General features: G+C 46.0%; 2 protein-coding genes across 5 annotated transcripts; one reads left to right on the top strand and one right to left on the bottom strand.

Annotated features, from left to right (window-relative positions):
* Window positions 1-32,662: 32,662 nt before the first annotated feature.
* On the top strand, window positions 32,663-43,527 carry LOC147230601 (polycomb protein SCMH1). Of its 4 annotated transcripts, none has more exons than XM_086154046.1 (15): window positions 32,663-32,724; window positions 34,276-34,394; window positions 34,676-34,753; window positions 35,388-35,458; window positions 35,550-35,784; window positions 35,930-36,018; window positions 36,162-36,405; window positions 37,993-38,237; window positions 38,722-38,892; window positions 39,206-39,332; window positions 39,423-39,623; window positions 39,731-39,901; window positions 40,901-41,026; window positions 41,742-41,905; window positions 41,998-43,527. In XM_086154046.1, exons 2-15 carry the CDS (start codon window positions 34,370-34,372, stop codon window positions 42,115-42,117), a joined length of 2,067 nt encoding a protein of 688 aa, XP_086010172.1. In that variant the 5' UTR covers window positions 32,663-32,724; window positions 34,276-34,369; the 3' UTR covers window positions 42,118-43,527. The 4 variants fall into 4 exon arrangements, with proteins under 4 accessions (XP_086010172.1, XP_086010173.1, XP_086010170.1 ...); XM_086154047.1 differs by having other exon boundaries at window positions 36,159-36,405; window positions 41,772-41,905; XM_086154044.1 differs by having other exon boundaries at window positions 36,159-36,405.
* A 5,096-nt stretch (window positions 43,528-48,623) lies between these two features.
* Window positions 48,624-51,682, bottom strand: cited4b (Cbp/p300 interacting transactivator with ED-rich tail 4b). Its single transcript, XM_086154043.1, has 2 exons — window positions 51,356-51,682; window positions 48,624-50,324 (listed from the first exon to the last, which is right to left on the bottom strand). The coding sequence occupies exon 2, from the start codon at window positions 50,313-50,315 to the stop codon at window positions 49,575-49,577; it is 741 nt and encodes a 246-aa protein (XP_086010169.1). The 5' UTR covers window positions 50,316-50,324; window positions 51,356-51,682; the 3' UTR covers window positions 48,624-49,574.
* Between the last annotated feature and the right edge of the window lie 20,407 nt (window positions 51,683-72,089).

Below are 72,089 nucleotides of genomic sequence, written 5' to 3'. Positions count from 1 at the left end.
GTCTTCACTGCAGGCTGTCTGCTGTCTTTTATTTCTGCTTTAATGACCTATAAAGGGACTGTTACTTTTTAAATAAACCATGAAGCAAGGGTCATAAAAGGGGAGTGCAGTGCTGGGCACAGGCCAAGTGTATAAGTGGGGGGACATTTGTGTGTGTGTGTTTGCATATGCCACCGACACGCCACACCGCAACCCTGCTAAACTTGCGGCCAAAGCAGATAAAGGGGTCAACTGGGCGTCAAATACAAATGTGTGAAATAATGGACTAACGCGGGCGCTAGCTCCGGCGCTAGCAGCAGAGCAAAGCCGGATCGCGGCGTCCCCGGTGGCACTTCATTCACGGCGAAATCACCCCGCGTTACGGGCACCTTGTTCCGCGCGAGACTCTCTTTTTATAATCCCCGCGACTGACAGAAAAACCTCATGAAAGCGCTGAAGGATGCTAAGAAGCGGCGGCGGCAGGTTGGAGCCAAGCACCACTGACTGTAATACAAGACTTAATAGGTGCGTGCCGGTGAGATCTACGGGAGGGGTAATTTCGGGGGTAATACTTGTGACATTGGGGGAAAAAAAAAAGTTCAGGGAAAACAGCCTTGGAAAAAAACGTCTTTGCAACGTGCATATTTACATCTTAGTTAGAGGAGCGTGTGGGTGCAAGTCACTGCTCCCTGTCTCGTTCTCTCTCCTCCGCCACCTCCATACATGCTACGATTCCAGAGCTGGAGAAAGGAGGAAAAAAAAAAAAAAAACATAAAAAGGGGGAGAAAAAAAATAATTGCCCGTTTTAGCGGAGTGTAACGTTGAAAATGTGTGTCGCTCACGCAGAGCTTCAAACGGCCTCGGCGAAGAACAGAGAGCAAATCTTAGCACGCCGCGTTTAGGACATCAAACGGGCCGCAATCAACTGCTTGGCTGACGGGGTGGGCCGGTGGGGGGGGGGGAGCGAACAGGAGGGGTTCAGAGGTGGCGGCGGTGATGGTTGCTGGCTGGGGGAGGAGGAGAAGGAGGGCTCATTTCCTTTGACGCTTATGCACTTCTTCTCCCATAAGAAGTTTAGCTGCTTCAAGCAGCCGTCGACTCAGACGGGGGGGGGGGGGGGGGGGGACATATGAACGTGAGATGGGCGCCGGCGGTGAGTCTCGCATCGGTCGGAAAGGAGAGCTTCGGTAGGCAATGGGAAAGCGGGTGAAGGTTACGGGTGGAAGGGGTATCAAACTGACTGGTTGCGAGGAAAAAGGGGCGGCAGCGTACATATCGCTACCACGGTCCAACAACATGCAGTATCTTCACTGGAGATCCTCAGTGACACGGATGTGTGCATGATGGTGAATATCTGTTCTTCACTAGATGACATGTATGAGGGAGTGAGTGAATGCTTGTGATTTTGATTCTGAATGAGAGGGTGAATGGTTGTATGTCTCCATACCAGTGAGACATCCTATAGATTAGGGGTCTCAAACTCATTTTGGTCCACATACGGCCTAATTTGATGTCAACAGGGCCGGACCATTAAAATCATTACCTAGAAGTAACTCAAGGTCCAAAGTTTTCCTTTGTTTTAGTGGAAAGGAGGTAAACAGGTAAATTCTAAAAATCTTTATATGTAATGAACTGTTCCGATAGAAAAATACATGACGAATTGATATTACAAATAAATCTTAAAAAAGAATTGATGAAATTACACTCTAAAAATATTGTTGAGTTTGTTGAGTTTGTTTTGGTGTAAAGGAGGTAAACAGGTAAATTCTAAAAATCTTTATATGTAATGAACTGTTCCGATAAAAAAAATACATGACAAATTAATATTAAAGATGAATATTAGAAAAGAATTGATGAAATTACACCTTAAAAATATTGTTGAGTTAAAAGAGAAAATCTATTACTGTGGGGAAATTTGCCACAAGAATGTATTAGAAAATCGATTGGTAGCATGTATAAGTGGAGGTATAATGTTTACAAGGCTAATGGTGGCTATTCTGGTTATTAAATCAATCTTTTCTATTTTGGCTGTTTTTTTTTTGCTATCATTTTTGCCTTTTTTTTTTTTTTAGAATTAAGAATAGAAAAGATTGTTTTAACAATGTCACCAGATGTTTTTTCATCAAAAAATCGTTTCGTTTTCAAATTTTTGAATCAAATAATACATTGCAAAGTTACTTTTTCATTTTTTCCTTGCCCGTTTATTTTTGAAACCCACTGTATAAAACCCTCAGATGCATGTGAGAAAAAACGTGTGGGTCGCGCTAACACAAAAATTTGATTTCAGGCACGGGGCCACAAAATATTGTTCCGAGGGCCGCAATTGGCCCTTGAGCCGCGAGTCTGAGATCCCTGCTATAGAGTCTAAAGCAGGGGTGGGCAATTATCTTACCTGGTGGGACGCATTTCTCATTTAATTTTTATGCATGGGCCAACTCGGCATCATGTAAATTGAACAAAATAAAAACTGCATTTAAAATATTGACATTTTTTTGCACTTTATTTCAACTTTAAAATCATTAATGATCGCATAAATGTACTGATATTATTTTGTATGCAATCATCAGAATAAAATAAAACAAAAGGAAGAAAAGGAGTTTCTAAATTCAATCTTGATTGAAAACAGTTTCAAAGAAAATAGTTTTGCGGGCCGAATAAAAAAGCAAAACAAATAAGTGAGCGAATGATTAGATGTGATAGACTTTTAATGAACTTTTACACATATCTATACTGTTTATATATTGCTATATTACTTACATGTAATTTGTTAATACAAGCCCTACCTGTTTACATATGTTGTTAACACTGTTTATTGTTTATTCTTACTTTTTCTATTTTTGATAACTTTCCTTTTGCTGTGAGTGTTTGAAATATCATATCACATGTGAATGAGAGTGTGAATGTTTTATTTTTCAGATCTGGGCATTTTACGGCCCATTGGCAACATCCACCCGTTTTGCTTTTTTATCCGGCCTGCCAAACTATTTTTTTTGACTATTTGACTATATTCTAAATATTGATTTAGAAAGTTTTTTTTTGCCCTTTTTAATTTTTTTTCCTTTAATTTTTTTTCCCCAAATAATGTCTGCCAGTTTATTTATATTATTATTAATGATTTTAAAACTGAAATAAAATGCCAAAAAATTGAAATATTTAAATTGCAATTTTCATTTTTGTTCACCCAGTTGGCCTGCGCATAAAAATTAAATAAGAACTATGGCCTGCCAGCCAAAATAATTGCCCACCCCTGCTCTATATGATGTGAATGAGAGAGTGAATGGTTGTTTGAATACTCAGCTTCTCACCCAGTGTTAGCTGGGCTGGGCTCCGCCAACCCCCGCAACCCTGCTTGCAGGATAAGCAGTATAGATCATGAATGAAAAATGAATAAATAACGTAACCCTATATTTCACCCAGATGTCATCACCTGTTTGTACACCATCTCTGACAATCGAGGGTGTTGTTTTGCATCTTGGCTGCAGCTGACTTATACTGGGCTTGTAGTAAAAGATTTTCACGGTCGCAGACTAAAAACTCAAAAACAGAGGGAAATTTTGGGAATTGTACAAGAGTGGCGGTGCTTTCCCGTCATGTCGATGGTTAATGATAATAATAATAATACATAAGATTTGTATAGCGCTTTTCATGGTTCTCAAAGACGCTTTAAGTTAGTACTTATAAGGTAGTAATCTGAGCTTTTTTTCAATCAGTCTTTTCCTAGTCAATACCAAGCATGTTTGATATTATCGCAAGTCTCTCAGTCTTTACGGTGACGTAGCACAAACCAGTAGATGAGCTCTAACAAAATCGTAAACAGGAAATCTGAACAAACAATCATCAGCGAGGTATTGGCATCGGAGACTTTCCAGAAAGAGGAGAGGATGGTGGAGCAGTCGGAAGAAGAGAAGTAAAAGTGACGTACTGAAATAGCAGAGGCTTTGCAAATACACCGGTAAAACATCGTATGGTGGGAAAAAATTGCTAAAAGAATCTAGTTGTTGTCTTGTGACCTATTGACCCTGTAAGATTCCCAGTCTGTGTGAAATCTCTGTCTGAGACAGGGCTGCGACTCAAAACCTTGAAAAATTTGTCTTTAGATGTGGGAGGGTGTGAGATTTAATCGTTTTCCGCAAGTCTTTTCCGAATCATTTCAAAGTCTTCTGACGTATGGTTACCAGCGGAATTCATCTGTCCTCGAAAAATGGGCATATTAATGCAGATTAGCGAATCAGAGGCATTGTAGAAACGCTGCTCATCATCTTCGATAAGGAAAGGCTTTGAATTCCTGCCCGTGTTTACATAAATATTCCGGCATCCACAGATATGCACGGTTACATTCGTTCACCTGCTTTGTTCGATAGCATATATTTAATCTGGAAATTGCCAGATTACCAAATTTAAAAAGGGCAAAAAGTGCCTTTTGTTTTACCAGCCCCATCGAATAAAATAAAAAGGGTCGGACTTTACGAGAAATCTTAAATATACCTTTGAATCACATCCTCATCTGCGCGGTACCATGTTAAGGGGTTATTATGTAGTGTTGCCATGCCAACGCAGTGTGATAATGGTGGATGTGGAAATTATTATACCTGCATTTGGAACATTGTGAGCGTATTAGGATGCTTATTTAGTTCAATTTAGCTCTTAGTCCTGCTCATTCATGGCTTTGTCACATAAGGTCAAAAATGTATAAAAATCCAAAACAGCTATAGCCATTTCCCAGTGTTTTTATTATTATTATTATTATTTTTATTATTACGTTTATTATTTTAATTATCTCACAGTGGGGGGAATCTAATGACATGATTATCATTACTCAGCAGGGAATATTCTTTCAAAAACAACAAAACCACACAATTGCCAACGATAATATAACTGCTGAACGTTTGCTATTTTCACTTGATTGATGAAGCGCCGACAGACCGTCATTCATCAAAACTGTGGTAAATTAACTTTCTGTTGTTTGACTAATTGATTAATTGACTAATTTCAGCACTTCACTTAACATATTAGCATTACTGGATCTATTACGTAATCGTGCGGGAGGGTTTATTTAAATCCTTGTGGGAATGCCACATTGCCATGTTGCAAAGTGGCCATGAGATGTATTCACTGTATTTTCATTTTTTTTTTACCTCATAACTGATTTTGAAAATGTAATTTCCAGCATTTGTCCTCATCCTTGAAGCAGGACTTCCTGTGAGGAGCGTGTGAAACATCTTGACTGAATACAGACGTGAGACTTTCTTAATATTAACAAAGATGGTCCCTGGTTTGATTCCCATCTGAGGACTTTCTGGGTAGATTTTACATGTTTGTCCGGGTTCTTCGGTTTTCCCCCAGCAGTCCAAAAACATGCAGTAGGTCCATTGGAGACCCTAAATTGCCCAGAACGAATTAATAAATGAGGGTGATTTTTTTTTCTCTATTCGGCGTGTGAATGAGAGAGTAAATGATTTTATGTGTCAAAATGATGTGTGAATGAAAGATTGTTGCACGAGAGAGTGAATGTCTTGTGCCCTGTGTCAGCCAAAATAAAATATATATGAATTTATATACAAATAAAAATACAAAAATGATCCCGAATGCAGGATGAATGGCAGATCATGAATGAATGAATGCAAAAAAAACTGACATTGTTTCCTCATGTATTACAATGTTATTATCATTAACCGCAGGAGATCCGCCCCCCCCCCCAACCCAAAGATATTCTGAAAACATGTCAAAGAGCAGATGTAATTTTTTTTTAGATGCACCTGCTTTATTTCAAAAGCTATGCAGACGGAACAGGAGGGGAGAACCTTCACATCGGGGTGAAAGTCTTTTATTTCACAAGACCCGCAGCAGATCGGCGGGCTGACAAGCCGCCGTAAAGTCGTCTTTGATCCGTCCTCGCTCCCCCAGCTTCACTCCTCTCCTTCGACTCCTCGGCTCAAACTTGTACCGTTTACCTTACACAGATTCCTGCCTCCAATCACCTCTTCAAACACAAACGCCTTGCCGCCAGTTTTTTTTTTTTTTTTTTTTTTTTTAGCCGGGTTCCTCGTCGCCCTGCCTGCCTGCCTGCCTGCCTGCCCGCCCGCCTGCCTCACCCCCTCCCTTACAATCCGCTTCCCCCGGTTCTGCCAAGTCGATTTGTGCCTTTTCTTTCTCGGCGGTAATTCACCTGTGATCTTTCCCTGCTCCCTCTCTCCCTCTCCTCCGTCCTTCTCCCTTATTTTTTTTATCCCCCCTGCTTTTCTCACATCTCCCCTGCACTTCTTTTGTCCTTGATTACCTAGTAGTGAGCTCCTGGCTGTGTCTCCCTGCCACTGGGTAATGGACTATTTGCATGCAAATGGCAGTGCCTGGAAAGATTAGACAGGGTGGAGTGGATGGTGAAGGAAGCAAAGGAGGAGGAGAATGAGGAAGGCGCAGAAACAGGCCGACTTTATTGAAGGAGGGAAGAGGGAGGTGGAAAAGGAGCTCAGAACCAGATGAAAGGCAGGCATGAGAGCGCTCTGCTTTTTTATTTCTCCGGCTGTCTGGAGGTCTAAATGATTGCCTTCGTTAAGATGCTATTATTGACAGTTATCTCTATGTGTGCGTGCGTGTGTGTGTGTGTGTGTGTGTGTGTATACGTGCGCGTCCGGCGGCATGCATGTATATGTGTGTGTGTGTGATGCTCAAAGACCGCGAGAGAGAAAAAAAAAAAAAAAAAAAAAAAAGTTTGAACGCCGGCGCCTCGATATTTGCATGTTTATGTGAGCCTAACTAGCTTAGCTCCGAAGTTGGGGAAGATAGGGCACTGCGGCATCGCTATTTCTGAAAAATTAAAGCAGGAGACCAAAGGTTTTTTGTCTGGAGAGAGAAGCCCAGGCCTCGCTGCCGCCTCCTCCCCCAACCCCCCAACCCTCCTCCGACTCCTCCAAATAAATAAGAATTTTTGATTACAGTAATCAGGGCCATTAATAATGCAGACGCTGTGATGATGCAGAGGAGATGAAAGATGGCTCTTCTCAACCTTTCTGTGTTAGGAGCGAGGGGAGATAGCTGCTAGCTAGCCACACACACACACACACACACACACACACACACACACACATACATGCATGCACACACAGTCACTCAGCTGGATGTGCGCACGCACACACACACACACTAGCAAACACTCACCCACAAGTGTACTGCATCTGCTGAGACCCAAAACACCAGCTAAAAGAGATATAAAGTTTTAGAGGCTTAAAAAAAAAAAGATTGGATCCTTAGTTATATTTGATAATGCCACTTTTTGGCGCGCAGTGCATCGAGACATTTAGGTCAATTTGCGCGTCGTCGACAGACATGATGGATATCGAAAGTGTCCGAGAGTCGCTCTTCATTTTTAATTTTATTTCTTCCAAAAAAAAAGGACGTTCTAGATTAGATTTCAAGCATCTTCTTTTTTTTTTTTTTTTTTTTTTTACAGATCATCTACCTTTTCAGACGCCAAATCAGAAGATATTACGGATCTAGCCTCACTCACTCTCTTGCACTCTCAGCTTCTCCCTTCGGCACGCGCGCGCACACACACACACACACACACACACACACACACACGCACACACACTATACCTCTCCTTCCCTGAGGGTGAGTTGGCAGCGGGCCAGCAGAGAGGAGCGAATGCATAAAGAGCTATTGTGGCTGTTGTCGTTAATCAGGCCTGTATGCTTTCTGACAGCAGCATGCGAGGAAAGACTGTCTCTCCTGCAGCCTCTCCGTACACTTGCTCCTCTCCATTAGCTTCCCCGGGCCAGACAGACAGTCTCCGGTTACAAAATGCTGAAGCGTAATGGCACACAATATCGAAAGAGAAAAGGGAGAGAGAGCCAGACGTGGGGTGGTGGTGTTTTAGCGCAGGGGTGGCATAAACCTCACGCCCCACCGGAGCCCTGATATTTTCATTGTGGCGGTTGAGCCTCTCGTGATAAATAAGGGGTTAAACGAGGATGTGTGTGTGTGTGTGTGTGGGGGGGGGGTGGCGTTCCAGGCGTCTACGCGTCGGCTCATGTCTGGCTGATCCATCTGTCCTCTGCCAAGCACCTGGACATATGTGTGCCTGGATCGGCGCGCGTGCTCGGGTCCCCGTGATCTACGGAGACGGGTGTCAAAGACTGCGTCTCCTACAGGTGTAATCCCCGAACATCTGGCTGGCACATTTCAAAAGCTCAGAAAGCCACGAGGGCTGGGCCCAAGCCACAGTTGGGTTTGTAGCGCAGTCATTAAACAGCGGTGGGTTGGGTTCTGGGGACCGGGACATACACCTGCTCCTCGCATGCCTCCACCCACCACACACACACACACACACACACACAGGCATTGGTGTTCTTTCATTACGAAGCGGTGTGAACGACGGCGAAGTTAAGAAAAAAAAAGGCCTGACATCTGGGCCGAATCAGGACAACAAGTGCTTCCCCCTTTTTACAGATTCAAGTATTATTGTCCGACCTGTCAGTCAAGACTGAGGCCGCGCTGAAATCCCAGCGCCACGTTTCAACCAGACGATTGGCATCGAGATGTGGAACTTTGGAGGCTCCTCAGGTTGAACCTTTGGAAGAACCAGTTTGATGGAACCTTCAGAAAAGGTAAAAAGAGATAACTGGTGTTTGGATTGGATGGATTTTTTTTTCAGCAAATCAGCCAAAAGAAGCAAATCAACCCAAAAAAAAAAACAAAAAAAACACAAGGGTTCGCTTGAAATAAATTGTTTGAAAAGGCAAAATACTTTGTGAGTCCAATCTGGTTGTGAGACAGCTTGAAGGGAATTTTCTAGATGTTCAAAGAATATGTTGCTAACTGTGCAAATGTCGATGCACGACAGCATTTATTGGCTAGAAAAGTTATAAAAGAAGAAATGCCTAAATTGTCATATACAGATATACATAGAGCACAGCATCAGCAAAATTTGACCACTGCATTTAACCTGTCATAGATGCACCATGAGCAGAAAAAAGCTACGGAACAGAGCCAGGCGTTCGGTGACGAGCGCGTTAACCTCCCGCTAACCCTGCGTGGGATACTTTAGGTTTTCTTTTCTTTCGGGCAATAACTGACCACTGTTGGGGTCAGCGTGATGCAGATGTGCACCTTGCAGATGTGCCGCAGCATTCATGTTCAGCATGACGGAAATAATTACCATGGACTATTAGATGGGTTGACGTGTTTTTATTTTCTCCCTGCACTGCTTCCTGCTTCATTGTGTGAGAAACCCGCCGTTAGCTAACTCATTAAGTGTAAGTGTTTCTGTTCAGAGCTTTGGGAACCTCTCCGTGGTGTAGCAGGCCTGTAGAGATCTGACCTCTCTGACCCTTCATTTCTTGTTGGTCCTGTATATTTGGTCGTGAGAAAACAGCTGATCGGTTACCGCAGTCTGTAATTACCTGGTAATGGGTGTGGCTTATGAGTTCCACCAAGCACCTATGCAAAATACCCATCTCTGGGAGATGGAGATAAAATACATATAGGAACTTGGGTCCTAGTTCCTGTTCCTGTGCCGTCTGAATGAAATGGCCAAGTTCCCGAAAGGGTTCTGGGAGCCGCAAAAAGTTCCTACAGTGGCCGATGATACTGACTAGTTCACTCGGATAGTTGCCAGCATCATGGCGGAGGCAAAACAAAAGAGAGTTTATCCATTCATTGCTTAAACCTGATTGTTTGTCCTACATACAAGGTAAGGGAGCTGGAGAGGAGAGGTTAAATTCAGACCCGTCACCTGTCAATCACACGCCCACCTAGAGACACGCAACCGCTCACATGGATCGTGGTAGGAAACCGGAGAACCCGTCACCGACGGTGACGAAGCATTTTCGAACCTGGCATTTAGAAAACCGCCGGGACGTGCAGGTCCTGCTCAGTTTGATCCGCTGAATAATGGAGGTGGATTTGAAGGGCTTAGATTTGACCGGAATCGATTGTGAGATCAAGTGTATTAAACCCGCCCTACCTGACCCCGGGCTAAAATCTCTTCCCAAAATATAGATGGTATTGACAATACTATATTGTCGAAAACGAAAGTCCAAAGCCGATATTTGGATTATGGCGCCCGCTGTGGCAAAGAAGTGTAAACAGATATTATCCGTTTGTTTTGAGTGGAACGCTTGCGTCGGGTAGTGAAGCCGCTCTTTTTCGGTTCCGGCTGTTTGACGTAGAAACATCATTTTCCCCAGTTTGTCCTTCACCGTCCGCATGATGTTTCATGGGAGATCACCTGATGCGACGCCCTTAGTCATTCAAGCTCCAGTTGTTTATTCTACAACAAACAAATCCGGACTGAGGAGGGCGTCGACGACAGTGGCCTTCCAAAATCGTGAAGAAAAAAAAAGCACGCTTTTTTTTTTTTTTTTCACAAAATCCTGAGATTCATGGCGGGGATGACGTTTCAGGTTGAAATAAACACAGCGCCGCTGTCGCATCAGACCAGCGACAGCGGAGTAACCGCCCGGCATCACTCACAACCTTCTCTTTCTGCCTTCCATCTAGAAGCGCGTGGGCTCTTCTGCCAACACAACAGCCCCCCCCCCCTCATTCCGCATTTGTACATTTCACGGAATAGCACGGCGAAATAATGGCGCAATTCTTGCCCGGCACAGGCTGCGCCGAAGAGGCTCGTGGTGAGCCCTCATGAATATTTCTCAAGGAGGCGATAGAAGAACGTAATAAAAGATGATCTGTGATGGCAGTCAAAGGCAAATGACCATATAAATTTAGAATTAGACGTTTCTAATACATACTGCTATTGCGCCCTGATATACGCCGTAATGAAAGCCCCAAGGCGTTTACAGTATGCTGATCTTTCCGAGACATTATGAAGGCTGACGGGATGATGTAACTAATGCGTTCATTACAGAGGCCAGTGGCTGGCTCTGGACGGCGCTTGACCTCCGCCCGATCCCCCCCCCCCCCCATCCCCCCCACGTCATCTCCAGCCGAGGTTAATGCACTGTATGCATACACGGCACGAGGCTTACGCGCGGATGACTGGAGCGCGGCGGCGGATTTAACATTCACACTACGGGCGCTCGCACGTCAGCACACATCAGCTGGAGTCGGCCGCGCCAGTGGCAGGACGTGATTCACATGATGGAGCGGGGAGGGAATTAGCCTCGCGGCGGAGGCTCTGGATGGGGCCCGCGGCGGTTTCCACGTCAGTTTCAATCGAGTCCCGGCGAATCAGGTGAGTGAGAGGCGACGGGGACGCATGTTCGGACTCTCAATACTCGCTCCCTTCCATCTCGGAGTGAGCCGGCGCCAGTCGAAGTCATTCCCAATTTAGCGTAGCGTCCCTCCGGGATTTCGTGGCAGCTTCGACTTGTGACTCACCCCCGACGTCCAATCAGTCCGTCGGAGTCTCTCCGCCGAGAAAGTTTGAGTCCACGGGGCCTCATCAGCGGACTGTGAATCGTGTAGCGCGGTAGCTAAAGCTCGCCATGGCGACAGTTGCCACGATGACCGCCTCCGCCGATAATCTCCGGGCCGACTGCACTCCTCATTATCTCACCTGCCTCTTGCCCCCCCCCCCCACCTACCCCGTGCACCGCGCCTCCTCTCTTTCACTCCTCTGCACTAATACGTTAGTCAAATCTGCCCATTATGCGCTTGGTTGGACATGCGTAGCTTTTTATATCCGGCATAAAGCAGTCAATGACACTTTAAAGAGAGAGAGCTCATGAAGAAAAAAAAAAAAGGTCCACAGAGGGAAGGGAAGCTCACAGGGTCGGCTGCTCCATCGGACGATGGAGGGGTTACACACATTTATACGCACAGTCATTCGATGGAGCATGTGTTATGACAGTAGATGGTCAAATTGATTTTTTTCTGAACGCAATCAAAGGTCGGAAGTGAACGCCTCCCTTTCTATATCGTACCTCCACGCTGACTGGAAGGTTCAGTTAGACTCAAATGTTTCTTGAATTGCATGTGGTCCGTGACCGTAGCATTAGCGCATTAGCTTCGCGGTTGTTCCGCCGAGAAGCGTCACAAGAACTACCGAAAACTCGATGTTTGCAGCATTCTCTTTGCAACAAGGCGGTAGAACAAGACACAGATTTATACAACGGTGCCCATTTTTGCATAAGGACACTGCAGCTTCACAAACATCCAGACGTGTAAAACACACGCCTTTTCATTTTCTTAGTTCCGGATAGCTTTTTGTTTTTTTTTTTGAAAAAATGCTCATTTCCATGATACCGCAACCTAAAATGTAGCGGGAAATCTCAAAGCGGAGAAGCATCTGGCGACATGATCGTTCTCAATCTTATATCTGAGCCGTCGCTGACCAGTCGTATCGCCTTGTTTTGTTTAGCGCCAAGAAAAGCAGTGTGTTTTTAATGCGGAGGGGCCGCGGGGGGTGAAGGGGATGCTGTCATTACACCCTGTAATTCATATAGGTCTCATTAGACCTGAAAACGCCATCACCATGCAAACTAGTTCGACTGTATGGCTTGTAGATTCTGTTCCGGGAAGCCATGGGCCGAACGGCTGGAGGCATAAAAGCAATTTTGGATACTCCACAGTGTTTTGAAATATAGGGCTTTGACCATGGCTATAGTTGCCTGTGATGGGAGTGAGCTGTGAAGACTATAATCAGTGTCAGCTCGCGCAGCCAGACCTGACACCACACACTGTGCGACGCAAACGCTCTCCTGCTCGCTCTCACACATACACACACACACACACACACACACACACACACACAAACACAAACACACACGCACACACTTTACACTTTCTCAATCCATTTCACTTTTTTTTCCTTTTCTTTCTCCGTTTCACAACTTTTCCCATCTTTCTCCCTCACACACATGTGCATGTATGCACACGCACGCACGCACGCACGCACGCACGCACGCGCACACTCATGCATCGGGGCGAGCGGTGGGGGTGAGGGAAAGGCTGGACATTGTCAGTCCACATTCACTGGAGTGTATGTTGCTCTCACCAGTATGAAAATGGCAGGACTTGTGTCTGTGTGACACTGGATGTGATTCCCAATGAAGTGTGCTTATGTGTGTGTGTGTGTGTGTGTTCACGCGCGCCCCTCTATGTGCATGTGTGTGTGTGTGTGTGTGTGGACTGCTTTCCTTGCCTTTTATCTGGGTATCGCCTCAGAGCAATTCACAGGCTGTCAGTCACTCTCCAGGGCTGGTAAGAAGAGTGAGATGGAGAGACGGATGCGGTGAAAGCAAGGAGGAAAGACAGAGCGAAAGACAGTACGGCGGGAAGGAAGACGGGTTCCGGGAGCGACCGGGAGACAGACGGTGACTGCGATAGGCTTGGAGGGAGGACAAGAGAAGGAAAGACAGCGAAACGGCAATATTGCAGGCGTAGAGGCCGTCTGCTCCCTCGGGTGTTTGGGCCCGGGCAGCCCGCGGGCGCAGTTGGCATGCAGCTGGGCACACTGTCGCTCCATCCCCACGGCGCCCTGTGTGCTTGCACTGTCTTCCCTTGGAGCAGAGGTCGGAGTGTGTGTGTGTGTGTGTGTGTGTGGGCGTGAGTGTGCGTGTGCACGTGCTGCCTCATCAAAAATGCCAACACTTCTACACATATCTGTTTACGGGCTCATTGCTCAGTCCGGTTGTTGCTCAGGGGGACCATTTGCAGTCACACTTGCATAATGATAATAATAGGCTGACTTGAAGTGGTCGTGCGCCTGCGTGATTGTGCGAGCCCGCGCGCAGGCACGCGCACATGCATGCACGTATTCATGTGCATATTGGATTGTCGTGTCACACTTCCCCTCTCTTTTCAGCTGTCCGTCAATCACAGGCCTCTGCGACGCTTTTCTTAGGGTGACCTCTTGTCGCTGCGATGCTCAGACACACAGGTCCTTCCCGCGCCCCGACCTCCGAGTCGCATTCTGACATTCCTCAGCGTGTAAAATGTGATGTATAGATGCGACGGCGTCAACATGCAGCCTGAGGTTCACAGCTTCACATCGACTCAATGCTGCGTGTATATACACTCACTTCATATATGTTTCACACTACTTTGCTCCCTCTGGTCTTATATTAGTGAACACACACACTCTCACACACACACACACACACACACACGCGCGAACACACGCAAACACACACATTTGCAATGACTTGTGCGCCGGCTAACGTTTCATTTATCTTTCTTACCTTCACCGCTTGTGTTCTCCAGATTTCTACTCGCTTCACCTGCTTCTGCTGTCCCTCCAGTTGCATATGTGTGTGTTTGTGTGTGTGTGTGTGTGTGTGTGCGTGTGAATTGCCATCCCTTTTTTTTTTCAACATTTTTCTATCTCTCGACTAACGTTATAGATGTTTCTCTCCTCTTTGTCCCTCCTCCACATATACACATTCTGCCCACTCCCTTCCTCGACGCCATGCTGTTCCCATGACACCTCGATCCACCGCGCTCATACACACACACACACACACACCACACGTGTCCTGGCGCGACCCTGCCGACGCAACCACAAAAGTGCCGGGTCGCGTCCCACTTTAACCATACCCTGGACAAAAGGTGACGGTTGCATCACATGCATCGCCGGTCTCCTCACGTCCCCTCTGAAAAAAACCAACACCCCAACCCGTCATTAGCTCCTGTGCCACATCGGGTGCGTTCAATTTTCTTCTCCATCTTTTCTAATTTTACATCGCTGGGATCGTTTTTTTCCGTTTTTTTTTTTTTTTTTTTTTTTTTTGGTCTAACCGCAGGGTGTTTTTTTTTTTTTTTGTGGCCCTGCAAAGTATTCCAGGGAAGGAGAGAACGAAAGGGAGCGGGAAGTTAAGTGTGCCATCCAACGCCGAAATGACACCCATTAGCTACAAATGTGTAATTACGTATTCTTGACTATTAGCGACCGTGTAAAGAACTCCATCTACACCTGCTGGAGAGGAGTCAGGTTTAATACTCTGTGGTCTGAAGGCTGCTCATCCCACTAATTCGAAATCCAAATCTTGAATAAGCCAGTTTCTAAAAGGGTGATTTACTTAATCGCATTAAATAATCGCACTCAACCCCACGCGCCGCGCTGTAGCAACGCCGCAGACGCTCCCCGAACTCAACCTCTCACCTTGGATATTTTCCTTTTATGCCTCTTTGGCCGGGTGCCCGATAGCCAGGGAGGATGCGCGAGGCGAAGCGAGGCGAGGCGAGCCGCGTTTTCCCGCCGTCTGACCCGCCGCGTTCTCGATTAAGGGCCTTCACCTCCAAATCCCCGCCACATAACCGAAGCCCCGGCGGTGAACCGAGAGCGCGGCGAGCCCATTAAAATGGGAAGTGCGTGCCAGCATCTTAATCGAAACACATGTAAGCCATTAAGAGTACACTTTGAACTCTTCTGTTAGCTAAAGGGAGGAACAAGTGAGGCTTGGAGGGAGTGTGTGTGTGTTTTTGTGTGTGTGTGTGAGTAAGAGAGGAAGTAAGAGAACTTGGGGTAGTAATATCGCTCAGGGTAAGTTAGCGACCAAGGCTAGGATAATCGCAACGTGAAGAAAGTGAAAAGAAGATTGGAGTTTGCTTTGCGAGCTGTGTGTGTGGAGTGTCGGAGCACTGAATACACTCTCCTGGCGGGTCCATGCATCTTCAAACGACCTCCCCAGCAACACCCCCTCTGCACCCCGCCAATCTCCCCCTCCCACATCCCTCAGATGGTTTTAACCGGGGGGGGGGGGGCTCTTTGAATGGGATCCCTATGGCGACAGCCCGGCTGGCGGCCAGAGTGGCGCTCCTTCCTGATGCTGTTTGGAAGTGGCAGGGATCACAGAAGGCCACTTCTGAGCGCCGGCTCTCCGTCAGGGTTTTTCCGGAGGAGAGGCTGACCGGGCCGCTGGAGCGAACCTCCGTCTCGTTGGCCGGCGTCTGATTCCCACCCCTCCCCCGAATTCATGTGCGAATTCCAATTCGGCCTCCCACCGTCTCCCACGTTACGTAAGTCACAAGCAAGAGTAGCCACCGATTTATATCGGCGGATTTGTCCGCGTTCCACCATTGACTGTGCACGACCCCCCGCCGCCACCGTACAGTAGATGGGCGATGGTGCAAAATCAGCTAAAAATGATGTGATTAATATGTTAACAGCTGATATGGGATGTCTGGTCCTGTGTAGCTAATAGAAATGTCCCAGTACATTTGCTACTTGTCGAGGCATTACAATAGCAACCGATTAAACATTCGATGCCGCGTAAAATCCGTGCCATTGTATCCATCACGTGGGAACTGAAGTCTCACAAGCGCGATGCTGGGGTCAAAACCCAGTTTGTCCCAGTTTATTTCATTTTCATTAATGTAATAATAGACTTTTTTTAATATAGCTATAATTTCTGATTTTTTGTCATTTCTAATTCATTTGAATTAAATTACATTTATTTTTTTATTTATATTCATTTCTATTTATCCATTTTATTTATTTCATTTTATCGACACATCATTTTTGACTCTTCCCTTTTTTTATTTGTATCTCCTCGATCCTTTGTGTTTAATATAAAATACGAAAAAATTGAAATGCATACATAGAAGTATAAATAGGAGAGTGTTTACACGGATACAGATCGACCATTCAAAAATATATATAATGTGTAAAAATATATACATTAGATGATTATTTTACCATCTTTTTTCCATTCATTCGTTATCTATCCTGCATTCGGGGTCACAGGGTGCAGAAACCCATCCTGGCTGCCATTGGGTGAGAGCGGGGTTCGCCCTGGATCGCTCGCCGGTCAATCACAGAGAAATACAACCATTCACTCTCTCATTAACACATAAGCACAATTTAAGGTCTCCAGCTATTTAAGCTGGATGTTTTTGGACTGTGGGAGGAAACCCGAGAGGAAAGCCACTCACAGGAAATGCTAACCGCTGCGCCACCGTGCCACTGTCATCTACTGATTTGTGGATTTCATTTTTTTTTTTTTTTTTTTTTTTTTTTGCTAAATTTTATTTGGATAACAATATTCATGTTTATTTCACTGGTCCCCACAACTATAAAAAGATTTCAGATTTAAATGACATTGAAATTTTTCGCATTTTATTGAGTAGTGTGTTTGATATTTGGAATGATTGTACAGACCTGTGTGTTTTGCCGCCGTCACCTATTGGCGGGACTGGCAAAAAAAACGCCGTGTAACATCACCCGGGTCCCCGATGGGGCCAGCGGTGTCGATAGCGGTGTATCCCAAAGGCCGACACTTTAGCACAAACCTGCTACGTCTGTTGAGGTTTGTCCTCTAGACGGTTCCTGAGCAGAGGCATGAGAGGGTGGGGGACATCTCACAAACACACACACACACACATACACACCCGCAGGCCCGCGAAAATACACTTTTTTATAAGCCCGAGTTTCGTTCATCCTCCAATTGTTCCTCCGTCTTTCTCCCTTTGTTGTTGTGCTCCAATTGATGTTTTATGTTCCCGTATTCTTTTTTTCCTCCGCGTCTTTCTTTTAGTCGCGTCACTCTTGCGCCCTCTTTGAACACGCGGACTCTCTTTTCCCCTTTTGACTTCCTCCAAAAAAGGAAAAACTCTCCATCATCGCTGCTTTTTCTTTATGGCCTCCTCATCTTCACCTCATTGCCTTTTCATTCGCTTCAACCCTTGCTAACCGATTCTAGTTGAACGAAACCTTTTGCATATTTAAAAATGGCTTCCTTTCCCAAATATTTACCCTTATTTCATCCTACATAATTCATTTTTTATTCCATTTTGTTACATTTGCACATCCACGTGCATTATTGGAACACAGAAAATGGTGGTGTAAGAGGGAAATCCGGGTCAGCTGTCCAAGCGTGTTTGTGTATGTTTCTACTTGTCCGGCAGTTTGCTTGATGTGCACAGTGCATTTGAAAAAAAAAACATCCTGTGTGACCAAGAGCTGGTCGATGTCCTAATTTACAACTTTTACGGTGACATTAAATGCACCGACAACCATTAGCAAGAGAGGAAGATGAAAAAAAGCATTTGCCAAAAGTTTGTCCTTTTTAACAGCTCGATGGATATCCCGTTTATTGCGGTGGGGAAAAATGTTGGCACGATTTACGACACATTTGTTTTTTTTGTTTTTTTTTAAATCTCCTTGGTCACTTAACACAGCCGTTAACAAAGACCACTGTTGGGGAATCTGATAGAAATGCAGTGACGTGCACAGGTTTGTTCTCCTGCTGACTTTCAACAGCTGCTCGGCGCAGACGCTTTCCAATATATCAATTGCATTGATCGATTGATTGGAACCTTCTCGCCGGGAGGCGGAAGCACAAACCATTGCTGCCCTGTTACAGGATTGAGAACCATTATTAGACGGTCAGGGAAATACAGTTTTGTTTGTGTAGCCTCATAATAATAATACATTTTAATTAAGGCATCTTACTGGACATATCAGGGAATATATAGGGATTATAAACAGGTACTCCTTGCCTTTATTTACCACAATGTGGTAACCAAATTCCATTATGGCTGACAAAGGCCATCATGAAACACACAACACCTGCTGCGGATGATAATGATTAATTTTTGAAAAGGTGGTCACACGGGAAGGAAATTTCGGGACGGGGGAAGTCGTATCGGCGGCTCACGACGAGACCTGTTCTATGGATTCCAGAATATATATATATATCTTCATGTATATACATTGCTCCAAAAAATAAAGGGAACACTAAAATATCACATTCTAGATCTGAATGAATGAAATATTCTTATCAAAAACTTTGTTTTTACATAGTTGAATGTGCTGACAATAAAATCATACAAAATTCTCAATGGAAATTAAACGTATTAACCAATGGAGGTCTGAATTTGGAGTCGAATTCAAAATTAAAGGGGGAAAACACACTACAGGCTGATCAAGCTTTGATTTAAAGTCCTTAAAGAATGCTGATTGACTTGGAGTTACATTGTGTTGTTTAAGTGTTCCCTTTATTTTTTTGAGCAGTATATACATATATATATATTAGAACTTTTGAATAGAGCAGCTCCCAGATAGTCCCTTGGAGACAAATAAAAAATTTTTCTGATTCTGAGAGTCCAGGTCAGTGGGGAAACATGGAAAGCGGCCTGCTGCAAGTGACATTTTTTTCCCCAAACTCCAATGTCCACCGTTACAATCTTATCCAGACACACTCACTGAAAATATTCTAGATGTCTCGCTGCTATACAGTCGCTATATATGCTATATAATTTGAGGATATAATTATTCCCCAGAACTCAAGGCAAGGATTTTTATACCGCATACAGTTATGTATAGATATATTATGCTTACCTGTAATTTTACACGTATCAGGTTCTGTATGATTATCGATGTGTATTTATTTATCCTCGTGTCACTGTGATTAGGCTTTTTAATGAATTGAATGGAATTGCATTGTTATTACCTCATTACAAGCGTATTTACGCAGAAACACATAGTTGACTGGTCCATATGCGGTTTCTGGATGAGAACTTGATGTGGCGGAGCGGGCGCAAAAACACACGCTCCTTTCCACGTCCGGATCGGCTAAATGTTTTTGACGGATGGAGCTGCTTCCAAACTGTACCTATTCGTTGTTTTTCCCCGAAACATCACCGGCCATGTTCGAGTTCAGTTCAATAAAACGACTCGGTGCGGTTTGCGGGCGACGCGTGAGACGGGCCGGCGGGGTCAGGTGGAACGAAACAAAACAAAAACAATAGAAAAACAAAACAAAAACACCGTGATACCGACGGACAGAAGGAGGTGGGGAAATGAGAAGAGACCAAAGAGGAAGCAGATGTTATCTACCCAGTGACATAGCACAAGAGTAATTGTACAGCGACTGGATTCTTCTGGAGTGGTCGCAACGTGCACGCACTTTTACAGCTTGCGTATGTGTGTGTGTGTGTACATTGCCGCCACAGGCAGACACATGGGAGCCTGAGGAGCGGTGACTATTACAGAGGAGTGGACCACAGAGGGCCCAGGCCCGGAGCCAACAGACAGGCCCGGCTCATAAATCCTCTCCACACTGACGCCTTTTCCCTCCGTCTCTGTCTCCCTTTGTCTGTCGGTCCGTCTTTTTCTCAACATCAACAGCCGGCCTCCCCGGCTCGTCTCGTTTTCGCTCGCTTCGCGTGTCTTTGTCTCCTTGGGCCGGGTGGAAAAAAACACACAAAAAAAAAAAAAAAAAAAAGGGGGGGGGATATTGGAGAGAGACGTCGCGCCTGACGTGAGATGCGAAAAAAAAAGGAAAAAAAAAAAAAAATTATATCACCGGCACGTAATGGTTTCAAGCTAAATATCAGTCTTGGATGGTTTTGAGTTCGAGATGCATATTTATGGTGGCGTCAAAGCAGTCAGAAGTACACGACGAAACCGAACAACATGGTTATAAAAGTGAATTAAGCAATGAGTACTAGTGAGTAAAACAACGGGAACGCGGGGAAGGGGGTTATTTATTAATCTTTTGGGGAGCCGGAGACGATGGCAGAAGAATCAAACCATTTAGATGTATTTTTATATTGAAAAAACAAGAAATAAAACAGGAAGTGAGAGAGCGCTCGGATGGCTCGCAGTGTTTACGGGCGCTGATTTTTAGCGGGCACGTGGAGGTTGTGTGCGTCACCACGTGACAAATTCACCGCCAAGGAAAATCCCCAAACTTTTAATTGCAAACAATCTAAAAATAACATATTGCAGTTACATAACAGAAATATGAGGCATTGACGGGATGGGTCCATCTCAATCTGAAATGTGTAATTTAAAGTGGCCTAATATGACAATATTGCTTTAAAAAAAAAAAAAGAAAAATTCCAACAATTGGATTTAAATGGCTTCTGTTCTTTGCAATTAATTTGCAATACAATAGCAGAAATTCATTAGTATTGTGATAGCAGAAAGTACATTCATGAAAATTAATATCATCGCTTATATCGGCATTATTCTTTGCGAAAAACATTAATATCGCTTTCCCTGGTCCTGCCGGAAGGATACGTCGGTTGTGCTACGCTAATATCTGGGTCACGGCCACGAAGTTTTTTTTGTTGTTTTTTTTTCCATCTATTTTTTGCAAGATGCCAGAAGGGGGTGTGGCGTCACAGACGGCTGCCGCCTTCGTCCACCTCGACTTCCCGCCATTTCTCTTCCCGGCCGCGGTGGGAGATGTGTCAGGAAAAAGGGGGAGGGGGGGTCTTTTTCAGCTGTGAGTGGCAGAGATGAGATTGATTTTAATCATGGGGACTATAATTAAACCGGCGATGTTGTCACTGACGCCGACAACAGCCGGCCCTCCTATCCGCCTGTCCTTCAGGACGACTGTATCTCTTTGTCTCGCCGCCTGATGCTGTCTCGCTGTCAGCATCTCACTCCTACTTCCTTTATGGCAACCTGCCTTCGTTTTGTAGTACCCCCCCTGCCCTCCACTGGGTTTTTTTTTTTTTTTTTTTTTTTTTTAAAAAAGCTGTGTTAATATGCGGTGTCATTTGCCTATTGGCACGTCGCCTTTTGACGCGCTCGTAAATAACGCGTTTTATTTTTTTAAGGGCTTCGCAGTACGCCCGCTCAAAACGAATGACCTTGACGCAACAGCACTCCTCCGTGGTCGGTCCCACTTTGCGTACGACTTGTCTGCGCGTTTGCCCTTTTTTTTTTCTTTCGCTCTCACCTCATGTTTATTAATACACACTGTCTGTTGTAATGACTGACCTTGCGCTTCGGAAGGATCTGAGTCCGAGCTATGCCGCTCAGTCCGTCTGTTGTCGCAGGTTGGACAAAGCATACAAATTCCGCCAAAGGGCCCATTTCTTTGTTTCCTGCGAGTCAGAAATGGGTTAAAAAAAGTGGACGAAACCTCTGATTTAAGCATAATAGTTACACATGTGTAAATAGGCACACATGTGTGTGATAAGATTTTTACTACTCATGAAAAAGGCTTTCTTGAACTTACTAGCTGGATTAAAATAGCTTTCTAGCTCACTGGCTGGTCACCGGACTCTTCGCTTTTTCATCAGCCAACGAAACTAGTCGTGCAATTGGAAAGTCTCAACAGTGGCCTGATTTTAATTTCAGGCTGAAACGTTACATCTGTCCGGTTCTTGTAATAATCTTTTCGCCATTTCAGCCAAAAGGTCATGTGACCTCCCCGAGCCCCAGCTCCCCCCCCATCCCAACCATAGGGAGCCGGTTCGTCCGTCTTGAGTGTCAGCCCACCTTTCATGTCGGACACGGGCGGACGCGGTGAACTCTACTGCCTGCTGGCGTGGAGGAGGGGGGGGCGTGTGACTCTGCTTATCCACACACACACACACACACACACACACACAACACAAACACACAGTGAGAAACCAGGGCCACCAGCATGACAGAACGCCATAGGTCAACTCTTCTCTTCTCTCTCCGTCCCTTCTCATGCCAGCAGGCATAGCAGACTCCCAGTTGAAGGACTATGACACCCCCCTACATCCCGCACACACACACACACACACACACACATACACACATACACACACCAACAAGGTCAAGCGGGGTTGTTGGTGAGAAGGCAGGGATGGTGCCTCCGACCAAGGGAGCATGGAAGGGAAGAGGAACGAGCAAAGGGGCCCGGCAGCGGCGGCAGCAGTAGCCGAAGAAGAAGATGTAAAAGAAGAACAGGAAGAAGAAAGGAGACGTCGGAGTATGAGGGTGAAAAAAGAGAGAGAGAAAAACAGAAAGATGGGAAAAAGAGAGGGAGATCGGAGAGACAGAAGGAAAAGGCCGTATTAATATTCACAGACTCCCAGCGCTTCCTAAATATTTTATTACTTCCAGCTGTTTGATGTTAAGGAGACTCACCAGAGAGCCTGAAACACACACACACACACACACACACACACACATGCACACACACGCATGCACGCGCACACACACATTAATAAAAATGGATACACGCACACACACTTCACCACAAAGCCGTATTCAGAAAATCAGAAAAAAAAGTAAATATCAAGTCGCACACCAACAAAAACTCAACGGCCGCAAACTTGGGGAGTCACGTGAACGCACCACGAGCCTCCACACAAACATGTATGGGGATCGGTTTTAAAATAACTAAATAAATAAAAAGCATGTTTACACCCGCGATTCGACATGCGTGGAACCACATGCAGGGGCGATGCACGATCCTGCAGAACCGTAAACAAAATTCGGGGGGGGGGTAAATAAAATACACACACACTGACACCCCGGTGCATGGTGGCGACTGTACATCGATCATAATCTCTCTTTCAGAGGTTCCATCATGTTTATTCATTTATTTATCGCCTTGCTTATTTATTTGTGTGTTTGATTATTCGCCGGACTGAGCTTTTTTTTTTTTTTTTTTTTTTTGCCTTCTTCTTCTTAATGTGGGAGCGATTTCCGAGGGGACAGCCAGAGAGCATTCATCTTCTGATGAGAGCAGTCATTAATTCAGAGCAGACCCATCCGCCCCCCCATCCCGACTCCCACCGACCCCCCCACTGTCAGTCCGTCTCTTTCTCTCTGTCCATCAGGCGAGTCTCCCGCCTGCCTCTGCCCATCAGCCAGAGTTTCTAACCCTCTGTCATTCCTTTTTTTCTTCTTTTTTTGTATTCCACCTCTCCTGGCTCCTTACACTTACTTGAAAAAATCCTCACTTTCCATCCACAAGTAAGAAGCCCAATTGCTGTTCTTGCTATTAATTCTATATATGATATATTGAATAATGATAATTGAATTATTGTTATTATTGTTATTATTATTATTATCCTTATTATTAGTAGTAGTATTATTATTTTTATCATTATCATCATTGCAAACATAATCACAATAATTATTATCATAATAATACACTAATATTGCTAATAATGCAATATTGCAATGCACTAATGTTAATGCGCTAATAATGTCTTAATATTGATATTATTTTGTTGCCGTTATTGTTTTAATACATGCATGAAATATATAATAGGTGTTCGCAAGTTTCACGGCTGACTTTATTTCGTTCATGACTAAACAGGACAAATTTATTCCACCTTCGCCGTCATTGTCTTTCTTTCAGCCATCATTTTTTTTCTAGCACACGCGTAACGGGGAACATCTGGCAAAAGGCTCTGAGAACCGGTTCTCTGAGGGGTCTCGGATGATTGAACCTCCATAACCCCACAACACACACTCACACACACACACACACACACACACACACACTATACTCTTCCTGATTGAGTCCATTACTGTGTAATAAATAGTCTTTAAGCCCAGTCAGCTGACGGGTTCACACTGAGCCTGTGGAGCCTCCGGACCCCAGGGACTGAGTTCCCCGAGTTCGAGAACCTTGAGGACACTTTGAATGGCAAACTTTGACAGAAAGGCGATGAAGATGAAGATGAGGAGGTGGGAAATGATGATGGAGATTCATATGATGGTGACGATGATGAAATTGAGGACGGTGTGTTGATAATAGAGCAAATGATGATGGTGATGATGAGGATAGTGAAGATAAAAAGGATGTAACCCCGTTAATGATGATGATGATGATGAAGATGAAGATGAGGAGGTTGTAAGGATTCACATGATAATGATGATGAAGATGACGGTGTGTTGATGCATATTGTGAAAGGATGATGATGATAGTGAAGATGACGTTGACAAGATGCTGATGATGATAAGGCGGAGGATGATGATGATGATGATAGGAAAAGGGAGAAAATGATGAAGATGAAGTCCTGTCCTGAACTCTTTTGTAATAATATAACTGTCACACCTGAGCTTAAAGTGTCAGTGTTACGTGTCATTATTTTTGGTTTTCTGATGTTACATAATTCAAGACTGTCAGAAAAAAATAATCTGAAAGCGCATTGTACCGTTGCCTCATGTCCCCTACAATGATGTAATCGGCTTTGGGACGTCTGGTCTGACTGATCCTTACGGAGGTTAAAGTTTGGGTCGCTCAGCAAACTCCCCGCGCAATCGACTCGAAATAAAGGACGCCGCGTGCTGATTTTAAGTGGCAGGTAATAAATAAACATTCAAATGAAGCATCTTAATTCATAAATAGTTTATGACCAAGAAGGAGGTGTCATAACCTACAAGTGCTGTTGTAAAAAAAAAATAGACAGCAACAGGATCTCTATTAAGCCGTAACTCCGTTGGGTCAAAGATCAACAAAGCTAAGGTATTTTTTAATAAATTTGTAATTCAGCAGATTTTTTCCATCGACCACTGGAATGTACTATTTATTATTGGTGCAGATCCAAAGTATGCAACCTGCTGGTCAAATACAGTCAGATATTGTTGTAATATTTATCATTGGCACATTTCTTCTTTTTATTGTTACCTTCTAATAACTGTTTGATGGATTTATTTCTTTTTTAAACCACTGAATTTCGACAGAAAATGGGGATTCGTGGCTCTCCCCCATTCGATTCCGACCAGAAGCCTTTCTTTGCAGACTTTGCGAAAACAAAAAGTTTTGCAAAAATACACAGTAGGTTGATCGGATACCCTGATTCGAACAAGGTTTCAGTGGCTTCCCGTGTCGTTCTTAGCCTTTCGTGCGATGCCCATCTAAGCCGCGAGCGTCTGGCTAATGAATAAGGAATTTGTCGTGGCCCTCAAAATAAATAAACAAATAAATAAATAAGAGGACACGAACATTAGAGTAATTGAAAACGTCACGGGGAGTTGAGGCTCAATATCCAAATTGAAATATGACACAGCGAGCCGCGGGTCACTCTGAATCTCTAAAACAAGGTCACCTCCGTCAACGACTCAGTTCGCTTTGTTTTTTTTTCTTTTTTTTCTTTTAATAAAACAAAAAGAAGTGACTTGAATCAGATGAAAATAATGAATAACAACACACACACACACACACACACACCTCCCCTCCAGAGCAGCTGCCCCTCACTTTACCAGCAAATGTTCATGTCGGACATGTTTATGGCTCTCAAGGTTGGGGGGGGGGGGTGCGGGAGGGACGGGGGGGTCCGGCAGACGTTGGCAGACACAATTCCTTCTCCCCGCAAGTTTTTTTTTTTTCTTTTTCTAACCTTCGAAATGCCCGGGTAAACACATGGCGAGCACCCTGGTCGTCTGGACTACTTCGAAGTTCCTCTCCAAATTGGTGTACCCCCGTCTTATTATTCTCGATATGTGTGTTTCTGTCTGTCTCTCAGCCTCTGATCCACCACCCCCCAACACACACACACACACACACACACACACACACACACACACACACAGAACACCCCCTGTGTTCCCGAGCTTGTTAATCAGCAGATTGTTAATGAAGGCCCCGAGTTCAAAGACAAGAAGGGGAGGGAAGCGGAGGGGAGGAAGAGGAGGAGGAGGAGGAGGAGGAGGGTTCGGAGGGGCGGCGGTGCAGTGCTGCGATACGGGGAGGAGTTTTGGACCGACCGTCTTGTTTGTCGAAACACGTCCACGCGTCTGTCTCCTCGCCCCATCTTTTCTTCTGATGTGAGTCCCTCCGTCATCTGCCCGCCAGGACCCGGGCAGCATCTCCGGGTTTCCCTTTCATGTTCCATTAAAACTACCAGAGGGAGGTGATGGTGGTGGTGGTGGTGGTGGTGGTGGTGTCGGTGTCGGTGCTGGTAGAGAGCGGAGACAGCCATCAAGGGTGAGAGACAGATTAATTACATGTTGCCGTAATGGACATTAATTAGTATTATTTAAACATTGACAGTATCAAGCAGTTGTCAGCCATTTTTGGAGTCGTACACCGACTTTTAAAGGGCCAGTTCAAGGCTTTTTGCCGGCGGACCTTTTTCCTACCTTCCCCCCCCCGCCGCCCCGCAGACCGTACATCTCCGCCGTCCGACATTGTTATTATCATGTCGTCCCTCGTCTATTACCATTTATGTTATGCTAAGCTGGCTTTACATAAGCTTTCTTGTTTTCTGACATCATTAAAGTGCGGAGAGAGGAATGCATCAGAGAGGAATCTCTGGGAGAGGAGATGGTCAAAATAAAAAGCCCACCCGCCACCCGTTTTCTGCTTTTGGTAGATTCCACAATGTGGAAGAAAATACGTTAATGCCAGGTGGGGGGGGGGGGCTCTTAGAAGATGTCACATATCTCCCGGAAAAAAGAGAGATGCCAGTCCTTTCCCGGATTTGGAGCGGGTGACATGGAAACGGAAAGGGGAGAGGGAGAAGAGGCGGGGAGTCCGAGGAGAAAGGAGAGTGTGAGCTACAAGAAAAAAAAAAAAAAAAAAAAGAAAACCACATCCCACCACCGCAGGCCGACTTCACCCTCTTTAACAGCGCCATGTTTCCCCCAGCATGCATCAGGGGGTAACATGTGATCGCAAAACGCCCCGACGAATTCCCCAACAAATCCCTTTTTTTTTTTTTTTTTTTATCTAACTTTTGAAGAAGGCTTCGTCTGTTAGAATCATTTCATCAGAGAGAACGAGCGACGGTCCACAAGTGGTTTGAGGCCCGCGATCATTAAAAATAAGCATTTTGTCGCACGCGCGTAAGGAACAAGCCCGACTTCGGGGGGGCTCCGGTAAATGACGAACCGCAAAGACCTCGAAAACGAATTCGTTTATTATCAATAATACATATCGGGATCACGGGGGCTGTCACCGGGCGACAGGCGGGGTTCGCTGTGGGCCGGACATCGATCGAAACACGAGGAGAACGTGTTCACGTCGAAACAGAAAGGCCCCCGCTTGGAATCGAACCTTCTTTGCTGCGTGGGTAAGCGCTAACCGCCGCGCTTCCCTCGAAAACACAAACACGCCGGGAATGATAAATAAAGCCCTTATGTTAGGATGTGACATTCATTAACACATTTTGTGCACATATCTGCAAATGTTTGCATACTCTTATTTTTAATCTGACTGATTTCTCAGAGAATCACTACCAGTATTATGGAAGGTAAAAGTGTTGTTTTTTCCAAGGTATTTGTTGAGACTTTTGCCCTCTGTATGTCTGAATACTGAAAAGAAAATAATTGCAGGTAGCTGTGTGGGAAATCAGTTGTGTGTCTGTGTTCAAATTTTACATTTTAAATGTTTCAAGGAAAAAGAAGCAGGGAAATTCATGAAATTTATTTTACCTGTGTGCTGAAACTTATATTAATTAAAAACACTTGGGCTGCTGCCTGGATTTTGATTTTTTTTTCCCCCATAGACTAATTTTTCTTTCTTTTATTTATTTAAATCTTCTATTTGAATGTATTGCAAATTTTTTTTGAATTTCTTTCCCATTTTCAGGCAATTTCTGCAAAATCTTGAAACGTCAATTCTTGCTTCTTTTTTTTTATTTAATATAATTTCTCTTAGATAATTTGCCAACATACTCACAGCTGACCGTATTCGCTGGAAAAGAGATTAGGAAATTGGAATAAGAAAATAAGTGCAGAATTGGCAACGAGTCAGCAATTAGCATGCAGGCACAAGGATGGATATCTGTTAGCGAATCGGGCTGCCCCACTAATTGGGATTAAATCTGTCAAATTGATCAGTTTTCTTACCGGGTTCTCCATGTTTCTCCAGCCTGCATGAAACAGCCCGTTAAAGGTTGAAAAGGGGGGGGAACCATGTGCATTTAGAAATCTATACATGGCAAACCCACATCAGTAACAGTAATTACATAGTAGTAATTAGTAATTACATAGTCAGCTGCAAGTGATAGTTGGATTTCCTGTCTGGCTGAGTCTTTATGTATTCTCCCCCACATTCTTTCCTTGACCTCATGATGTTTCCCATCAAAGTGGAGTGAAAGAAGAGCGAGGGCCTGACTGGTAAAACGATTCACGGGCGAAATGAAGTCGACGCGAATGCAGAAAAAAGGACGGCCGAAGACTCGATGTGGTTCGGCGCAACGTCGAAAACACCCGGCCTGCCCGTTCGTCCCCTGGACGACTTTGGAAGAAAATGACTTTCACTCCATCCGGGTGGATTAAATATGAGCAAAGGTGTAAATAACAAGGTTGCCCTTATCAGCCTCGGTATCAATTCGCCGTGACGTCGCGGCCCGTTTTGGAAACACGAGGCCACTCTCCTGAAATACGCTTTCATTCATTCGGTACCTGGAAATGCATATTAAATATCATTTCCAAAGCTTTATTAGTAAATGTCAAATGCAGAATTAACAAGCACTGTGACATCCCAGCACATAAATACATAATTTAGCTTAGAAATTCGCCCATACGGTTGCCTTGACTACTGCCAGTCCTCATCAGCGGGATCGCTAGCATGCCAGCAGCTTGAACGGCCTACAGAGCCCGGCCACTAAAAACAGGATTCGCTCATTGATCAACCGAGTGAGAACACACATCTCGCGTATATCGACGTCGAATCCGGATTGATCGGTGGATACACGCACTCCGTCTATGTTTATACTTACTCTCGTCAAATATTTTTCTAAAAAGTTATCCCGACAACGCCGGATCTCTGCTCATCTTTATGTTTTCCAGACTGATACCGAAGCAGGGAAATCTGTCTTGAACTCTCGCGAGCCGGAGACCAGGGAGGTGGAGAAACAACAAACACGGGGTGGATGTGTGTGCGTTCGTCAGCATGTGTGTGTGTGTGTGTGTACGTGCAACTTTATGCATGTGCGTATAGTGTGTATGTGCGTGTGTCTGTTGTGGGTGTTTCTGTATCCTTTCTCCAGCAGGACCCCCAGATCAAAACCGCAACCCACTCTCCCTCCCCATGCCTCTCTCTCTCTCTCTCTCTCTCTCTCTCTCTCTCTCTCTCTCTCCTTTTCTCTCTCTCTCTCTCTCTCTCTTTCTCCACCCCCTCTCTCATTAAAAACTGCAGGCCCCGGCTTCTAATTAAATCCCACTTGAAAAGTCTTAAAGTCAGCCTCAGATTGATTCAATTTGCATTTCTGAACAGAGAACATCGCCTAAAAGGATTAATAAATTGGACGGGAGGAAAAAAAAAAAGAGAGGAAGAGAGAGAAATGCCTTCTTTCTGCGCCACGCCGTCAGAGCTTGTGAGACAACATCCAAAAAGAAATACCTCCCCAACAAACCTCCATCCAACATATGCTCTCTCTTTCTTTCTCTCTCTCCCTCCCAGGGTGCCAGCAAAGACGGGAAGTGGGTATCAGGGCTCTCATATTTGTGCATGTGTGTTTGTGCATGCACACACACACACACACACACACATTCACTCACACCTCGTCTGCGTGGAACAGCTCGGAGTCCTCTGAGACACTGGCGGGAAAGAACACAAGCAAAATCTGCCCCTCGTTACGCGTGCGCGTTGCATGTTGCATGTGTGTGCATGTGTGCGCGTGTGTGTGATTTTGTGTGTGTGTGTGTGTGTGTGTGTGTGTGTGTGTCGGAGGGGTGACTTTGCTGGAGCGTGCCTAGAGTGCCCGAAATGTGACAAGGAGGCACAGTGGGAGTGTGTGTGTGTGTGTGTGTGTGTGTGTGTGAGAGAGAGAGAGAGAGAGAGCGCGCACGCGCTGATGGAGCGATGCCATTGGCACGCGGACACCTACAGCAACACGTTTGGAAAATCCAAAAAGTGAAGAGAAATAAAAAAACATTGCCTGCAAACGACAGCCAAATTCAATTAGCGCGATAAAAAGAATAAATATGCAAATAAATATATTTATTAATTAATCAATTAACTTACGTCCGGAACCGATTCAAGACCGGATGTCTGCGCCAGAAAGAGCAATCGCTGATGTGAGAATCCAATTTCACATTGATTCTTAAGGAATGTCTGGGCTTTTTATTTTATTTATTTGTTTACTTTTTACTTCATATTTTCCCCATACAATATGGTGAAGCGGTTCCAGGCTGAGAAATCCCCGGATGGGAGCAGTCAGACATTTATAGCAGCCTTTAAAAAAAAAGCAATAACTTATATTGGCTGTCTAGTCATATTCGTCTAACAACCCAATATTAACAATTTAATATCTAAATATGCCGCTAAATCTGTCAATCAACTATTATACATCCATTTTGTCCGGCCTCTGATCACACGAAGGGTGTGAACTTTTCAAAAGTGTGAATAATGGGTGGGAGATGCTGTGGATGGAGTGGAACAGCTGCGTGGGAACGGCCTTTTTAATAATGAACTATCTTCCACGTCCCGTGAAGTTCGCGGGAACGGTCAACGCTCGACGACATCGGGGTTCCCGAGTTAAGTCCCCCCCCCCCGTGGGTCCCCCGTGGGTCCCCCGCGGTCCACGCAAATGGACCCCCTGCGTAATTGAAAGCGTCGCGGGCGTCATTACAATATGCGTGGAGAATATCAAAGTGGTGATGGATCCTGAGCCGCGGTCCTGGGAGAGAAAAAGGGGGGGGGGTCCTGGTGAAACAGACGCGCGGGGGGCGTGGGGAGGCTTCATTGCGTGGCGTCGCTTTTAAACCAACACTGACCCCTGGTGATAGAAGAAGGGATTACTTATGCGTGGATTTGCGTACAAGTGCGTCTTTTTCTTCTCCGTGCCAGGTGCAGGGGGCTTTTTTTCTGCCTGCGTGGGTGTGCATGACGACGCGTTTGTGCACAATCATTAGAACATTTAGGGAGAGCCTCTGCAAGCTCATAAGGTGTGTGTGTGTGTGTGTGTTCTAATAATGGTCCCCGGTGGACTGGGGCTTCTTTTGATGCGATGAAGGCCGACAGGCGTGAAACAGGTCCAATCAGGCGAGTGGGCACCGCCAATTAACCCTTTTCACCGTGTGAAACCAGACATAATTGCGTGGGGTGCGATTTGGGCGTGGGGAGTGTGTGTGTGTGTGTGTGGGGGGGGGGGGGGGGGTGGACCATGGCCTGCCTAGCGTAGGCTGAAATGGGCATTAGCAGAGCCGCCAGGTGACCATTACACACTACTGAATTACTGGCTGCTTCTCCAAAAAAAAATAAAAAAATAAAAAAAACACAACGCATGGATACGGTTGCTAACCAGGTCTAATTGGGATGGCGTAACCAAATGCCCCCTATCACTAATTTCAAACACCCACGCAATTTATCTGCATTATCATTTTGGAGAGTGATGCTTAGCACACACACACACACACATACACACATACACACAAACACACACACACACACACACACACATATTGCGCCTTTTATTCCTTGCTATAGTGGGGAGTGAGATTCCCTCCATCTGAATAGTTCAATTTCCCCTCAATATAAGCACGTCCTGTTAAAATATTTACCAGAACAAATGTCGGTTAAAACGTTAAACTCACTCAACGCCGAACATTTAACCGTGTCCCTTTTTATTTTGCTCGTGGCGATGATTTTCAATCTAGAGCGCGGTTTATATTTTCTTTAAAAATGCGTCCCTAAATATTTAACACCATCTACCATTTATTTTTTCAACTGATAGTCTTACAATAAATTATCATCCATGATTATTAATAGTGTGTGGAAGTAATTACTTATTAACAACTTGCAATTAATTAATTAAGACGAACCGGAGTAGGTTGCACCGAGGGTCTGTTGTGATGCGTTTTCAGATATTTTTAATTTTAAAAATGGCCGGGAACCAATTCATCTAGGGTCAAGTAAAATCAAAACAAAATCATTTGTGCTACAACATGCTAACTACGATCAGAATCGTCATTAAAGCAACATTTATGGCAGGAAAATTGCATTTTTTAAGATTGATCGCATTGGCAAGGCAGCGTGTAATCCAGTTGTTGTGCGTTATCTCCTATGGCCACAGGGGGGCGTAGTTTTCCCTCCTGCAGTCTCCACCTTGCCTTATTGGCTAGAAATGTTGGCCAAACACCCCCTCCTCATCTTGTAGAAAAAAATGGCGGACAAGCGCTAAATCTACATCAGTAGCAAATGCACACGTTAAAAAGCAAGGTAAACACTCTCGGTAAACACCGAGCGACGTCTCCCGTTAGACACCGTGTTCATCGACGGGCCCAAATCGTCACTAGCTACCATCATTGTCCCGGCGCGCTGCCGTTTTGCTAATGCTAATGTTTAGTATTGAGGCTAACGAGTTAGCGAGCCACATAGCATGCTAACGATAGCCTCCGCGGCAGTGGGCATGTCTCAGTGTAGCAGCGAGCCACTTAGCATGCTAACGCTAGACTCCGCGGCAGAGGGGCATGTCTCAGTGTAGCCGCGCACAGCAAAGCGTGAGAGATGGGTGAAACGCATGAGTTTGAGCGTCCTTACTGAATTTGTTGGTTTTTCTGTTACCAGGCCCGGTAAATATCTTGTCAGACGTTAACTGCTAGCCTCGCGTTAACACGCGATATTATTGTTTGGCGTCGCTGCCACGGAAACCCGGCAGTAGACTTTTAGCCCACGCTAAGACAGGAGGCATCCCATGTGTCGGCTTTGTGATTTGAATGAACATAAACAGATTTTTCGCCGCGTTTTCTTTTCTCTCTTTTCCGCTTCTAATCGGAAACGCGGCTTTTCGCGTGGGGCGACCGTTTCTTCCCCCTCCACTGACCGCCGTCGGCGTCAAGGCGGCAAAGAGTAGCCGTTATCCACCGAGCGCTAATGTCAGTCCTGTCAGTCTCCCGGACGGAAAACCCAGGTAACCAGCGGGCGTACTACTATTGGGGGGAAAAAAGAGGGGAGGGGGTGTACTAAATCGTTTTAGTGGTTTTAAACCAGAGGTGTTTATATCATATCGTAATCGCGATCTCCATTCTGGTTGTTTTTAAACCTCACCCCCCTCGTCCCCGCCAACACTCAGTAAACCGCTAACACAACAAGAGCTGCAATGTTTTTACATGTGTGTCACACTATTTGGCAGATGATCCCCCAGGAGGTGATCCATTCAAACACTGGACTTATACATCCTAAATACAATGTGTCCTCCGCGCTGCTGAATTGCTAAGTATATGGAGAAATATATGTATTCAGACTTGAGGCTCTTGTTTATGTCATCTTGACCTATTGACCTCTGCAGTGTCTTGCTGTCAGTGCAACTGCAAAGAAGAAGTAATTATAATATGAGTGCTGTGGATTTCGTACAAGTACTGTTTTTTTATGCAGGTCCATCTCCCACGCGTTTATGTATATTAGCCTGTATAAACTGGTGGGTGACCCTCGATTTTTCTTTTGTGTGCTTACCAGTCTGTTTTTTATCCAAGCATGTTTGGAGTTGTCAGTTGAAGTTCCCTCTCATGCTCATTGTATGTTATTTGTCGAATTTGGGATTGAAAAGTGATGGGGTGCAGAGCTGATGAGGCTAACAACACCAGCTTCCCTTTGAAACATGGGTCAGCTTAACCAGGACAGAGTTGTCATTTATCTCTTCACATCTGTGATCTGAGGCTTTTCTGAATCAGAATCACACTGTTTGACAAATATGTAATGTAAATATATATTACTTTAAATATGCAAATAAACATTAAACCTTATAAACTTTTTTTTTTTTTTTTTTGCTAGGATGTTCCCCCAGGTGTGACGCCGCTAATTTCTCCCCCCACATTGAGAGTGGAGGCCCCTGCTGTGTCTTACACCTGGTCTGTGTTGTTGGAGCATGAGGAAGCCTGTGCCACAGAAAGGTAAAGCAATCTTTATTTTTATTTTTAGAATATACTCAAAATGTTTTTCAAATACTAGTGTTAAGGTATTCATAGTAGCCTGCTAAGTAAGGACTTTGGTATTTTACTCATTTGAGATTTGAGCAAATTGTTGTACTCATTCAATTCGTGTGTTATTGTGTAACACTGGACAATATTTGGAACTGAGCTTGATATTCAGAGTCATCGACTAATGAGAAATAATCACCAGTAGATGAAAACCTGTTTACTTTTTTCTCCCCCTAAACTTTTTTCTTCTTCAGCTATAGAGTGGAAAGATGCCAGAAGGATCAAGCATCCCCGGAGTGGACGGCCATCCCGGGTGCCCTCACAGTATCAAGGTAAATAATCTATCGCAGCCTGTCATATATATATATATATATATATATATATATATATATATATGTACACTGCTCAAAAAAATAAAGGAAACACTTAAAAAACACATCCTAGATCTAAATGAATGAAATATTCTAATGAAATACTTTGCTCTTCACACAGTTGAATGTGCTGACAACAAAATCACACAAAAATGATCAATGGAAATCAATTGCATCAACCCATGGAGGTCTGGATTAGGAATCACACTCAAAATTAAAGTGTAAAAACAAACTCCAGGCTGATCCAACTTTGATGTAATGTCCTTAAAACAAGTCAAAATGAATCTGTGTTGCTTCCTGAGTGGACACTATGATTTCACAGAAGTGTGATTGACTTGGAGTTACATTGTGTTGTTCAAGTGTTCCCTTTATTTTTTTAACAGCGTATATATATATATATATATATGCTTGTTCCTGCAATAAGTAAAATGACCCAGGATTTTGTTTTGTTCATTAACTGTAAATATTAGGCTTTATGGCCTTTTTATAACAGCTCATTAAATGCACACGGAAACCCCCTGGATGTTTATGTAGGACATTTCCAAAAGTAATGATCGTTGTGACGTTTTGGCTCTTTATTAATCATTTTTTGCAGGCCATTTCAGTTGGGAGAAATACCTGAAAGAGACGGGAGCTAATGCTGCGCCCGCGTCTTGCTTCCGACAGGTGAGCCTCAGCGGAATTTCCCTCTTTGAGTCTTTCTAATGACCTGCATGTCTTTACTAGGGCATCAAACTCTCCCGATGCTTTCCTGCAGAGCCTCACGCCCCCGGTTAACGAGTTCAAGGCAGGCATGAAGCTGGAGGCACAGGACCCCCGAAACACCACATCCACCTGCATAGCAACCGTGGTGGGACTGACAGGCTCCCGACTCCGGCTCCGCCTGGATGGCTCAGACAACAAGAATGACTTCTGGCGTCTGGTGGACTCCTCGGAAATCCAACCCATTGGAAACTGCGAGAAGAACGGAGGCATGCTTCAACCGCCGCTTGGTAAACACTTCCTGTCGCATCGACTCCAGACAAGCTTTTTTTTTTTTTTTTTTTTTTCACACAGAGCGTTTCCTTTTGTTTCTAAAGGAGAGAGTTTGTTAAGAAAGTGTCATTTACAGTTTCAGTCACTCTGGTCACCCCTCAGGCTTCCGACTTAATGCGTCCTCCTGGCCCATGTTCCTTCTGAAGACACTCAACGGGGCTGAGATGGCTCCATCCCGCATCTTTCATAAGGTACCTGAACAAGGCTCACGGGGTCCTATGATATAAAGGAACAAAAACGGCTGAAATCAGGGAGGAACCCAGAATCCGTATTTGTTTTGTTTCTTTTCCACACAGGCCTTACCCCGTTTCTCTCCCTCCGTGTTCCCCAGCAGGAGCCTCCCGTCCCGGGGAAGAACTCCTTCCAGGTGGGCATGAAGCTGGAGGCGGTCGACCGCAAGAATCCTCACTTTATCTGCCCGGCCACGGTGGGGGCACTCCGCGGGGTGGAGCTGCTGGTCACGTTCGACGGCTGGCGAGGGGCCTTCGACTACTACTGCCGCTACGACTCGCGCGACATCTTCCCTGTGGGCTGGTGCGCCTTGACAGGCGACAACTTGCAGCCGCCCGGCACCAAAGGTCTGAACAGTCCTTTAGATTTAGCTAGTGTGACCCCCTGAATGCGAAAATGTATCTTTTACTGGGCCCGACGTTGAGACAGGACACTTCTCAGCAAGTCAAGCGCTACAATCGACACTTTCCTAAATCCCTCGGAAGTCGGCGGCTCAAATTTGGTTGTGTCTTTTCCAATGCAAGCTTTGGCCGCCGTCCAACTCCGGCCGGGGAAAATTTGCCAGCCCGCCTGCGTCTGCAGCCACGCAACAACTACCGAGTCCGTCCGGCCTTTGGCTTCTCGGGGGAAGCTGTCAGAAAAGGTTGTACACAAAGACCCACAGTGGCGGGGCTGGAGTACGGCGCAGCATCGTTTCCATCTGCTCGAGTGCGCTGTGTGCGGGAAGGGAGGCAGAAGAGGAGACATATTTCTCTAGCCTGCCAGTGTTTTAGGAGGGCCTGGCGCCCACCCAGCTGGCAGGGGACCCAGCCTGTGACGTGGTCCAAACAAGTCTGAGTGCCCCCTCTGCAGGCCTCCTGTTGGCACCCTTACTAACAGGGACTGATTAGATGAACGGTGGAGAGGGGTGGGTGTGTGTGTGTGTGTGTGTGTGTGTGTGTGTGTGTGTGTGTGTGTGTGTGTGTGTGTGTGTGTGTGTGTGTGTGTGTCGGGGGGGTTAAGAGAGCTTTCACAAACGAGGAGAAGGGACAGACGCAGACTTTGAAGGCTGAAGTGTTTACGTTGTCGGCAGATGGTGGGTGGGGACAGAAGAGCAGGGAGGAAAAAGGGGAAGAGCAGGGAAGAGTAACGCAGAGAAGCTCAGCACTGAGCCGGAGGAGAGAGTGTATCTGAGGATAACGTGAGCTGTGGGGGGAGGGAGGAAAACAACAAAAAAAAGAAAAAAAAAAAAACACCTTCTGACTGTGGCGTGGACAATAGAGGTGAGTCGAGATGAAAACCGCCTGCGCAAGGAATAGCCCCGGAGCCATTTGTCAGGGCTGCTGTCATCCTCTGCTGCCGAAACGGGGGCGGGAGCTGGCAAAGGTGGCCGCCACGAACTCCCCGAACTTGGCACTCCGAGGAACCAGCGAAAAAAAGGAAAAAAAAACTACATGGGCTGCTCGTTGCGCGACCGTCTGCTCGGCTGCATTTTCACCAGATCAATGGACATGTAACTTCAAGCCCCTTTTAAAATCCTTGATCCGGGAATCTGACATCTGAATGTATCAATCAGGTGACCCCCCCCAACATACAAGCACGCACACCCGGCTCTGACCGTTGTGCCGCATGGAAAGCATGCTCGATACACGAGGCCGTGCGGCGGGCAGAGACCTCTCCCAAGCCCCTCCTCCAAGTATCGCTGCTGCTGAGTGTGTGCAAACTTCATTCGGCACAAAAGCTTAGCGCGTCTGGTGTGAATCCCACGAGTGCCTTTGAGCGGGTAGTCTGGGAAAAGAATTTGAACGGATGAAGAGGAGCTGTTTCCGAATCAAGTGATCCATGTCAGTAGAACTATTTCTCTTAACCCCCCGGGACTAAATGTGATCCTCAGCCGATGCTTCTATCTTACAATTCTCCGGCATGTGAGTGATGCCGTCTTTCTCTTGTTGCAGCGGTTCTGCCGAAGAGCATAGGGGCGCTGACGGACGGGAACCCCGAGAGCCCTGCCATGCACCCTGCCCCTGCCGCAGGGAGACCCCCGGGCCAGAGGGGCCGGAAACCGGGCCGCAGGAAAGCCAAGGTTACGGGGCCCTGGACCCAAAAGGCCTCGGCGTTGGGAGCCCAGAGCCTCCAGCCCGGCAAAGCCCTGGAGCCACTCAAGATCCCCAAGAAGCGAGGGCCCAAACCGGGCAGTAAGGTGGGCCTGCTGCATTCACAGACAAACCCCCGTGTCGTGACGTAGTCCTCGGAGATTCTTGTGGTGGGAGACAGTGAATTCAACGCCAGCTGGAAGGGTCAGACCAAGGTTCGACCGCCGTGTCATGTAAGACTGCGCTTTTCATGGAACAACCTCCGAGGCACGGCAGATAAACATGACACAATACAACAAAACTATTTCAATCTCACGAAGCCGACGATTTCGAACTTTGATCTCTCGCTCGGCGTCACCATTCAGCTGAAGTGATGGCACCCTGAACTCATTTCTAAGTATTTGATCCAGCTGGAGAGAGTCTTCTCCCTCTACTCTGCGGTACTAAATGCAAACACACAAACTCCAGCCATTCTTGCTTATCTAAGGGTGTGTGGTCGAGTTGTTTTGTATACGATGGATTCAAAAAGTGGTTTTGACGGAAGATGGGATGATCCGCCTCTGACCCTCGTCGCTCCCCTCGTGTCCACAGCTGGGCTGGGCGAAGAGAGCGGGCTGGCCAGAGGAAGACGCGGCGGGCCCTGGGCGTACCAGGGGCAGGCTGCCCGTCAGCTGGGTGCAGGGGGTCGCCCTAGACGACGCCCGGACTCAGGCAGAACCCGTCAAGATCCCAAAGAAAAGAGGACCCAAGCCTGGCAGCAAGGTATTGTCTCTTACACACAAGCATAGACACACACACACACACAAACACGTGTGAATGAATGACACGTGTTTTCGGATTTGCAGTACGACCCGTGAAAATACGAAATAAGCTCACACAGCATGTGCAGTTTTTCAAAATAAGGGCCGAGTAATGGAGCGCCGCCAAACACCAATCGCATCACACTGTCTGGCACGCTCCGCCAGGTCAGAGCGATGTCAATTTGTACATTTCTTTTATTTTGTGTGAACTGCACGACGGCACTGGAAACCTGCGCCAATCCTCCAAATGTCTTGATATATGTGTTTGTATCCAGAGAAAACCTCGCGTGGTACCTAATCCAGTCCCCACGTCTCCCACCAGCAGCACGCCAGAGCCCGACACCAGCACCGTGCCTCTGGACAACGCCACCATCCCCAGCTCCGCACTGCAGGCGCCCACGGGTACGTGCACCCACACACACACATTTTAGTTATCACCCCCCCCCCATTTCCGAGCAAAGGCTTGACTAATACACGCTCTCTCTCCTTCAGTTTGCGTCTACCTTAACAAGTACGGCAAGGTGGGACCCCACCTGGACCGGCAGAGGATTCAGCTTCTCCCAGACCACTTTGGTCCGGGCCGGGCGTCCTCTGTGCTCCAGCAGTGCGTCCAGGCCTGCGTGGACTCGGCCCACAACCAGGGCATGGTCTTCTCCTGCCTCAAGTCTGGCCAGGGGGGGGAAGTTATCTCAGGTTTGTGGAGATGTTTTTTTTTGTTTTTTTTTTTCCCCACCCAGACCCAAATTGTTAAGAGTTCCTTCCCGTTGCTCCGGAGACGCCCTGATCCTCTTCTCTTGCAGCTTTCTTCGAGAAGCAGCAGCACACCTTGACGCTGCCGACCGTGAGCAGCGTCACCTACGTCCTCCGCTTCCTGGAGAAGCTATGCCACAATCTGCACTGCGACGCTCTGTTCGGGAGCCAGCCCGTTGCCGGGGGAGGCCCGCACTGTGACCGCCATGCGTACACTGCAGGTCAGGGCCGCGCGCCGCTTGTAATATGGGATAATTTGTTAAGCGGATAGGCCAGGGGTCGGCAACCCGTAACACCCAAAGAGCCATTTGGACCCGGTTTCCTCGGAAAAGAAAACACTGGGGGCCGCAATTACTTTTTGACGTCTAAAATAAAAAAAAAGGTACCACTGTATATATTGCTTTTTATTACCTTTACACTTTGTATAAATAAGTGTGTAGTGTGTTGCTTCTGAAATTCACAAAGTATTACAGAGAAAATTAAATTTTATTTATGTGATGAACTCATTTTGTGCTTTGGGCTTTCAGAGCGTTTAGCGGAGCCTTGACCTGAATTTTAAAAATAAATTGGGGAAAAAAATCAATGTGTCAGTAAACAATAAAAAATAAATATTTGCAAAATATCTTCATAAATATCTATTTTACCTGGTTTATGGGACTTCTGCTCCTGAACTTCTGTGCACAGCATCTGCAAATCGGGACTTTACCGGCTGGGGGATATACCGGCTTCTGCGAGTGTGACGTTATTTTGAGCGGAGAAAAATAATAAATATAATTTTATTTAATATTTCAAGATCACAATAATCTTCCAACTTAGAACTGAAAGTTAAAAAAATGAATTAACACAAATGAAATATACTTCCATTAAATATTTACAATTTATTTTCCCAAGCCACTCGGAGCCGCAGTGTAAAGATGAAAGAGCCGCGTGTTGCCGACCGCTGGGATAGACTGAGTGCTACATTGACTTTTGACACTGGGATATATATAAACAGACACGAAGAGCAGGACGTGACCAGTCATATTTTACAATAAACCTATTAATCAGGGTCTGAATGTCACATTCCGATTAAGATCAGTGGTGTAAGAGACCAAACAGTTGTTACCCTGTGCCTGCTCCACTGTCAAAGAGATTTAATTAACATGTAATATATGATTAATTGGAAAAAAATGAAATTAAAATGCTAGACAATTCATTTTTTTGTCCTGCCGTGTTTTCAGACAGGAGGACATTCGGCGACAATCTGACGACGGGACCGGGCCGGGGCTCCAAACGCTTCCTCCAGGAGTCCTTTAACAGCCCGCCGCCACACAAACAGTCCAAGATCCCGCGTCATTCCACCGACGGTATGCCACGTTTTTTTATCGCTGAGCCCCTCCGGGTGAAGGACTCTGTCATAAAAGAGCGCCACACGAGTACCCCGACTATAAACCTCTTCAAGTACCAAAGTGTTGAAGGAAAAAATGATAAATATGTATTTTTCCTAGAGTATCCTCTAGAGGGAGCTCTCTGCGCGTGCCCTCCTGTTAAATTGCAGTGAAAGCGGTGACTGTGGAGGAACGAGCACCATCAGGCGTAGAAATGTGCACGTGTGGGGGGGCTCATAAAGAGACTTATCAATCTGTCAGTTCAGTTATTAATCATCTGCAATCCCAGCACAGGAAAAAAAAAAAAAACACAGGAAACACGTCTAGTCAAAAAAGAAACGAGGGGCTTCCACACACACACACACACACACACGTACCCTCGCATTCAAACCTCTGTTGTCGTCTCTCGCGCTGTTAAATAAGAGATTTAATCTCCAATAAAAAAAACTTTATTGGACATCTCGGGGCTGTCCAATAAAGTTTAATCTAATCGGGGATGGGAGGATCGTAAAACAGCAACAGCTCTTGGCAACCGAGCGCGTGCTTCCACTTCCCGGGCCGGGAGGGTCAATCATTTAACCGTCTTTCAGTTTCCTCAGATTATAATTAAGTTCAATAAGTGGTTTCATCGAAACGGGGGCGACAAGTCTTAAAAGTGTTATTGTTTTTATCTTGTCCATGAATTGACGTCAAGGTTGGTGCTTGTGCCCCCACCGCCCCCCAGACTCAGGTAGTTTTCGGGACAGCCCGCGGCCCAGCGGCCAGGACCCCAATGTCTGGACGGTGGAGGATGTCATGCAGTACGTCAGAGACATCGACCCGGTCCTCGCGCCGCACGCCGACCTCTTCAGGAAGCACGTACGTCCTCCGCTCACGTGAAGCCGCCGCTGTGACGTTCGGGTATCTGCGCGCCGCCCTATCTCAACCCCACCCGCCCCTCTCTGTCCCAGGAGATTGACGGCAAAGCGCTCCTGTTGCTGCGCAGCGACATGATGATGAAGTACATGGGGCTGAAGCTGGGCCCTGCCCTCAAACTCACCTTCCACATCGACAAGCTGAAGCGGACCTGAGGAAGCCCAAGACTACAGGGGTGGGGGGGGGGGGGGGGGGATGGGGGGGAGCTGAGCTCGCAGCGCCCGCTTCAACATTTGATGCACTTCGTATCGGACGTGTACCGACCGTCACGTGTAGCAGCTTTCATAAATCAGCCATTTTGTTATTTTTTTTCAATTTCATTTAAAATGTAAAAAAAAAATTTTTTTTTTTTTTTTTGGTATCAAATATCCCTTTTGAGCGACTCATTCAATGAGTAGTGTTTTTTTTTTGTTTTTTTTTTTTCTCCTCGTAGCACAATACAGCCCAAAGGCAGCATGGGATACGCAGATCACCCGCCTGTCCATCAGCTCGCTCTCATTTCAGTGTAACTTAATGAGTCACACATTTTAATTATCCAAGGCGTTTTTAGCCTGCTTTTTATTACGCTACATGTATCCTGTACATTTCCATATTTTGTACTTAATGAATATATTGACTTACCTTCGACGGTGTGTTTTTGGATGTGCTACATAAAAAAAAAAAAAGTACATAAGGAAGTGATATCACTACATTCATCCCAATAATTGGGAACTCCTTGAATTACCGTGTCTGTTTTGAGGCACGTTCTTATCGGATCCGAGGGGAAAACCCTGTGCCCTACGAAACGAGAAGACGAGATTTATTCCAAAATACTGCCACGAAGAAAACCCGTTTCGTTTCCCCCTTCTCTGGATGTTGTTTACAATGCCTCGTCTCGTCTTTGTTATTTGTACTTTTTAAAAAAAAAAACAAAAAAACAAAAACAAAGGATAAAAAAAAAAAACTTTATTACTATTTTAATTAGTCGCTACATGGAGAGCCCTATCATACATAACACTGTTCAATAAATATATATATAATCCAGCTCTTGTTTTGTCCCAGACATCTACACCAAACTGTCATTAAACTTTCTTCTTAAGATTAATTTATCACGATTTTCAATCGTGAACTTACAAGTCACCAGAGCAATTCGTTGCAGTCATTCCTCCTACTTGAGTGGATTAAGTGTTATAATAACGTTAGCGCGTGGCGAATGCTGCCCCAGTTTTCACCACTTAAAAAGTGGTGTAAAATCAATAAAATCAGATCTGGTGCCAGATTCCAAATTAACACACAGATAATGACAGGGTATCACATAATTATGAATTGTAGGATGAGTGTTAAAAGAAGTGGATGTGAATAAAGCAGCTGATATATTAAAAAAAGAAGAAGAGACTGACATTGATGATGTCAACGCTTTACAAGGGATTGTAGTATTTGCAGTTGAACTCAAGGTAATAGCACATTTTGTAATTTCAAGTTAAATTAAAGGTGACGGGGGCCAGATTTTTGCCCTTTGATAAGAGAAAAAAAAAAGATAAAGATGTAGTGTGGCTTTTTGACTTGGAAACCTTTCCCTTCAACCCCCCCCCCCCCCATTTATGTATATATAAACACAGTCGGAGGTCATGAAGGTCAACAGGCTGACTTGTCTCCACTAGTGCTGCTCTGCCTGCAGAGGGCAGCAGTGCATTTCCTGGTACCTTTTTTTTGGTCTCCTTGGTGTTTCTCCTTGGGATTGGCTGACCGGCTGCTGCCAGGGGCGACCATAAAACCATCTGGTGGACTCAGCATGATTATCGCTGCCATATTTTCATTACATGTTTTTCCTCAACCTGCATAATCTGCACTATACCGTGTCATCACTTGTGCTCTGGTATTTTAAGGTCCTCCTCCTACACTCCTTAGTGTGTTTTTTTTTTTTTTTCTTTTCCACCTGCCTTGCCGGGGCAGGCGTGGATGGGGGTGTGTAGGGGGCTGGAAGGTCAACGTCTAGCTCCCGTTGCCGTTGCCGTGGCCCTGGCGTTGAGACAAACCCTGCAGGATGGGAAAGCAAACAGGGCCCAAAGACGGTGACTGAGCACCAAATTTTCACCAACGTGTATGATTATCATTGCGTATGTGTGTGTGTATATGTGTGTGTGTGTGTGTGTGAGAGAGAGAGCTTGTCATGTGTAACACAGCTTGGGCTGTTTTTTTTTTTTATGTACAGTGCCAAGGTGTTGTCGCAACAACCAGTGCTATTTTTAGAGGCAACAGCTCCCCTGAGCCGCGTGTTGCAAGTGGGGATTTATCACCTTAACACCCCAGTGGTATTTTTTTTTTTTTATTTACGCACCCACACGTCACCCCCACCCCAACAAAACACCACCTGTGTATGAGGGTGCGGCAGCACTGGGTTCATTGGTTGGATCCATTTCGCAGCATCGCCTTTAAGCTAAGTGGATTATCATTACCGCCATGACACAACAGCATCAAGTGCCCCTGGTGATATCTAACAATCGTGCTGGCCGGGGCGGTGGGGGTGTTTATCTTGAATTCCCTTTACCTCGCTGGTTGGAGGATGGTCCATTAAACGTTAACATTTACTATTAACTCAGATAAGCAGTATTTTTGCAGTGTTGAAAAATATGGTTTAATTTAATTATATTTATTCAGTAGCTATAAAACAAACACGTTGGAATTTTTTAGCTGACTCAAGATCGTGCGCACTGATTATCCACCTAACTAGAAACACAACAGCCGATGAAAAAAAGAGAGGCGGGATACAGGTATCAAAAGACGAAGACAACAGGAATTGGCGGGGCCGGACGACACCAATGGAGTTAAGAGCAGACAGCTGCGCTAACAACAGCCATTTGGCAGCCATATTTGTTTACCTTCTAAATGCTCCGAACTGCCAAAACCAGTGGGTTAGTGTGAACTCTTTTCAACATCGGTAGCCACTGTGAAAGCTGTGTCGTGTGACCCCAGCCCCAATGGAACTGCAGACCTTTTGAAGGAAAATTGTGACATCAAATGCCATCTAAAAGAATTATATCTCAAAAAGATTGAAATGTCCTCCAACACATATTTCCGAGTCAACCCAACTAGTATGACTTTGGCTTTTCAAGAAAAATGCATAATGGGCATATTATATATTTGGTCAAACGCAAGGACAGGGTTCAGGAAGCTAGCCTGTTAGATCTGTTTTACATTCAGCCATAATGTACATATTATAGCAAAACAACAGTGACGGGACTTGGCAAAAGACTATTGAATGAGCTTTAAAATTTGTAGAACTGAGCTTACATATCGCGGTTAGTATTAGCTGGCGGGAAGAGAAAAACCTACATGGACTCTTGGTGGGTCACGATATTGTTTTTTAAGATGGATTTTAAAGCCAAACATTTTCACCGCTATGTTTCTCTCCGAGAAAATATAATATTTTCAATTCAGAGGGGCATCTCGCCACTGCTGGTCACGTTTTGGGCTGAACTGAGGACTTGCGGCGATATATAGACTTGCAGTTCATGAAACATGTCTCAAATGCCTGGGCTTTCGTTTAACAAATGACTCAACGCTATTCCCCTTACCATGGCTAAAAGGAAAGTAATAATAAAAATAAAGAAATAAAATAAAAACAGCAACTACATCTTTGCTTGAATGTACCATGTGACTTTTGACCATGACATAGGATGTGCTAATCTGGCTAATCTGGACAGCACCCCTCCCACACAGGGTGGACCGGGCTAACGTCAGGATTGTCCGGCAAGGGAGACGTCAGCCCCCGCCGGTTATTTATCTAGAATATTGTGAGCATAAACATAAAAGAAAAAAAAAGAACAGTTATCAAAAAGGCGGGAATCCCTGACATAATCCACATTTAGGAATTCCCATAATGCAACCCGGTTGTATAAATTCCGGTGACCCTTCCCCCCGTGGCTGTAACACTGTCCCCGGTAGCATGTGCTCGCCACTGTCACCAGATTAGCACTTAGTTTTAAAGCCCTGCTCATAAAGACACCGTGTACGGAACACCAGGCCGCGCTAATACCGTTCTACTGCGCTCCGACCTACAAGCTCTTTAGTCCTGGTGGTGGGGGTGGTGGAAATCACTCTGCGTCTAGCGGGGTCAAATAAAACTGCTGAGGATTAGGCGGAGGCCGGCGGAAAAGGAATTCCACGCGTCGTAACCCGAACCGCTTGGACGTGGAACGGGGGCGAAGGGGGGGTGAATATTAAGAAGTAAAGCCCACATTATGTTATATTTCAGCACAAAGTGATACACAGGGGTTCTGAACACTTCTGTATTCCATCATCAACCAGCGTGGTTATAACTGAAGGACCAAAATAAACATGAATGTTTTGTTTTTTTTCCCCCAAACAGCAGTTACACGTTAATAAAGCTATGCTCCCGGTGAAAAGTGGTATGTCAGTTTCTGAATTTCATGAACTCATGTACACCTCAAGATTTGGGAGGGGGTGAGGGGAGCTGAAGGAGGGGGTTACGAGTCACTAGGCAACCTTACCCACCGGCCCGTTTGTGTCACCTGTCCCGACATGCCCCCCCTTCCCCAGCGTCTCATCTCGGCACGCCAGCCAAGACGAGCACCGAAAAACAAAAACAGTGAATGAGACACTATTAAAACACGTCTGCAGGAGGCAACACGTTGAAGCGACATCCTGGGATATCTTGGATTTTGGAGTTGTTATATTTATCAATCTTAAACGAGGTGGCGATGGGGGGGGGGGGGGTCACATAGGCCTGGTTCCTGAGGCGTGAAGAAAAACAGGAAGTTCGCCCAGTGTGACACCTCAGCTGAGTGGCACCCCCCCCACACACACACACACACACAAAATTGCAAATAAATAACACAGTGAAAAAGACCTATGACAAAACCCAAATCTGGGGCATGTGGCTCCTTCACACACTTTTCACAGGCAGGGGGAAACATGTCCCCCCCCCGCATCCTGTCAATATATAACTCATCTGGGCAACTGAATGTTTTCTCACTCTGATTTGCCTTTTCTTAATTCGTGTATTTCTCTCTTGCCTCTAGAGCACGGACTGGGTTTTGGTTTCAGTTCTTGTAATTGACTCACGCGTCATTGGGTTTTTGCAAATTGCAAAAAAAAAAAAAAAAAAAAAAAAAAAGCTTCAGGCTTCGGTCCGGTTCGGGGTTCTCTCTGGTTAGCCGAACCTCGCAGATACCCGTTCCCTGTGCGCTGGAAGTGTGTGCACGCGCATGGGAAAGTCATCGAGGGAGGGGGGGGGATTGGGGACAACACACAATGAGACACTAAATCCATTATCTTTCTCTGGTTCTACACCGATACCGACATATCCCCCGTAAGCCTGTTTGATCAGGTTGTGTGCTGACTCCCCCCCCCCTCAACACTCACACCCCGCGCGTGCACGTGTTTTTGGAGAAGACCTGGCCACGCGTGACAACATCCGGTGACAGCCTATCCATCACTGGCAAGGGGAAGGGGGGGCGAGGTTACCTGGAGCTCCGGTTTGGTGCCAGAAAAGCTTGATAGTAAAGAATTTTTGGATACACAATCTGTGAATAAGGGTTGGGGTGCAGCAGACCTTACACAAAGTAAAGTCGGAGGGAGCGTAAAAAGCATGGTGGGAAAACCCCGGGCGTTAATTCCCCAGAGGTGAGATCGAAAACTCCCACTGACTAATTTGTAATTGTAAACTGGAGATCCTCGCGTTCTATCTCTCCGTCTGTCCCCCAAACGTCGGCCTTGCCTCCGTCGTCATGCCGCCTCGAATTGAAAGCTCTTTATGCCAGCCAGTTGCCGTGGGTGGGTTGAAGACGGCGGGAGAGACTTGAAAGCGTCTCGCTGTCTCGTCCCGCTCCATCCCGCCTTGCCAAGCCCCGCGTCTAGACTGCTTTCAGACTGGATCTGGGAATCGTAACCGGGGAAAAAAAAAAATCTATAGAAACGGGGAGCCGTCGGGCCGTGGCGTGCGAAGAGGCGCCCGAGGAGACGCCGGTTCTCCCGGTGCCCTTGAACCTCGCAACCGGACTGGCAACAGGCGAAGACCTGCAGCTGTTGCTAGGCACCGTGCCGAGGCTGTTGGCCTACTTTTGAGCCGTTCTCTTGACAATACTACTCCCAAAAAAAAAAAAAAAAAGGGGGGGGGGGGGGGGGGAATTAGCCGTTGTTACTTGAAGCACGGCTACTCTGAGCAGAACGCCAGCAACAAACTGAAAATGAGAGCACGTCACCTTTGACACAATTAAACGACAAAGGGATCACATCAGCTGCTGCAAATCGGCCAACGCCGACCATTCTTGGCCACGGGCAGCAAACGGCGCTTTCAATCCTTGTTACATTAGCATTGATGCTATTGCGATTAACCGACAATCTTCCGACCTCACTTCCACCAAGAAACCGGTAACTTCACACTCGCTGACGGGAAGAGACATTCTACCACTTTTTACGACTGGATGGATCAACGTGTCAGTTACTCGAATCCAGCGTTCTCACCACATAGCGATAAATGGTGTTACCGCCAAAGGAAATGGAAACCCCGCCCACGTGGGCGACCCACCACCGCCTGTCAATCACGCCAAGATGCATTAAGAAAAGGCTTCCCTTCACCCGCAAGTGGGCTCTCAACCCCCACCCCTACCGCTGCACGCCGGGGGAAGGAGTCGCACAATAAATGGAAAAGCAGGCCACATTTCTATCCAGGCCATCTTTATTGATCCTCAAAAACCTTTCACAAAGACCCCCCCCCTCCCCAATCTCACCCGCGCTCAAAAAAAGGGGGAGGTTGCAGGGGGGGGACAATATAAACAACCAATAAATAACGAATCTGCACGATTAAGGCGGCTCTAAGTCTCCAACGGAGCACGGTGGTGGTGCAAGTGTCGGGAGTTATACAGCTTCATACAGTACAAGCAGGAGATTTTTGAGGACACCATATCTTAAAAAAAATAATTGGACTTATGGGGAAATCTGCTTGACATCCAATTGATTTTCTGATTAATCAAAAATATTCCAGCTTATTTTTTTTGTTAAATTATTCTTAATATGAGGCCAATCAGGCGGGAATGAATATTCTTCTGTTGCATCCTTGCATCCTACAAAAAAAAAAAAAAAAATTTTAAATCATTAAAACCTCTTGGGCCCCCCGGATGGTGGTTACTCTTATATCAGTTTTCTCAGAAAGGAATAAATAAATACACCTTTGAACGGTCACGGAGTCCAGGCTTGGAAAACACAGTGTCATAACATTGTTCAGAGTGGCTTTTCGACAATTTCAGCTTTTATTACATTCATGTCCGGGGACGTGTGGGAGCCGGGCCTCCGGGCCCCCGGCCGCCGCCCTCTGGCCGCAGAGCACGTGCGAGGCCGAGCACCCGTGCCTGCGGCGTGCACGTCCGAGGCAGGGGGAGGTTCTCTTCTGTGTGCTAAAGCACGGCCCCGGGTGGAGCAGGCGGAGCTCGTGGGAAAAAAAAAAAACAAAAGAAAAGAAAATGGGGGAAAAGTAGTAACACGAGCGCATGTCATATTTTTTTTGTCTTCTTTTTTCGTTAAATCCCTCCCCGGGTAGAGGGCGGGTCAGGGGCCACTCCACTCCCGCCGTCGTCGTCGTCGTCCTTCCGCCCGTCACGAATCCGCCCGGGTCTCAGCAGCTGACGGTGCTGGGCTGCTGTTTGCTGACGAAGTCCGAGATGAAATCAAACTCGTTTTGGCCCAGGAAGAGTTCCGGCAGCTCCTGGATCCGGTCCAGGCCCAGCTCCATGACCAGCGACGTCAGGGCCTCCTCGTCGATCATGTCCACGTCCATGCCGTTCAGGGCCAGGGCCGGCCCGGCCATGTGCTGCATGTTCGCCAGCTGCGCCGGGTTCATGCGGTACGGCGCCACGGGCCCCATGTGGTTCCCCCCCATGGGCCCAAGCGGGTGTCCGTGGTACTGGGTGTTGAGTTTCTGTAGCTGCATGCTAGCCATTAGCTGCTGAGATGTTAGCCCTCCGTTCATGTACTGCTGCTGCTGCGGGTGCTGCGCCTGCTGGTGCTGCTGGGGGTGCATGTGATGCTGCTGCTGTGGGTGGTGCTGCTGCTGTTGCTGCTGCTGACTGTTGTACATCATGTTTCCGGAGGTCATCTGGTGGTGGCCCATTTGGGCCCCGTTAAGCTGTCCGTTCATGGGCCCGCCCACCATGCCCTGCCGCTGCCTCATGGCCGTCTCCATGTTGGCCTGGGCGCCGCCGTAGTGCATCATCTGCCCGCCAGGATGCGGTCGCATGCTCTGCTGGTTGGGGTGCGCTTGGTGACCTGCCTGCAGGCCATTCATGCCCATCCGGTAACCGTGGAGACCAGCGGCTGCTGAGCTGTGATTCATGGGCATCATGAGATGGTCCGCCATGCCTCCTGTCTGCAGGCAGAGAGACGCCATTAGGAAACACACACCTGGGGGATGGATGGGGGGGGCTGGTCACTGTAAATATTGACACTAGCTGCGATTCGATGAGCTATAACTGTTTATGGGGCAATTTGTGCACCGTCGTGGTCACACTCCCGGCCACCTGACTCCTTAAACAGGAACACACTCCCCATTGGAACACTAACTACCCTATCATTTACACAATCTCAAATTAAGTGGAAAACACACACACACACACACACACACACATACCATGCTTGGATGTTCCAGGCCAGCAATGAGAATCTAACTGTGCCCCCAAACACACACGGCACACACACTTTATTGTGCCAAAGCAATGGACAACCAGGTCACAATGACAGTTATTTACACATTCGGCATTGTTTTTGGATACAAAGATATATTTTTTATTCAATCCTGATATATCGTGCAAGGGAGTAAAATAAAACAGTGTGTGTGCGTGAGTGAGGGGCTGGTATAAACCTGCGTGCATCGCTGAAATGAACAGCTTAGAAAAAAAAATCTTGGGATTTTACGCACGTAAGGTTGCAACAAAGAACCACTGACATCATGCAACGTTTTCATTTCTAACGCGCACACACACACACACACATACATACACACAACAGCAGCTGCAACAACACCCCGACGGTTTCGACTGATCGACCTGTTTCAGAATGTATAAATATATATATATATTTTTTAAATCCCAGCACGATAATCCTAACCCTTTCTGCACACACAAACACACGCACACGTACACACGCTCACACACACACACACACACACACACACACACATACACACATCCGCGACGCGTCGGAATAACAGCGTATATTTCCTCGCGTCTCGAGTTCGAAACAAGGAAATGCAAACAATGGAGCGGCTGCGGCGGCGGCGAGACCACCGTCCGCACCCCATCCTCCTCCTCCACTGCCCTCCAAAATAAAAGCCAGAAATATCTCCCGATGGTTAAAAAAAAACAAACAATAAAAATAAATTGAATTATTATGGCCACTCACCAGCGTCGGGGCTGCGCTCGTCCAAAGTTACGCGCGTCCGCTGGAGCCCGCGGCGCGTCCTGGAGGAACCGGAGATACGACGCGGACGCGAACCCCTCCACCTCCGTGCGCGGTGGGTGGGGGGGGGGGAGGGAGGAGGAGGAGGGTGGCAAGATCCAACCACACCGCGGTTCAACAGCGCCTGGGTCCGCTGAGGGAACGCTTCATGCTCGTGGAGGAGCAGGAACCGAGAGGAAGAGGAGGAGGTAGTGGCGATGGTGATGGTGCGCGTACAAAGAGAACCCGCCGCGTCGGATCTCTGGAAAACGACTGCCTCTTTTCTGGGTCAACTCGGGGATTATGTACGTCTGAAAAAAAACCCTCGGAGGAAGGAGGCCGGGGGAGAGGTGGAGCCTCGGTCCTGCCTCTCCTTTGTTCCTATTGGCCTATTAATATAATTGTGCATGGGCGTAGAAAAAAGGAGGGGCGGTAGGGCTGTGGTGGAAAGGGGGGGGTAGAGTTAGCTTATCTCTCCTCCACCCCAACGGAATGTGGAAGTGTTGTTTCTATTTTTAATATAATAAAGGGGTGCTGTTATTGACCGTTGATATGAAGATGGGGAGAGATTTTGAAAATAACTCATTTTATTTTGGCGCGGAAAATAAATCTACTTCCGGTTTCACTTCCGGTTTCACTTCCGGCTCTACTTCCGGTTCTATTCCCATGCCGACAAGCTTCAGCGTCAACTCTTCAAGTTTGATGATTTGAAAGGTAAATAATAATCAAAAACTATAATAGTAGGGCCAACAATAATGATGATGTTAAGTATTAGTTTTGTTATTATTTGTCTTTATTGTTGTGATTATTCCTCTTATTTTTCTTCTTTCTCTTGTTGTTGTTAGTCGTAGTAGTATTATTATTTTCATTATTATTGTTGTTGTTAATGTTATAAATCATGTTAGATGACAGTCCAGAAAGAGATGAAAGTTTGTTTGCTTTTAATGCTTAAAATATTTTTTCAGTTGTATACAGTTAAAGAGTATTAAACGTGTTTTTTCAGTTAAAGCTAAAACCACAAATAGCGGCTCCCGGGGTATTTCGATTTTAAAAACGACGTTGCGTTCATGCAGCATTTATGAGTTGTGTGTATGTGTGGGTGTGTTTGTGTGTGTGTGTGTGTGTTTGTGTGTGTTTGTGTGTGTTTGTGTGTGTGTGTGTGTGAGAGAGAGAGAGAGAGAGAGAGAGAGAGAGAGAGAGAGAGAGAGAGGAGACAGACAGACCGCAAAAGTATCTAAAAAAAAGTTGTTTCTCTTTGATTAATCCAGGGGGGAGGAGGGGGAGCTGCTTCTCTCATGTTTATAACAAATGTTCCAGGCTGGTGGTTACACTCTATGCAAATGATTTAGGTTCATTAACCGAGCATCAGGGAGGGAGCTCGACGTTATTAGAATTAACTTCACCCTTTTCCTTTTTAGGCGTTTGATATTTACAGTTATGAGGGGTGGAAAATGTGCTTCTATTTAGGTTTATCAGGGAGTTAAATTTGTCAAAGCCAGGTGAGTCTCGCTACCCATACAGGGAGGTCTGAGAAGAAGGGATAATAAAGGAGCAGTGCAGGAAAGACTTTGGAATTCACACGTCAGGTGTTTTGGCTGCAGGATGCGCTTTGACAGCGGAACCGTTGTATCTCAGCTTTGCAGAAAAGACGATAGATGGACGGATAGATGAATGGATGGAAAAATGAACAGGTGGATGGATTTAAATGTGCACAAAAGAAGGGAGAGATAAATGAATGGATGTATGGATGGATAAATGCTAGGATGACGCATGAAAGGATATTCAGTTATATGAATGGACGGATGGATTTTTTGATCGATCGGTTGACCGACTCCAGTCTCCAATGTTACACTGAAGGCACTGAATAATCAGACTATCGTCAGGGAGATTGTTACGAGGAAAGGAAGTGGAGCCGCTGACCTCCTTTTTCCTCCTGAGGACGAAGCTCAGAGCTCTGAGACTAAAGCAGCTTGGCAGCTACAAAAGAAGAGGGAAGCTTTTTTTTTTTTTTTTTTTTTCCAAAATCAAACTTAGAAAAAACTCTGACCCTTGTGTCTTTTTTGAAAAATCTCAGCCATGTTTCCGGGTGGCTGTACCTAACTTACTACTCATCTGTTTGACCTCTGCGTGAGCAGCAGATGTACGTTCCATCGCCTGGATCACGCTAAGTCCGTGTGATCCACCGGCGAGGCCACGGGAGGGCATTAAGCTATTCCAGGCTGCACTAGTGGTAGTGGTGCTACGGCTATGTAGCTCGCTTGCTCATGGGACCTCTATGCTGCCGGATGTTTTGCATTTGCACGCATGCACGGCCAGTGCAAATAAAACAGAGAATCAACAAAAGTTTTTTTCTTTTTTTTTTTTTTTTTTTAAATCTCAAGGCTAAAGCGACTTAATGATATCATTTGTAGATGAGAACAAATAATTCTTGGCGCCATAATCACCAATCACGTCCCTGTATCTGTCTGAGCCCAGAGAAATTTGCATATCCACTCCATCAGCAGGATTTGTGCAGGAATATGCAAAAACTGTATATACATATATATATATATATATATATATATATATAATATATATATATATATATATATATATATATATATATATTCTATGCTTCAACCGAGCACAGTTGTGTTTTTGTAATTAGCCGGTGAAACACAGTGGCGGCGTGCCTTCGAGCTAATTCAGTCCGCATGGTGCACGTCTGATAGATTTATCCACCCCTCCGACTCCAGCTCATGATTTTAGGGGTTGAGCCTACACACACCTGCCTTGAGCTGTTTATTGATTTCTGTTTGTGTCTGGTTGCGCGCACTTGCGTGCTTGTTTGTATTTCGTTCAACAGCAACAAAATAATGTTCATTGTTTGGTCAGACTTTTAACCGTCTTCTTGTTTTTTTTAAAATACTGGATAAATGGGTTCGTGTTCTTAGCCTCAGTCATTTATTCGAATTTTGCGAAGTTTTCCCAATGCATTTATTGAAAAGTCTTTTACCCAGTGTATTCAGTATTGTACCACAATGATCAGAATATGTTGATTAAGGTCAGCAATTAGGGGTCAAATAAAGGACATGCTGGTAACCCCCCTTTCAAGATTGCATAAAGGAATTCATTACAATATAATAAAGCATGAATAGCATCAGACATTAAACAGGCAAGGTTCTGTCACATTCTTTATTCATAGACTGGGAAATTCCTGAAGGGGCAGTTTAGGTGATTTGCTATAAACTGTACTTAAGTGTTATGGAGAGGGTGAGTGGATCCGGTGATAAGTTTTGCTATATCGCAAATATTTAGAGAAATCTGCAGAAAAAATATAAATAGATCGATTTTCTTTCTTCCTTTTTTTTTTCAATCTACGGCTGCTCTATTGAGTGAGCAAAATTTTGAAAATGTGAAAACAAGTCACTCGCAGGTGATGTCAAACACATTTGAGATCGATTCAAGAGGGATTTGAGCCCGTCTAGCAGAGAATTCGGATACTTGTGATCCCTCCTGCCATTGGAATGCACGGATCTGAGTGACGGAATTCTCCTCTCCCGGCAGACTGGAAATAGTTACGGCGTCAAAACCGACGTCAAATGTCAGAAGGGGCGGGTTGGCGGGCCGCCATTCCAAATACAAATGGAGCTCTCAATGACCCAGTGAAAGAAAGGTGAAGTGAAAATGAGAAAGACAGAGGGAGCAGCGAAACAGCCCGCTTTCGACAGCGATGTTGAGTTGCATGACATATTTCTGACAGTGACTGGCCAACGTGCACCACTGGGATGGTATTACACATAAATCGCACCTGTATAACTGTATGATCTAGAAATACCACAGTGAGGAAACAGACATATCTTTTATTATTATCATTATGGGGATATGACACCTGTGCCCATCTTGAGAAATGCCACAGAAAGATTTAATAGGAATGTTCCAACCACTGCTAACCGAATTTGGGGATCATACGGGCATATCCCAGAGGGAGAGTGTGTGTGTGTGTGTCGGGGGGGGAGGTGGAGAAATGTAAATTTCAGAATGCAAGATAATTTATTTGGCCCTTCCACAACCTACTTTCATCCACGCCGTGCACCCAGTTTCACAATGAGATTCACACACAGCTCACTACTGTGTACTTTTATTCAGCTTAACTCAAATTATACCTTGATCTATAAACCTGCATAAGTGGTTTGTTGACGATGATTTATGATTTTTTTTCAAATTATTGTTTTTGTTCTTCCCAGTGTGGTTTCCTTATTGTCTGTTCTTTGCGAGCAACAATTGGAAGTCCCTAAAATGGTTGGTTTGAGCAGTTATTACTGCTATGTGTGTTATGTAATTACAGGTAAATGATGCATGTATTGAGAGGTGTGTTGGTGCCACAACAGCTTTGGCGTGTGGGTTTTCATTTGATGTACCTTTGAGCAGGTTTTTGTGCAATTTTGTTATTTAATTCAACCAAAAATCTTTCCCTCATGTGAAATTTACGTCCCACCACTTCATGACAGGCTGAATTTCCTGCACTTTTTTGTTTTGATGCTGAATTAACAGCGAAAAGCAAACAGCGTCTGGTCTTTCCTAGGGGTGTGGTCAAAAAATGACGAGCGGGGGCACTAATGGTTACCCTGCAGATTATGGTCATTGCCCATGTATAGTTATTATTACGGTGTAAGTACCTACCACCAAGACTCAATTTACTAGACTCTGTCCTTATATAGCCTTAGCCGCACATTGTTAAATTCTCTATTGTCTTTTTTGTCAGAGTCTGGCAGTGCGCACGTGTTTTTTTTTTTTTTTTCGGTATCTGCATTTGTAATTACAGTCCAATTGTCTCTGGATTTGATTGACCAACAGTGGCATTTGAGACTCGCCTGCCGCAGGGATCCATCGCCGTCTATTATTCCGTGGCGGCGCGGCGAAGGAGTCGGCATCCATCACGGTCACGGCTGGAAGAGTTAATGCCTGCTTGTGTTCTCTGTTCTACTTAACTTTATTTCAATTTATTTTCATTTAACGCTCTCTGAGCGTGGGGTTGATGCAAACACTCCAGCCTGACTCGGACAGAGGGGCAAATGCGCACGTGCGTGTCAGTCCCTGAGGCAAATGGCAGGAGACGGATGCCGGGTTTTGTGCTTTTTCTGTTTTCAAGAAGTGCTGCTAAGTTGTCCCGTTTGGAGGCCTTTTATGACCCAGTGACGAAAAAAGAAGTGTTTGAGATTTTAAACCAAAACAAAAACGGAGGAAGTCGTGCCCGACGGGTTAGGTTGACCTCTGGTAAAGCCAGAACAAGTTTGGCGTCAGGGTCTGCGTCCATCATCTTGTTGCGAAAATAGATGATGCTACTGACGGTAGGGGAAATGGGTTTAACTGCCAGATAAACCAGTCATATGCGCTATATATGGAATTCTGTTGTTCTGCACTGAGGGACTGACGCGTTTGGCGTGTGCTGGTACGCTGTTCCGACTCTTCCTTTTACACACACGCTGATTTTCCATTGCTTGGTTTTTCTGTCTTTTTTCTTTTGACAGCCCAGCTCTGCGGCAGGACATCCTCTTCCTCTGTTTCGGCGCCGCACACTTTCGTAAGAACCGGTTTTACCATTCAGACCTTTTTCTTACTTTTACTTCCCTCCCCTTCTCCCTGCAGCGACTTGGCGACGTTTTTCTGTCACCGTTGATTAAAGGTTAAATAATCTACGAAAAAAGGTTAAACAAAAAAAGCCAAGGCATTACTGTTGATATGTGAACAAGGGGCAATCATGCCAGAAAGGCTGTATGAAGAAATAGAAAACTTTTTGGGTTTGAAACCTCCTGTCGGGATTTGTTTTTCACGCCGATTTTTCACATTCCGACCTTCCCCTTTCGCTAAACCTGCATCCGTAATGGTGTTTTTAGCCCCACGGGTGTAAAGGTAAACTTTTAAAGCTTCACTTTTATCGGTCATCTGAAATAAAATGAAAGAAAATGTCCCCGCGTCTGACCTTCAACACACACATTTGGAATATTGCGTTGTTCTTTCCACATTGTCAGCACTAAGTTTCCCTCTGCGAAACCAAAAGACAGTGTGTGTGTGTGTGTGTGAGAGAGAGAGAGAGAGAGAGAGAGAGAGAGAGAGCGAGAGAGAGTGGGAGGGGGCTGGTGGTTGTTATTGTTCTGGTAAATGAGAGTCTCTATAAATACTCTCCAAGGCTTCCTTCTCCGCCTCGGCCACCAATCAACAGCCGCTGCTCTACCGAGCAGCTGAGAGAGGGCAATAAGCCTGAGTCAAGGCTATCGGGGAGGGGGTGAGGGTGGGATGCTTGGGGGGTGTCTGACTTAAACATAGCGTCGTGAAGAAGTGGTTGAGGGGTTGGCGGAGCGGGGGATGGCTGGCAACTGCCACTCGGTGTCTCAGGGCCATAAGTGAAGAGTGGGGGTTTTGTGCGAGGCCTGGGTGAAAGTAGTAATTTAGGTGGTGCGGGGGTTTGTTGGCATGCACATCACACGAAAGACACCCCGCTGACAAGATGCAGGATTGTTCCATGTGAAACCCCCCCCACCCCCACCCCTACACACACACACACACATTCACACACACACATCATCCCCCCTCAAGCAACCCAGGTGACGGATGGGCTGTGGTTTTTTTCACGCCTCTTCTTGTGACGAGCGCAGGTTGTCTTTTGCGCGGTGGCCGCCCGGCCCACATGGAGACGTAACACGTGAGTGTTTTAGATGGAAAGTAAATAAACAATCCTTTGAAACCTCCTTCTTGTAAAGTTGTTTCCTGTGACCGGCGCTTGTAAAAAGCATGTGTCTTCAAATGCAGTATCAGTAGACTGTATCGTATCGTTTGCTGATGATGCAATGATTATATTCAGCAAAAATGCAACATAACTCTCAACTTGATCATCTTAATTCTACAATGTATCTAAACAGTGATGATAAAAATCACTAGGATCCCCCCCAACTTTAAATAAAAGTTTGCTTCAGTTGTAAAAAAAAGTCGAAGGGTCACAATTGTTTCCATTTGTAAGTTTTTTCTCCTGAGTAGCATATCGGTATGAGTATAATCATACTGGTTCAGGCCATGAATGGAAGCTATGAATGCACTTTAAGAGAATAAGGAAGATGATTGTTGTGTTCTTTTGTCGTAAGTTACGTTTGGATCTTGAATATAGACATTTATTCATTTGTTGTGTATTTAAAGTGCATTTGTACATCACTGCATTTCCCAAGAAATTCTAACAGATGCATCTCTGACCGGTCGTTGCATCACGGGTTCCTTCGTTCTGATCGATACTTGCCTAAGCTATGTGTGTTTATTCACAAACCTCTGGTTTCGTCCAATCAACTGGGACAAGACGTGATCATGCGACCAATTGCCCGTGCAAAGAGAGGCAATCGAAACCACAAATTTGGGTCAGGATGTATTTTTCTATCAATCGATTCCCCGAAAGGTGCTCGCGCCAATCGAAAGGAATAAGCTTGACTTATGATTGGTCTATTTACCAAGTCCAGTGAAGCGCATGTAAAAGTCAGACGCGGGATCCCAAAAAAAGACAGTCGAGGCACCCGATGCCCTTTTTGCCATCGCAAGAAACCAGAAGTTGTCGAGCTACTTTGGTGAGTGAAAAGGTTCCTGTCAGCTGAGAGAGCTGAGACGGCAGGGGGGGGGGGGGGGGGCTATCTCAGGCAGCAGATAACCACTGAAACAACGTTCCCGGCCACAGCTGAGAATTCCCATTCCCCTTATCTTGATCGTAAAACGCGATAAGTAGAGTTGGTGCCTGCAGGTGTTCCCACACCCTGATGATGTCTTAATACGCGCTGTACAAACAACTGAAGTCCTCATTACGAAGCAGGCGTCGATCACTGAGTTGGAACCGCGGAGTCGACTGCGTGTTTTTCCAGCCGACGCCGTCCTTCAGCCGTTCCGTAGCCCGAGGGGTCGCTCTCGACGCGAACCTTAGTCGTGTCCCCTGCGCTACACTTCCTGTCTCGCAGCCGCTGATGATGTTTCCAGTTACCTCCAGGAATGCGCACGCGGGGCTGTAGTAGCGGGGGGTTGGGGACGGCGGGGGAGCGCGCACGCCAAATGGACGACGAGCAGCCAGATCGACCTGTCAAACAAGTAGCCCTAAAGGAGCCGGCGACAGAAAGAGAGAGAGAGAGGGGAACCACGGCGAGGACGCAAAGACTGACCCATTAATCATTCATTATCTCCCGCTACCGTTAATGAGGTGACGACTCTTAAATAATTAGCAATGTGACTGAAGCGTGTTTCCGAAGCGGTAGCCCGAGGATGCGGAGGCCATTTGGGACAAGTGGGAAAGGGAATCTGGGATGTACTGGGCACAAGACAAAAAAAAAAAAAAAAAAAAGAGCAGCCCCAACGGCTAAAAAAAATAACTATTCGGATAGGAGGCTTTGGGATGCAGGGACGGAGAGATGGTGTCACAGATGGAGAGATAACATAGGATACTGAGAGAGCAGCGAGCGATGCGGGGAAATAACGCGTCGGAATCGTTTGGTTTAGATGTGGTGGGCGTTTAAGTTGTTCAACTGGCAGCCTTTATTATCATCTCACTTGAAGAGCAGCAGGCCGAGGCCTCTGAGCCTCCTCTAACACACAAGTCGACGGGGGGAGCCGTGGACAGCTCCAACCCCGGCCTGCCGTGGGGCCTATTCATCTCGCACAAAACACACAAAGGGGTAGACCGTGAGCCACATTCTTGACATCCAACCTCATCAACCCAACAACAGCCACCCCCCCCCCACTCCACTCCACTCCACTCCACCCCCCCACCCCTGACTGCCGCCCTTCCCCCCTCCCGCCACCCTGGTGCCTCACACCAGCCCGGGTCGGACAGAAGCTGCTATCCTACACCGCCTAACTGGCCGGTTGGAAGTTGTTTGGTGGAGGAAGGGATGCATGAAAGAGAAGGGAGGGTGCGGGAGAGAGGGGGCGGGGGATGTTTTCTCTTCTTTTTGGCTAATTGACTCACAGATGTCAGGAGGAGGAAGGTTGGTGGCGGAGCAAATGCGACTCGTGACACTACTCCCCCACCTCGGCCGCGCAAAGGCGGGCTCTCGTGGGTTGCGGGGCGGCATAGCTTTTTTCCGAGATGTTTTACACAAGTTTCCGACAGGTGAACAAACTCGGCACTGCGTAAACGCCTGGGCTAAAAGCACGACGGTTGTCTATGAATATCCAGATGGTGCCAGACATGATTTCACTTTTTAAATTTTTTTTTTGAAGTGGTGAAACAAAACAGGAAGTAACCGTGAAACTTTTGGTCTCGGGGGTGCTGGCGAAAGTGCAGGCTAAGGTTTTGTGAAGTGAATTTGACAACAGAGGGGATTTTTTTTGCGTTTTCAGGGAGATTAGGGACGAAAATCCCTCCGTTCTTCCGAGAGAGCGTGAATCGCGGATTATTGAGTTTTCGTCAAAGACGTGAGTCCGGCTGCGGCGCTTTTTTTTCTTCGCGCCGGTGCTCGGATGTCGACGGTTACACGTCTCACGGCGGGGAAACAGCTGATACTCCGTCCCGAACTGAATGTTGCGTAATGTCCCGGTCACGCTCACTGGCCCACAAGATTATGCAAGAAATCTGACACAACGCCGATATTACACAATAAATGATACAATGCATCACGATTGATATAACAGCAGTAACGGTTTCTTTGTGTCGCGCGGAGGCAGGCGGGAAATGAGGAACTTGACGGGCGCTCTCCTCGTTCGTGAGCCTTTTCGAGGGTTATGATGGAGCCTGAGGCAAAACACGTGGCCAAACACATCAGCTTATGCCGGCCTGCATGTTTTCCTGGCTCATATTTCAAAAATCACTGTTGAAAAGATCCTGTAAAAGACAAAACATCAGGTCTTTGACCCCCTTGTTGGGTCTTTTTTTGTTTTTTTGTGCCCCAAGTCGAGCCGTGACCATAACGTCTTAACATCAAGACTGAAAAGCCATTGTAAAGAAATCGAATACAGTGAATTGTCTATCATTTCTCAGTGCATTAAAATTAGGGAGCGACAGTTAGTTGGGCTCCACAATGACCGCTTTCATGCGGTGGGAAACTTTTTGCTAAAATATTGTCAGCGACTAGGCCATTTTTTTCATGCATTCGGTCAGCAGTTCCTCGAACTATCTTAGCTCCTACTCCTCGGCAGGTTGTTTTTACAATTCCACTGGAACTATACGACGGGATCTGTGGACCTCACAAGCCACGCCCATTGCCAGATACTATTTTTGGAAATCATTAAGGTCATCAGTCAGCTGATGTCTTGCAAAATAACGGACAGAAGAGCGACTGACAAAGAGGTTCAAGCTCTTCCGCGCATTTCCAGGGCTCACAGCAAAAACAGAAACATTTTTGCAAAAATAAGTTCTGAGTTAGCCGACCGGGGGCAGGGGCAGGGGGGGGATGGGGTGTTGTCGCGCCGAATTAGCGCTGGGAAAAAATTAAACATTTTCAACCAATTCGATCGTTCACGGTTATTATTCCTGCCATGCAGAACATGATTGCTTCACTCTCCGTGATGTCTCCCCCTCCTCAGCGGCGGTTTGTTTTCGAGTGTGTTGTTTAAGGTACATGTCTGTGTCACCCCGGCCCTCACCGCGGTCCCTCAACTGCCTGCCGGGATGCAAAACAAAAAGGGTCCCCCGGAGGAGGGTCGTTCCTGGAATGAAATTTGAGCTGGACTGTCGTTAGAACTGAGTTCTTTGAGCTTTTTTCTGTTGGAAAGCAGCTACTGTCGTGGCAGACATGCAAAATCCTGGTTGTTGGCAGAAAAAGCCGCACCCTTTTCTTTTTCATGGGGTTATGCAGTTAAAGATGACTTCTGATCGATGAGGATATAAAAGGCTTGTTAATGCAGGATGACTCAGGTTAAAGTTTAGACTAGCTGCGGAGCGTTAAACCATAAAGTGATTGTATCCGGATGCTTTGCTGAAAAAAGACACGGAAGATAATTTCAACCAACATGAATTTAGGATCTCAGCGGCTTTGACAGATCACATGATGTTGTTGACTTTTGCCCACCAACAAATGGGATCCTAATTGAATTCCGCCGGCACTTTTTGTAGCGGCGAGGGTCAGGGCTATTTCAGATGTTCTCCGTGAGACGATCCATACCACAAATACCACGGCTGAGACGCGGGGTCGGGGTTGAGGTGGGGTAGGTTTGGGGAGGGCGGGGGTGGCGAGGAAACAAAGCTGTGAACATCCAAAGTCTGAATCTGACAGTAAACAGGTCGAACGGGAATTCGACTTGTAGCTTTGCGCTCGCTCAGGGCAGACAAATGCAAGCGCAAACACACAAACATATGGAGATAGGAGAATACATTACCGACAACATCAGGACTGAGGGAAATAACAACGTGTTGTTATTGCATTTCGCGAGAGCCGCTAAGCGTTAATATATCATTCTTTTGTCATATCCGCTTTTAATGTACATGCATAGGCGCTGTGCGTGTGACACGTGCATGTCCGGAGCAAATCAGCCGCCCGGCAGAACTACACTCGGCCCGCCTGTCCTCTTCCTGTTTTTCCACTCACCCACACCGTTGTCACTGCAGCCAGGAAGCTGTATGAGAGATACGCATGACAAAGTCTCTCTTTATTAAATTGGCAAAGAGTGTCTGTAGTGTTTCTGGAGTCACTGTGTGTTTGTGCGTGCATGTGTGTGTGAGTGTGTTTGTGTGAGGAAAGAGAGAGAGAGAGAGGAGGAAGCACTAGAGAGAGATGGGGGTGGGGACCATAAGCCAAGGGCTAAAGGCTTATCCAAGATCCACTCTTGGCTCCTCCATGGATATCGCTGTTTCAAACCATGAATCAAGAGCAGAGAATATGCAATTAAATGCACAAAACCTTTGTCGTGTCAACGAAGAGAAAAAAAAACAATTCCATGATCCGGTGATAGCTATTCCGTCGGAAACTTTCTTATAGTTGATTCAATCGTCTCCGTGCAAATAATGCAGTTATACATTAACTCCCTCCGCCGCGACCATTCGGACGCATTCGACCGGCACAAAAACTACAAACCGCCTCGATGGCGCTTAAACCTCACGGGCTGAACTCCGACACGTCGTTTGCTATTTAAAGGAGTAAGCCGGCCCCCCCCCGCAACACGGAACGGGACGTGACGGGGGGAAGGTAATAACCGATGCGGGCCGGGCGTGTTGGATTTAAATGAAAAAGATAGCGCCCTTGTTTTCATTTTTTTTTTTTTTTTAGCGGAGGCGACAAACAGCTGTTAAAGAGTCTGCGTCCGTGCGCGGCACGTGATAAGGATGAGGAGGACAGAGGGACAAGATAAGACATTGTGCTCTGTGGTCAGGGAGTACGCCCTGCTCTCCCTCCCCTCCGCTCTCTGTCCTTCTTATCTGCCGCTGTGTTTTGACCTCCACCCTGTTGCACGGTGTTTAGTCAAGGGAAGGGAGGGAGGGAAGGAGGGGGGGGGACGGCATGGGACTGGAACCGGCGCAGGCAAGCGCCGCTGAAAGCCGTTTTCCGGAGCATTCCGGACTCCAAAAAAATGCACTCCACAATGGCCTCATTTAGCATTTGATCGGAACGGGCCATCTGGGTTTGTTTGCGCCGTGTGCGTGCGTGACTTTGTTAGGCGGACAAGTGGAAAAGCAACAAAATAGTTTTCGAAAATGATTTAGGCCCATGTTCCTGTGCCAACACGCACTTAGAATAGCTGCAATAAATCCTCCCCTCCTGCAGGTTTCTACGCCGTCCACAATATGCCGGCTCCATACCAGAGCGGACAACTTCATTTAAGTGCTGTTAATTGAAAATGAACTTAGAAACAGCCTTATATAACGTTTTTTGTGTGTGTGTGTGTGTGTGCAGCTAGAGCGGTCCATGCACTTTTTCCACCAAGAAGTGACTCTTTGTATTTTCCTTCAGCGCTCAGCACAACATCATCATCATCTGCCTTTTACAAGTGTGCAAAATCCGTGCGTAATTCTCCCCCGGCCCCTCCAAGATGAGCCGCCTCAGACAGTCGGCGTGCTGTTGCGAGAGGCGGCGGCAATTAAAACGTACAAATTGGGACAACAAACACGCTCAGTGTTTCTCTCCCTGTTATGTCACTGAGATTTTTTTTTTTTTTTTTTTTTCAGTTTGTTGCGGGGTGTTATTCGCTAAATCCACTCAGGGGGGTTGGGCGTGTGTGTATGTGTATATGTGTGTGTGAGTGTGTTGGCAGCTAGTTCAAAAACCTTTGGTTGCGGCCTTGTTTTAACAAAAGCTTCAGTCTTCTCTCAGCTTCAGCAATGGTTTTGCACCTTTGTAATTAACATCTTACTACAAGAGAGTGCTGGGCAAGGGGACATTGTCTCTATTCAAATGGAACAGAACTTCAATATACATTTAAGTGACCAAACACAAACTATGATCATGAATAAGGAGTTATTTTTCACTTACAAGTCACCAGGCGTGCAAACAATAATTTACATCGGCGACAAACGCAATTAGCTCACAAGCTTCGCCTTGCTCGGGAAAAAAAAAACAAAAATAACACCGGTTATTTTCGGGGTCGGCCGTCGTTCTGACGAGACACGAGTGAAGTCGCGCCCCGCGGTGTCCGGGGTGAAATGAAAATACCGGAGAGGTTTGTAAGAAAACGAACGTCATTTCCTCGCAGTTATGCAGATGAAATCGATTTTTCAGCCTGTGTTTATTGATTCTGACGGCTTTTGCTTTCGCGTCGCTCCAATGTGAAATCTTAGCCCTCAACCCCACCATTAACACCAGCGACTTATCGATCTCACCGGGTTTTGTTTTTGTCTCCGGTGTGGACGGTATCATGTGAGAAAGTGACATCAGTCCGCAGCCCCTTGTTGTTCGGCGTGGCGTCATGTGAGATATCGGGCGACGGCTGCAAGCTGTCAATCATTCCTCTTTAATCAATGCGGCAATCGCTATACGATCGGCATTGTTAAAATGACTTTTGAACGTCCGCTGGGTCGGAAACTCGACGGTCGCCAGCCTCGGCTTCATCGGCTTTTCAAGGACTGCTTCTTGACACATTCAATGCATGGCTTGTTTATGTCCAATCACCACACTCCCAACAACAAAAAAAAAAAAAAAGAAGTTGAATCAAACACCGAGCCATGATTCATCTGGCCCGTGCTCTTGGGAAGTACATCCAATGCTTCCTTGACAGGAACCATTTCAGACGTATGCGAGGAGGCTGGGACAAACGAGAATGAGGTTTATGACCTCAAATATGGGAAATTGAGCCCATCTGTGCCCGACACCGGCACCTTTCGGCCTTAGCTAAAAGAATTGGGAACAAGAGTCCAACGTCCTGTCGACGGCTGTCACTCTCTTCCTCCGTTATGGACAAAGATGTTTGGAAATGGCCGGTGAGAACAAGCAGTGACATTGAGGAATTGTCTGGAAATCCCAGTGAAGAAAAGATAAGAACGGTGACAATTTGGGAAGCAAAAAAAAAAAACAGGCCTCCGTGGTGCACAAATTGTTGACGAACAAGTCCAAATCTCCAAATCAGTCAGGCTTTGGGACAGTGAGATGGACTCGACCGGCCGCCCGGGACTCGGGACAACTGGGTTATTTATCATGAGAATGGAGCGCCGGGCTCTGGCCCGGGACCGTCCCGCCACGATGCTCACGCCTCCTCTCGAGTCGGTTGTTTCACACAAATCACTCAAGTCACAATGACGCCGGGGGCCCAATTTACATTGTCCTCCTTCTCCGACTCGCTGGATTCAACCCGAACCCCTGCGCGTCTCCGGTGGGCGGAGAGAAGACCTTTCAGCTTGTTCCGACCCGGGATCGGCACGACCCGAAGGAATCTTTTTCTGTGGAAAATCTTTCAGAGATGGCCCTCCGCCCAGTCACGTTCTCTGCCAGCGAGTTTCGGTTTATGAAGACCGATCTGGTCAGAGGCTGGCGGGAACTCCACCTTGACCACCTGGCCCACAGCTGGAGGCTCAGAACGAGCTGGAAACAATGGAATCCGAGAGCGATTAGTTCATCTACTTTTTGCTGACCTGGGAAAATGTTCTGGCAGACAGCGTGTTTTGGCAGTTCACGAATAAAGACAGAAGCCGCTCAGTCGATAGCTTAGCATCGTCGAAGACGTCGCTTAGTCTAATTTCGCCTTATCTAACTCTCAAGGCGACGATTATGAAATCAGAAAGTGACTCAGCAGAATTACTTGAGCAGGTGGTCAGCTGGCTAAAGATAACTGTGTAATGAATATGAAAAATAAATGGGTTCTGGATGATGATGTGGTTGGTGACTTTTTTTTTTTATAATTTTCAACACTATACTGCCCCGTGGTACACGCTAACCGCAAGTCCGCTTTTTTTGCGGCCACGCTTTTCGAGTGGTTACCAAGCAACAATAGAGGGATGTGACTGGCAATGAAAATGAATTTATATGACTGAAGACTGAGTCATTTTTCTAACAGGTAGTTTTATATCAACCATACTATTTGGAATCATCATGCGCAGCAACTTCCTGGGCGTGTGATTTGAAATCAGGATGCTTTGTCCGATCATAGATCGCCCTAAAATCTGAAAAGCTTCAGTGATGTTGTATCCCACTTGTGAATTCTGGTGAGACAGGAGAGCCGTGGTCTCGCGGGAGGAAAGATCAGAGACGGACTTGAAACGCGTACAACGCTAATGATCTCTGACGCGCCGCTGTTCGCTATACAGATGCTAACACAGATAGCCTCAACACTTGGAAATATCTTCCGATGGGAAAATGGCTTGACCTAAAACATATAAATATTGCATTCTGATGAGTGTGAAGCATGCGTACGCTGCAGTGGACAGGCTTAGGGTAAGAGAAATGGAAATCAGGAAAGTGAGGTCGGCGGTACGACACCTTAAAAATAGCAATGAGTTTGCAAGTTAACACCGATATCGCTTCAGGAACTTCACTCACATTTTAGCCTGCGAGATGTTCACGTTGACACCAGTCGCTCAAACTGATCAGAGAAGCTCCAACAAGACCGATATAGTCCATTTTAGTGACTGACAGATGGACATTGGCAGCCTAGTGGTTTATTATGGTTAGATGTTGGCAGTTATCCCCCTTTCCTCATTGCCAATCAGTTTATTTTTGGTGTGAAAACGTTCAATGTTGATTTAAAGAAGCTTTAACAGAATTGGCCCTCGCAGCACTTGAATAACTAGTAACATAATCTTCTCTAGCTTCTTTTTAAAAAGCTTTTTAGGCTCATTACCCCCACTTTGGTTGTAGCAGCATGTTGCTGCAAGATGCAGAGGGAACATATATTGCCAAAATATGATATTGTAAACACATAACTACATGTTTCCAAGGTACAATAGGGAAAGCTAAGAGATGAACATCTATGTGGACTGACATAGATTTGATATTTCCCATGGGTTTTCTCTGTCTTTTTAAAATTCTATTTTTGTCCTGCCTACTATATAAGAAGGAGAGCAACTTGGAGTGCGGAGAGCACAAGTGATGTTTGCTAAACTTAAACCGGCAGTAAAATGGCTCCCCTGAACTTAACTAGTTCATTGTTTTGGTTGTTTGCATTTAGTTTGTTCCAGCTGGCACTGCGGAGCATCTTGACTGACTTCACACTTCCGTTAGCATATCGAGAGGCGCGAAATCGACGGACAGCCTTTTTTTTTTTTTTTTTGCAATGCGCCGTTTGCCATAAGACAAAAAAAAATATACAAAACCCATGGGGTGCCGCAAAGTTGTCCTGCGTGAGAGGAGTGGGGGATGGAGGCATCCTGGCAATGTGGAGATCGCTCTCCCTCCAAAACGATGCCGTTTTACCCGACAGGCTTCGATGAACTCCACGTGATTCTGTCTGACAAACACAACCCCCTTGCTGTTTGACTTGTGATGTGCGTGCGTGTATGTGTGTGTGTATGTGTGTGTGTGTGTGTGACTCATGAACTAATTCGTGGGCTGACAAAGAATAGCTGTCTGGATTCGCAGCTTCCTCTGTCTTGTTCAGACACGAGGATTAAGTTGACAGATTTTAACCGTTTGACAGAAATCGAAATGAAGCACGTATCACGAAAATCAGTCCCACTTCGCCCGGCCGCTTGACAGATGTGACTTTTCACATCAAGCTGTTTCACTGCCCCCCCCCCTGCCCACACACCCCTTTCCCAGACCCTACTTTTTTATTTTTGCAATGCAGTGCAGTTTACAATGTATTACTTTGGTTTAAGTGAGCCAAATACTAGCCTTTGTCAGCGTCTTACTCATGTCTTTGTTCCGTGTCATGATACCTGTAGCCGTCAAGGCTTGTTTCCCCGACCCCCCCCCCCCGGCATCATGTTTGCGTTGCTGTGGGAATCAATAAGCTTCAAGAGCTAAGTTCTCTCTCAGCCATCGATTTTCCTTGATCTGCATCTCTGTAATTCAATCTGCTTAATAACAACTGATGATTGTTTCTCCCGTGTTTTAAAAATCCCAGGGTTCGAGTCTCCCACTCCCGATTTGGTTCCCGAAGAGACGAATCTATGTATTGACGCCTTTTGTATTTTTTTTTTCCCCTGACCTTTACAGGAGCGCGCAAAACGCGTGTGACTTTTTTTTTTTTTTACGGTTGAACGGCGGCAAAACGACACGCCGTCGCGCACGCTATCACAAACAACCTCTCCGCGCGACAGCTATCGCTGTCTGCAGTCTTTTAACTGCCAAGTCAAATGGGCTACCGAATGCTCTTCACTCTGCCTGGCGTGACATGACCTTTAGAGATTTTTATTGCATTTATAGAGGATAAAAACCACCAGTCCGTGACTGCCGAAGAGTAGTTGGCCATTCAGTACAGACCGTAGATCAGTCAATAACTAATGGGAACAAAGGTTGCGGTGTTTATTAATGAACTGCAGTATATCAGGTCTAAATTGAACAGAGGCCCGGGATAAGTGATGCTGGCCGGCACATCGCAGGCTTTTCTTCTCTGGGTCTTTATGTTAAAATAAGTAAATCCGCTGCTGGCTCCGTCTTTAAGCTCCTGACGCTCCAAGCCGACGCCCGACCGACACATAAGCTCTCGTCAACGGGTGTGTCTGGTTGATGGGGAAATAGGCGAGCAAGACAAAAAAAAAAATCATAAATAACCCTTCTCATTAGCTGATAGTTTTTAGATGATAGTGGTTTCTCTGGTCTCCTCCTATAGTAACATTTGCAGTAAGTTCATTGGAGACCCGCTGTCTCTACTACGCTCTTGCTTTAATATCTCTCCGTCCTCCGATCTGGAGGTCTCTCTTTCACATCAACCGGTCGAGACAGAAGGCCGCCCACATTGCGCTGGGATCTGTCCAAGACAGTTTCCCAACCGTTGTCATGAAGTGCTTGCTCATGGTGGGATTTTGGGTCCAGAGCTACGTGGAAGGTGTCTTGTAAAACGAATGAATGAATGTCGAGATGACGAGGAATGACGTCACAAAGGAACAAATGAATGGATGTCTTTGAATCAGAAGGGGAAGTGGACCACCTTTCAGCATGTATTTTTGGGGGTGTTAGCTTCATAGCATAGCATCACACCATATGAGTTGAAATGAGACCATTTAATCTCATTCCCATTGCATCGCCCAGAGTATTCAGATTACCACTCTGCCATAAAAAACAAAAACAAAAAAAAAAAACGCCATTAAATAATAAGGAATTAATAAAACTTATATTAGATCCCTGTGGAGGTCCATATGGACCAGGGACTCCTGCTTCTGCCATTTTGTGGGTAATATAATTAAAAGTACTGACTGGCTGGTTATACATAAACCTTAACATTGTGTTTTTGTTCCAAAAGCATTGAGCGGATCCCCGATGGGACACGTCAGGAAAAAAAAAAAGAACAATTGAATTTTCTTTTTTGTCTTTGCTCAAGGAAAGAGAAAGTTCACACAGGGGCTTCTTGATTCCTCCGAGCCGGAGCAGAGATCGTTGCATAATTTGACAGTGGAATAAATAAGTCATGCTCTCGAATAGAAAAGCTTGCCCTTCAATGAAGATACAGAAATGATGACCGTGAGAAGGGAACCGCTCGGGCGCATGGATGCCAGACATCGCTGCTACGAAAGAGTCTCATGATATTGAAGAAATCATCGAAATGCTTCAAGTGGGAACACTTACGTTGCTGATTTAATTAATTGAGAAATCACTGATTTGGATAATGGAATTGAACCGTATGATTGAAATGAAAAAATGTCCCGAGGCGTGTTTTCTGGGGATAAATGAGTATGGTCACTTCTGGGAAATATTCAGGCCCGGGTTTTGTGTTTACTAGCTTCTCCGCCGGGTGTTACGTTTGAATTTCGAACGGCGGGTTCCTCATCAGCGGACGACACAATGCCCTCGATGTCGGCTCCGGGTTCATTTCAGGTCGGTCCCCGCGCTAAAGAGGCTTTAGCTAGCTGTGCCGGATAAACTCTTACGTAACACACAGCCGCGGCTCAGGAGCTGACGATTCATCGGCAGCAAGCTAATATTGACTAACGGAGGTTCAAATTTGAACATGACAACCTACGTATGTGTGTATGTGTGTGTGTGAATGTGTGTTTCATTCATTTTTTTAGTGCAAATGTAGAGGATCCACTTCAGTGCAAATCTCTGCAAACACAAGTTTTATTGCTTCAATTTTTTTTTTCCCCCAAGCTCCCAAGTATCTGTGCGTGATTAAACCCGAAGCAGTCGTCGCTCTTTTAATTATGTTTGATGTAACCGTGCTTAAGGTTATTTTATCTCCGTTACACGCACGCCCTTTTCCCTGCCAGGTCACCGAACAAGTCTCTCGAGAGGTTATTGATTGATGCCTTTTCTAGACACCTCTTCCGTCCGCTCCGCTTTTATCTCCACGGCGAGGCGGAAGGGGACGGCAGGGAGGGTCCGTCCGCCACATGCGACTCGGACGAATCTCTCCTTTCGATCACTGACCGCACACCGCCGCTGCAACATCTTAGCATTAGCATCCGACTCTCTTCCGATAGTGTCTGAAGTTGGCGGCAGACCGGCTAAAGAGAAAGTGTCCTCTGCGGGGATGGTGATCGCCTTATCAATATTTTAAGGGCGGCATAAGTAATTTATAGGTTGGGTGACACAATGACTCTCGCAGAGAGGGTCCTTGCCACCGTGGTCTCCTCAGACTTCAGGGGGATTTGAGTGGGAATGCTCATAAATAATGTGAGTGCAGTGTGCTCGTGTGTTTTTGGGGGGAAGGTCAGGAGGCTCGAGGCATTGATCAGAGTGTGTGCGTGTGTGTGTGTGTGTGTGTCTGTGCGTGGTAAATTGTCTTACAAGCTACATCATCCAATAGTTCCCCCTTCTCTTTTCTATCCTGTAAGCCGCTCCACCCCAACCCCCAACCACAACCATCTCTCTCCCTCTCTCTCTCTCTGCGTCTCCAGCAGGCTTATCTCGACTGCCCGTTCAATCTTGCGAGAAGCGGCAGAAAGAGACATCTGCTCACCCAGAGAATGCCCTAATTATTCATGACCATTTAACCATTCAGGATTCGGTCCGTGCGACATATGTGGCATTTCTCATAAAGGAAAAAAAAAAAAAAACAAACAAAAAAAAAAAAACAAGCACGCCGGCCAACACTTGTTAATGGCACTTTCATTGCTGTTGTTTTGTATCTTTTCGCTTTATCAGCTGGCCGCACAACACGGCGCGAGATAATTACGTTCCACTTTTGGTGGCGGTCCAAGAACATTTTTTCCACCATGTTTGTTCAAAGCAAGAGCAAC

The sequence above is a fragment of the Fistularia commersonii genome, chromosome 10, assembly GCF_037954325.1.
Source record: "Fistularia commersonii isolate RoL2024-O1a breed Wild chromosome 10, RoL_Fcom_v1.0, whole genome shotgun sequence".
In the NCBI taxonomy this organism is placed as follows: Eukaryota; Metazoa; Chordata; class Actinopteri; order Syngnathiformes; family Fistulariidae; genus Fistularia; species Fistularia commersonii.
The sequence above is the reverse complement of the archived record's forward strand: the minus strand, read 5'-3'. Positions and strand labels throughout refer to the sequence as shown.

Coding starts and splice junctions, on each gene's coding strand:
- cited4b (XM_086154043.1), bottom strand. CDS start 50,315: ATGGCGGACCATCTCATGATGCCCATGAATCACAGCTCAGCAGCCGCT.
- LOC147230601 (XM_086154044.1), top strand. CDS start 34,370: ATGAGGAAGCCTGTGCCACAGAAAG. Junction 36,406..37,992: donor GCAGCCGCCCGGCACCAAAG/GTCTGAACAGTC, acceptor CTCTTGTTGCAG/CGGTTCTGCCGAAGAGCATA. Junction 38,893..39,205: donor GACCCAAGCCTGGCAGCAAG/GTATTGTCTCTT, acceptor GTTTGTATCCAG/AGAAAACCTCGCGTGGTACC.